At 48.9% G+C, this 71690-nt stretch overlaps 1 long non-coding RNA gene across 1 annotated transcript; it reads left to right on the top strand.

The window, feature by feature from the left end:
• The first annotated feature begins 31836 nt into the window (after window positions 1-31836).
• On the top strand, window positions 31837-66423 carry LOC139045704 (uncharacterized). The gene is made up of 3 exons (XR_011504642.1): window positions 31837-33023; window positions 33173-52624; window positions 54480-66423. It is a non-coding gene; the product is annotated as an uncharacterized lncRNA (long non-coding RNA).
• The last annotated feature ends 5267 nt before the right edge of the window (window positions 66424-71690 follow it).

The following is a 71690-nucleotide window of genomic DNA, read 5'->3' as shown; positions in this document are numbered from 1 at the left end:
TAGCAGGCATTCACTAAATACAAACAATTATTACCTAAAAAAGCCCAAATTTGCTGTTCCTAAATGGGATCAAAATAATCCTTAAATTCTCTTATGGATCCTTACCTGGGATCCATTCAATCTTAAAACAAAATGGCAGTGGACCAAACTTTTCATTGATTTCCAGCGGATCTGTGATGAAATTACATTCCTGAGCAGGAAGAATGTTTTGGTAAACTTAAAAGTGTATTGCTAGGTGTTTCTCATTTATTAATCTAATATTTAAATGCTTTATGTCTTAATTTTCCTGTTTCTTCCTTTGCCCAAGTTCCCTCACTTTCCTGTAGGAGTTCCTGACGCAGATCTGGGAAGAAACAGCAGGAAGACAAGAGCAGGAGCTGGTTTGGGGGTTTGAAGTGGGAAAGAGGAGACATTTCCAGTTTGCAACATCCCTATTTCTTAAATGTCTTCTGAGCCTGAGAAAATGGCTCTGGGCCGCCTTTGCAGCCTTGAAGCTGCACTTACATCTCCTCTGTAGCCCCTAGGCCTCAGTGGAGCAGCCCGGGGACACCCCCACTCCCAGCCTCCTGGGCGCGGGTTGGGAGGCAGATGTGTGTGCAGGGGTGGGAGCCTCACACCCTAATGGGGCTGAGCCGGCCACCCGCCTGTCTCTCCCAATTAGTTCCCCAGAGGGAACAAAGCCTTATTTCTTTCCTCTCTCAGTTCCCAGGCACCGGCTGGGAAAAACAATCCTTGGCAGCTCAGGGGTTAAAAATAAAACATAGCGAGGGAGAAAACAAGCCAGGCAGCTGCAGCGGCTTCTCAGAGCCCACTCCAGGCTCAACAGAGGCCCCAGCAACTCCTTGGAGACTTGAACCCTGGGCGATGGAATTTTTCCTTGCATGGAGGCTATTGTCCTCTGGAAAGGGCCAGGGCCTGAGGAGGGCCTGGGGAGCACTGATCTCCCCGAGCCCACAGCCAGGGAGCTCCTGAGAGCCCACGGGCTCCATCCCACCCGGCTGGGGTTGGGTGAAAAGGCAGGAGGGGCGCAGCCCACCCCTCCCCCTTCAAGTAAAAGGGGGGTCTGGTGGGGAGCTTCCAAAGGCCTGGGCACCAGTTGTTCCCTACTCCTCAGCCCCAACCAGCTAGTCACTGGGATGGAATAAAAGGCTTGGTTCCCTTGGCAACCGCAGAGTCTATGGTCTTTCACAGAGAAAGATGGGCTTGGGGGAGGAGAGATGGGGGTGGGGGTGGAGGGCAGGGTGGGGGAGGTGAGGAGAAGGGGGGTTGGGCAGTTTGTTTCCCAGCGCTGTTTGAGGGGAGCTTTTGTAGGTTCTGGCCTGGGAAATACAGGATACCCTAAGTGTGGGGGATGCTCTCAACTGCTTCCTGGTTTTGAGCCACAGTTGGTGGTCCACGGTGGGAATGGGGTGGCGTAGGCCTCATGTTAACTTCATGGACGGCTCAGGAGAGTCAGGCAGAGCCCACTTTTCTAGGTACCAAGGCCTGGCCCTGTTTTCTAACTGGAGACCCCTGGTAGTGTTGATAGATGCTCGAGCCCATAGAGAGCTATTTGTGAGGCAGAGATTATAATAGCAGGCGCCTGTCTCCTGGGTCTGATCTCCTTGGACTAGACAAAGCTATTTTTAATATCAAGCAAGAGAGTTGCTGAAATACGGACAAAGTGCAGGACTTGGGCCAACTTATTTCAAGCACTAGGCTTTGTGAAAGGAGTTAAAAAATCTATCCACATACCAAACAGATGCGTTTAGCCTCAGTGAAAACAAGTGACAAGGGATAGGAGACCTTGACCCAGGACTTTGGGATGAGAGGCCCCAGGGCGCTGTCACTAGCACAGAGGTGTGGGGGATTCCCTGAGGTTTTAGGTTGGCAGGGCTCACAACCCGGCATTGACAGAGGGCGCCTTTCATGATGCCCTTAAAATCGTGGCATCTACCAAATGGGAGAAGCAGAGTCAATAGGTTGATATGGTGGCTTAAGAAGAGAGATGAATAGTCTAAGTCAGCAAACGGTTCAGGACTCTTAAAACGATTTTTTAAAAATGAAAAACCAAAATCCCTATCTGGGATAGCCAGGCTGTTCTTGGAGACGATGAGAACTGGGTTCATGGCTGCTTCTGGTGGGAGTCTTCCTTAATGCTTCTGCTTTTGCCTGAGGGTCTGGGGGTGGGGAGGGGTGGGGGGAGAGGTCACTGTGTTTTCCTGAGTGAATGGCTGGGCCATCATCAGTGAAGTGCTTCCTCGCCCACATCAGGGTCAGTTCCTTCAAAGCTCAGCTCCAGTGGGTGGGTCTCATCTGAAAGACACAATCTGAGGAAACCTCGAGGGTGGGTCCTCAGAGGAGGAAACACCTGGGAGGCAGGTCCTCGGTAAGGAAACAATCCTGAGACACCATTGCAGCTGTGTTGCATGCATGACCTATGGCCCATCAGATGGCCACCTGCTTTAATAATCATCTTCAAAATAATAACAATAATAATAATAATAATAAAAGATCAAGGGATCACTTATCACCTAATTAATTTACTTACTGACTGGTGAATTGTGAGAGAACAAGTCTGGGCAAGGCAGAGTAACAACCTACTTAGAAAATATACAGAGAACAGGAAGCCAGACAAGAGAAACTAACATGAGCTTACCTTGTGAGCTCTACTTGCGCGTATATAATCTCATTTCATTTTATGACAATTCAGTGAAGTCGGGGTGATTATTATTCCTGTTTCATAGATGAGAAAACTGAGGCCTGGGTAGGTTAACTAACTTGAGCAAGATCTCGTAGCTGAAGGTGGAGAGAACTGGGATTTGAATGCTATCTGATTATCCTCGATCTGTATCACAGCCACTTTCAGATATGAAATCATCTCACTTGGTTCTCAAAACCGCTTATTAAGGGAGGAAATGATTCCCATTTATAGCCTCAGGAGCTGAAGGTCAGGGAGTTTAAGTGACTTGTCCCAATCACAAGACTAGTATGTGGTGAAGTTGTGACTGCTCTGGGGCTTTTCCCACAATGGCATGTGGCCTGGTCTCACGTTCCATGCTCCTATATCCACGAAGATTTTCACGTCCGCTGTTTGCTCCTTCATTTCTTCATTCAGTCATTCCACTAATATTTGCTAAGTATCTGTCATGAACAAGGCATCAAGGGGAATAGAAAACAGATTAGCTATTTTAAAAGTCCCTTTGAGTAAAAGGACTCAATACTCTTCCCGACCTGGGTCTGCAGTCACGGCTGGCAGAGGAAATTATCTGAAATCAGTGTGCTAAGTGATTTATCTCACTCAATAAAATGATATATTTATGACAAGAGAAACAAAACATTGAGAACGACAGAGTCACAAACACTCCTGGGACACCTCAGTCCTCAAAATGGACGGAGTAATTCAGCAAGCTTCGGCTGACTCCCAGGGACACCTGTGGAAGCACTAGAGGGAAAGGAGTTCCGGCCACGGCTCCCTTGGGGGGTCCACATTTGCACAGCCCCTTGGCCTGGTTAGCATTCCCGTCTACCCTAGTCCCTGGAGACTCCATTGTGAGGGAGCCCCTCCCGTGGACAGACTTCCTCCCCGTATCTGATTTCACGGTCCGGCTACTTCCCGGACAGGACCAAACGCTTATCAGATGCCTAAACTTCTATCGGTCAAAGTCAGGGTGTATGCTGGCCATATTCTCTACTCACCCATCCGTATGGGATTACTTATTAAAGACGATTTCTCACATGGAACGACCATGGGGACAAACTCGCCCCCCAGGTGACAGAAGGCACCACAGTGTGTCCAGGGAGCCCAGAAGCACTTAAAGACAAGTGGGACGTGGTCGCTGCCTGTGAAGAGCATGCAGTGTCAGGCGGGCCCACGACCAAAATTTCCATCCCTGTCCACATGTCCCGATGGTCATTAATTCATATGGGTCAAGGTGCAGGTATTTCTGAGTGTGGGGAGGAGGGAAGCTGAGGGGTTTTTATTAAAGAGAATGGAGATGATAAAGGAAGTCCAGGGCTAGGCTTTTGAAGGGAATGAGTTGATTCAGGTATTCATTTTGCAAACACGTATGTTGAGCGCTTTCCCTGGGACCCAAACTGCTCTTGTTTACAGGGTGCCCGGTGCTTCATAGGTTTCTGTGGATGGGACCAGTTTGCATAGGCTGTCTCAGAAATGGGGGATGACCTCCGAGAGGCTGGAGGATGGATGGGGAGGAACCTGAAGAACGCGGGAGCTCTAATGCTGACCTTGACCTGATCCGTGTGGCCCAGGTTTTGTCACCAAAAGGCACCCAGGGGACATTTGACAGGAAGACACAATTGCCCTCTGTGATGGGAAACATTCTAAATTTTAGAGGCTTGATTAGGAAAGCTTTCACATTCTCAATGTTAAACAGTGATGAATTCATTATTTATAAAAGAGACCCAAGTCATCTTTTATTTTTGCTAAGAAAGAGCTAACATCAGCTGCCAATCTTCCTCTTTTTTGGCTTGAGGAAGATTGTCACTGAGCTAACATCTATGCCAGTCTTCCTCCATTTTGTATGTGGGACACTGCCACAGCATGGCTGACGAGTGGTGTAGGTCTGCACTGGGGATCCGAACCCAAGAACCGGGTCGCTGAAGTGGAGTGCACCACACTTAACCACAGTGCCATGGGGCCAGCCCCCCAAATCTTTTTCCATCTTTCACATTTTGGTATCACTTTACTTCCTTTTGTCACTCAGAGTCTCTGCCTCTTTTTCCTTCTGCCTAGTTTGCCCTCCCCAGGTAGGATTGCTGGATTTGGCGAATCAAAACACAAGACACTCAGGTTTTAATTTCAGCTAAACAACAACTAATTTTTTTAGTGTAATTATGTCCCAAAGAATGCGTGGGACATACTTAAAAATAGTTTGTTATTTATCTGAAATTAGAAGTTTACTGGGTGTCCTATATTTTATCTGCAACCATGCCCCACAGCCCTGCATACCCAAACATCTTTGAGTTTATTTTTATTTCCTGATAGGACACAGTACCTTTCAGGGCAGAGAGTTTTAAGGTTTATTATCTTCTGTGTGAGGCACTGTCATGACCTGTCTTCACGTGTCCTCGCTAAGTGTCCCCTTCCCAGACATTTTGGAATATGGTGGATTTCTGTTGAGTTTATTTTCTCTTTAATTCTATGGGGAATCATGGTCAGTATTTTGCTTTCCAACACATCAGACAGTTTTTCCATGTCCAACTTGTATATCCCTCCTATCTTTTTGGTCACCTTTTCTCAGGTCTTTTGCTAGAGACATCTGAATGGATAAAATCTAATAGCACCACTAATCCAGATAAGAGGACCCAAGGGGATTAAATATCAGCAACATACCCACATAGTCAAGAACCAAATGTTTATTGAGCACGTACAAGGTTGGCGAAGGCCGTTAGGTAGCTTCGGTCCATTTGATAGAATCCTTAAAGTCTACGTGGTTTGCCTTTGCATGTGTGTGTTAGTCTGACAAGCCGGTATGACAATTGAGAGAATGGAGGGGGGAAAGCCGTGAGAAAGAGCATACTGTGGTCTTGATAATGCTTTCACTGCGAAGAAATCGCACAGTGGAGATGGGGGCTGTTTCAGGAAGATAGAATTCTGACTTTTCTTCTCTGTTTTCTGCTTTCTATACTTTACGCAATGTAGTTCTCTAGAACTAAAACCAAAAGATTTGAGAGTGCTTTAATTTTCATTTTTAAAAATGCAAAGTCTTGCTATTAAAATGCCTATAAAAAGAAAACATGGCATTATAAAATTATCAAAACATATAAACGCTTTATAAACTTTCCATTCTATTTTCTGAGTAACTGTTCCATGATTCCATGGCTAGATGGTAGTGTTGCTGGCACTGGAACTCACATTTGCTTGGCTTCCAACCCAGGCTCTTCCATTATATCACAGCAGAAGTCTACCAGTTGGATCTTTTCAGAATGTGTCTGTTTAGAATCTCAGTAGCAAGTGTCACATAGATTTCAGCACTTTATTACTAAATTATTTCTCTATAGTCTGAAATCTAGCATTGCCTACTTATGCAATTACTGATTTTCATAGTATTGACTCCTCTGCACAGAATTTCTAGAGCCTGTGAGTGAATCAGCAATGAAAAGTCAATTACAATAATCGTTACTATTTCCTGGATGCCATGTGTCAGGTCCTGCGATTAAATTTTAATTCATTGAACTAATTTAATCCTTGCAACAATTCTGAGGTAGATTCTAGCACATTTTATAGATGAGAAATGGAGATTCAGAGATATTAAGATCACATAGCTAGGAAGCCTGGAGGTTGAGATTCAAAATCTAATGCCTAGTTAGGTGCAATGTGTTTTATTGTATGTTGATCCTTTAAAAATCCACTGACTCCTGTTGAGGGCAGTGCTTTCCTCCCACCTTCCCCTCAGCCGGGGGTAAATGCTTCCCGTGATCTTTATAAGATCCTCGAAAGAAGAGAATGAGAGGCAATGCTCAGACTGAATCACAATCCATAGAGTTGACTTAACCTTTTAGATGCCTACGATTAAACTGACAGGCAACTTTCTGAAGGAGCCACGAATTCCAGATCTTTCTTTTCTCCCTGTTAAACTGACCTTCCCTTGGAGTTTGTATTGTGAAGGTTACAGAGGAAATCGACTTCTTCATTTCTTCCCAGGATCATTTTCCATGTTAAACAGAGCATTGTACATTCCTGAGAAGGCCTCTCCCGCAGACTTACTCTGACACCCAGGAGGGAAGATGGGAGGCCTGTACAATGAGCTGCGCTAACCTAAGAGGACAAAGGGTGATTGCGGCTCCTTCTCAAGTGGGGCTTCTCAGAGAGCAGTAGTTATCAAAGGGGAGATACCTGGCTCTCTAATTGCCTTCCCTCTTGTCGGAGGTGTGTTCAGGGGCCTCTGTCACTCTGATGGTGACCTGCTAAGGTCCCTGCTTCTGGTCAAAGGTTTGTTTATGTGTTTCACTGAATAGGGTGAGCATTTATCAAACATTATTGGTATTTCATAACCATTCCTCTTGGTGTTGTAATTAGAATTCTTTTGCATTCTGGAATTTTGACATGATTGTTTTTTTATAGGATACTTTGGTTTTCCCCTTTGTGTGTTTGCATGGGAATGTAAAAAGGAACTGGGGAGAGAGGGTTCTCCTAGGACTTTTACTTACAATGCCTTCTTTCCAGAATGTCCATTTAGCGTTATTTTGGCAATCGGTTTTATGATAAGTTATAGATTTCCCTTCTTTTATACCTCTGGGGCAGGCATTATGCCCTATTTTACAGTCAAAGAAAGATTATTGCCTAAAATTTTAGTGATTTTGCTTCTTCACCAGAATAGTACCTTTATCATTATGTAGCAAGAATATCTACACAGATTTATCGGGTAAAAGATTCTATTCAAAGGTCCGGGTACTGATTAACAATGCTTGGCCCACTGAACAATGGGCGTAAACGGGGCTTGATAAACCAAATAAGACCTTTGTCTTGTTTTGCTGGCTGCTTAAAATTACCTCTACCATAAAATCATTCAGCCTCCAAGGAGAGGCCAGGATTCTTCTTGAAAAGATCTGGTTTTTATTTCTTACTCCTGATGGATAGTTGGATACAAGTCGGGGTACTGACAGGAAAGGCCTCAAGGATGTGTGTGTGCTTGTGAATGTGTGTGTGTGTCTATACACACTTGTGCACGTGCTCATGAGAACGCTACTTCCCACTGGGATCCGGGTTGTGAGGGACAGGATGGTGAAGCAGCTAGTTTACCCACATATCAGTAGGGCTTGAACCCAGCTTGTGTGTGCCCATGGATTCTTGCTCTGAAGTCTCCACATCCTCTTCCTCACCTGTGCTGGTCTGGGCCACGTTGCCCAGGTGGATACAACAAAGGACAAACGAAGCTCCAGCTCCGGTAGTTTCCTCAAAGAGCTACTCTGCTATCCTCATAGGTGCCTGGAAAATAGTTAAAGGGAGGTTGGTATGTGACCGGATTAGCATGAACCCATCCCTTTGCAGGGAAAACTGCTTGGGCTTGTTCCACATTGGGATCACCAGTGCCACGCTTATTTGCTAAAAATATCCCAACTTGCTAAAAACTTTTCTTAAAAATAAATCCTCCTATTCCATAGTGTATGCCTTACATCCCTCGGAAGTGCTGGCTGTACCTTTGAGCAAACCCCTGAGAGCGGATTCTCTGTCCCAAGCCTGGTGTGGAGCTGGGTTTCAAGATGAGGGAAAGAAGCATTAGGGAGATTCCCCTCCAGTGAATTTGGTGCCTGTTGGTGGCTGTGTTTTATAACGGATTATTTGGAGGAACTGGGAATGCTTAGCCTGGGAAAAAAACTCTCAGAGGGGATCAGGCTTACAGCCTTAAAATACTGAAAGGGCTCTCATGGAGAAGAGGAAATAGACTTATTCAAACCATGACTGAAGGGTGGAAGTTTCCAGAAAGAGTATTTTGGTTCAATATAAGAACAACTGTCCAACAATCATCCACAATGAGTGGAAAGCTTCCTCAGAGGTGCTGAGAAAGGGCCCAGTCTCAGGACCGTGCAAGCAGAGGACAGCAGGGCAGCTGTGATGTGAATTCCAGAAGTAGGCGTGAGGGTCAACTGATGACCTCCCAGGTTCCTTCCAGTTCTAAGATTATATGATTCTATATCTGTAATTTTCCATTTCCCTATTAAGAAGAAATTTTCCACATTCAAAATTGTTTTAGTATTTGATAAAGGTTGTGGGATGATTTCTGCTCTGTTTGCTTTAATGTGGGGCTGACTCCTTTGCCCCCATGGCTCAACAAGACATAAACACATGAGTGCTATTTGTCTGGCAGAGGGGAGGGGAGTTTACTGCTGGGTGGGAAGGTCCTGTTTACATGCGCCTAGCGTGGAAGGTCTGGGAACTCCGTATGTTGCCTCACATCCAGTCTCTGGAATTCCTTCACCCAAGTGCCCAGGCATCCTACCCCAGCCCTGGGTGGTGGACGCAGCAGAAGTGGTCTGGTGCCTGATTGCTCCTTTCACCAACTGCCTTGGCAGTTCTCTTAGCATCCTCCCCATCCCCCACAACTCCATATCCTTCTCATGGAGCCTGTGTGATATGCAGATCCTAAGGAATCTTCTGAAACTCTTACCTAACTTGAGAACAGAGTAAACTTTCTTTGAAAAATAACTGACTCTCTTTCAAGTGCTCCTCCTATTAAGCTATCACAAAGAATAAAAACCCTCTATTTAAAAAAAAAAAAACAAGAGAAACACTAACCTAAACATCCATTAAATACTAGATTATAACTTCATCTGATTTTAATCTTTAAGTGCAAAGTTCTTTTGTTCAAACATAGTTCGGTCTTTGCCTTGAAGATTGACTGATTAATTTTTTTCCTTACAGTTACTTTAAGAATACTAGTTTTCCCTCTTTCTTGGGTTAAGGATATGTTGCAAGGAGAGTTCTAGGAGTTGGAAATAAAATACTGATAATTTGAAAATGAATAAACTCATACCAACTTATTTTATGTCAGTGTTCATTTCAATTAGTGGACTGTGATCAAGGGTCTGGGATATAAAGACCTCACCGTTGATGGGGCCCCCTGGGGAACCCAATCCTTAGTGCTTCCAGCAATCGCCAAGGAGAGGCAAGTATGAGCTATCGGGTCCCTTTAGCTAAATGTCAGACTAAAGGCAATGAAAAAGGTGCTTAATGTGATTAGTCACCAGAGGAACGTAGATTAAAACCACTGTGAGATACCATTAGACATCTATCAGAATGGCTAAAACTTAAAAAGACTACATATTCAAGTGCTGGTAAGGATGTAGAGCAACTTGGAACTCTCATGCACTGCTGGTGGGAGTGTAAATTGGTACAACTACTTTGGAAAACTATTTGGCACCATCTACTAAAGCCAAAGCTACCCATGATCCAGCCATCCCCTTCCTAGGCACACACCCGAAGAGAGATGAGTTCATATGTCTTCCCAAAGAAATGTACATGACTGTTTTTGCAGTTTTATTCATAATAACCACACATTGGAACCAACACAAATGTCCACTAACAGGAGAATGGATAAATAGATTGCAGCATATTCACAGGATGGAATACTACACAGAAATAAAAAAGAACAGATGAAACAACTGATAGCACAACATGTTTTGAATGAGAGAAGCCAGATCCAAAAGAGTATATACTTTGGGATTCCATTTATATAAAGTTTAAGAACAGGAAAACGAATCTGTGGTGATGCAGAACTGTGACGGCTTTGGGTCAGAGTCCAGCGATTAGGAGGCGGGATGAGGGGAGCGTTCTATACCTCAATCTGGGTGGTGATTTTGTAGGTGTATACATTTGTAAAACTCCGTCAAGCTGTTAATTTCAGATTAGTACTTCAAAACCACAGTGAGATACCACTTCATTCACTACCACTAGGAAGGCTAAAACAGAAAAGACAACAACAAGTGTTGGTGAGGATGAGGTGGGATTAGAGCCCACACTCGTGGTTGGTGGGATTGTAAAGTGGTTTTTGGAAAATATTTTGGCGGTTCCTCACAAAGTTAAACATAGAATTACCATATGGCCAGTAATTCCACTCCTAGGTATATAACCAGGAGAACTGAAAACATGTGTACCCACAAAACTCTGTACATGATTGTTCATAGCAGCATTATTCATAATAGCCAAAAAGCAGTAACAACCCAAATGCCCATCAACTGCTGAATGGATAAACACAATGTGGTGTGTCCACATAGTGGAATATTATTCAGCAATAGAAAGGAATGAAGTACTGATACATGCTAAAACACAGATAAACCCTGAAAACATGCTAAGTGAAAGAAGCTCGTCACAAAGGCCACATAGTGAATGATTCTATTTATCTGAGATGTCTATAATAGTCGACACAAAGTAGATTCACAGTTGCTGGGGCTAGGGGGACGATGTTGTGAGAAGTGACTACTAATGGGTATAGGGTTGCTTTTCTGGCAGATGAAAATGTTCTTAAATCGTGGTGATGGCTGCACAATTCTGTGAATACAGAGCAACCACTGAACTATACACTTTACAAAGGTGACTTTTATGGCATGTGCATTTTATCTCATTAAAGCTGTTATTAGAAAAAGATTAGTGTGCTTTGCTTGTGTACTGACACCTCAAAAAGAAAAGAGAGTGAACAGTAAAGGTGAATTCTTTAAGCTAAAAAAAAAAAAGAATAAAGAAACAAGAAAAAGGGTGTGGGTTGGGAAGAGGAAGAAGAGAACCAATTTGCTTGAATGTCTTCTCAAAGTGCCAGGAGCTTTATGTACAGTATTTCATTTAATTGCCAAAGAACTCCTATGACATATGTATTCCCAAATTACAAGTGAGGACACTGTATGTATTCCCAAATTACAGGTGAGGGCAATGTCATCTTCGGTAATCTGCTGAAGTTTACAAAGCCAGGACTTGGAGTCCAAAGCTATTTCTCCTGCCTTGTACTGCTCTGCCCCTCAGATGCATTCCCACTAGGGGTTAGAGTTGGCCTCAGAGCTGACTGTGTCTGAAATACTTATTTGGCAGAAGAGGACTCAGAGACCCAGATAAATGTGTGACTTACGTAAGACCCATGGCTAGCCCATGGCAGAGCTGGGTTAAACCCTGGTGTCCCAGTGTAGACTTCTTTTGTTAATAGCTGGTAAAATTAGTAGCACTGTATCAGGTACTTATGAAATAGATCTGTTTGGTCCAGCCATCCCAGAGAGCAGTCTGGAAGAGCTCAGTGCAGTGAGGATGGGTCCACCTGGCACACAGAAACCCCTCCTGGGAATTCTCACTCAGAGCAATTCCTGCACGGGCCACCAGGATATCAGGATATTCGCTTCAGCTTTGTTCGTGGAAGCCTAGCTGTCCATCACCAAGGAAATGGGTAAGCTGGCTGTGCTGGGCACATGCTATGGCATCTCACAGCTCTTAGAAGCAGGGAACCACATGTACATCCCATAATACGACAGTTAGCTTAGAGCTGGAAAAAACAAAGCAGGCATCCAAATGCTATGTAGAGCATACCATCTGTACATTAAAACCATAACTCCCCACAAAATAACTCCATATATTTTACAAGGATATATACATATCAAAGGATATGTAGAAACACATTGGTGTAGTGACATGGGGGTGAGGGGAGTGCAGTGGGCATGGTGACGCCATGAATAGAATAGCCGGATTAACTCAATTATTTACCCCTGAGGCCTAGAAAAAAGAATTAATAGAAACAGTACTCACAGAAAAACAGATCAGACTTGTGGTTACCCGAGGCGGAGGGTGGGGAGAGGCGGACCTGGAGGAAAGTGGTTAAGAGGTATAAACTTCCAGTTACAGAATAAGTAAGTACTAGGGATGTAACGTACAACAAGGTGACTACAGCTAACACTGCTGTGCGACGTCCAGGAAAGTTGTTAAAAGGGTAAATCCTAAGAGTTCTCATCACAAGGAGAAAGTTTTGTTCCTTTTTTTCTTTTTCTTTTTATTGTATTGATATGAGGAAATAGATGTTAGCCGAACCTACTATAGTAATCATTTCACAATATATGGAAGTCAAACCATCATGCTGTATGCCCTAATCATATACAGGGATGTATGTCAATTATTTCTCAATAAAACTGGGGGAAAAATAGCATCAAATATTTTACAGAGAGAGACATTTGTCTCCTTTATTTAACCAACAGAGGCCTGAGTTCACCTGGAAGTGTCTAAAATCAAAACCTACAAACAAGGCCTTTGAAGTTAGGAGAGAACTCAGAAGAGAGCATGGTCTCTGGCTGGGTCCAGTTCTTCAGCAGATGCAGCTGGCTTTTCAAGGACAGTGCACCGGTGGTCTTTACTGCTTTCTGCTCTGTCCTTGACCTGCATTACACGGGTCTTCCTTAAGGCACACAGTCATACTGTCATCCTCAGAAAGCCCGCCAGCCTGGAAATGGGTTCCAAGTGAGGAAAATAAAGGCACAGAATAGGAACATGGTTTGGCCAAGGCAGGTATTATGGGCTGGATTGTGTCCAAAATTTGTGTGTTGAAGTCCTAACTCCCCGTGCCTCAGAATGTGACTGTATTTGGAGATGGGGCCCCTAAAGAGGTAATTTAGTTAAAATGAAGCCATTAAGGTAAGCCCTAATCCAATCTGATGTCCTTATAGGAAAAGGAAATTTGGACACAGAGAGACACAGTGGGTGGGGGGATGGTGAGGGACAGGCACAGAGAAAAGGCCGGGTGAGGACACAGTGAGAAGGCGGCCATCTGCAAGCTGAGAAGAGAGGCCTCAGGAGAAACCAAACCTGCCGACACCTTGATCTTGGACCTCCAGCCTCCAGAACTGTGAGAAAATAAATTTCTGTTGTTCAAGCTGCCCAGATTATTGTCAACTGCCAGTAATTCCTTTACAAGTACCACCGGCCTGAGTAAATATGTCAACATGTTTAATTCTGTGGGGTTTTGTCATGGCAGCAAATGAATACAGGGGGAATTGGCACAGCTGGGATCTTGCCTCGCAAGTTTAAGAACAAGTCTTGGTCCTGGGTTCCCTGATTAGTGAAGTTATTCTGTGGGTCTTGTCTTAGTGAGCAAAGCTCCAGCCAAATTTTCCTAATAAAGACACTCCCACCTCTTGGTGGTTGGAAGAGCTGGCGAAGGTGGATCTCGGGAAAGAACAAGAGGAATCCTGTGAGCTCGCCCAATCCCATCACCCTACTCCAGGCGGCGGTTAGGGAAGCTGTGAGCAGCTGGCCGACTGACAGGGCACCTGGCAGTTATCAGGCCCCAGGTGAGGGGAGTCACCACACCTTGGGAGAAGCATTGGGCTAGAGTGCCTCTCAACCGCCGATAATTCCTTTACAAGGGCCCCAGGCCTGAGTCAATATGTACTTCTCATGGGCTTTTCTACAGACTGCTCACTCAAACAAGCCCACGGTAGGTGTTTGAGAGCACAAGTTCCTTCTGCTATCAGACCAGAGATTACTGTTCCGATATCAAAGGACTAATGAAGGTCAACAAAGCTCAGGAATGGAAGCGCTGAGCCTCGGTCAATCCATGGGACCGGGGAGCCATGCCAGTTCTGTACACACAAGGAAAATGTCCCAGCAGGGCGTGGAGGGTAAAGGCTCCTTCCTGAACTCTTGAGTTTTAGTGATGCGGAGGCAAAGGAATGCTCAGTGTTCTTGATGGAATTCATGTTGCCCGCGTTCTTGCTTGTCAGTTTCACCGGCCTTCTAGGAACCGAGGCGTTTCACTGGTAAAGGAGAACAGACGCTGTGTGTCTGAGTATTTGGGGGGAGACCTTGTAGCAGGGATTGGGGGTGTATGTATATGATGGGATGGTAGGGGTAAAAATAGGCAGGCAGGAAAGGAGAAAGGACAGTTTGGGCTCCGTTGGCTCCCCTGGAAGGTTTGAGAACCTCCTGAAACTTGGTTCTTTCTCAAGCAGCATGTGCTGCCTGAGAGTCTGATTCAGTAAGCCTTCCTCCTGCTCACAGGCAACAACTTTCCCGCGCTGTGACCCTGTGTCCATGACAAGCCAAGCCAGGTCCTATACAATTGAGGGCAGTCTGGGCCTGTCTGGGCTGTAGGTACCTGGCTGCTTGCCTGGTCCAGTCGAAACATCTGTTGAAGAGGGTGTCACAGCTTATCTTGGTTCAAGGGTGTTGTCTACTTCTCATACCCATATTTAAGGCATTGTGGCTGGAACCCAGCCAGCCAGTCCTGGGGGTTCAAATTCCCCGTCTACAACTTACATAGTGTGAGACCTTGGTGACCTACTTAATACTTGAGCTGCAGTTTGCCCAACCATAAAATGGGAGAATAATTTTGATTGCATAGCGTCGCTGAGAGGAATAAATGAAGTAAGAATATAAAATGCTCTTGGCACAGGACGGGCATTTAAAAATATTGGTGTCCTTCCTTTCACCCAAATATCAGCCTAGCAGTTTGTGCCATTCATTCATTCGTTTGTTCAACAAACGTTTATTGAGTGCCACCTAAAGGCTGGCAAATGCAGCCCCCTGCACTTATGCAACATGGTGGCACAGATGTCCCTGCCCTTATGAAAAGCACAGTTGAGTGGGTAAAAGCAAAGTGGAATCAGGTGTTAGGGGAATTGTGGCATCATGTTTTCTCAGCCTTGTTCTCTGAGGTCTTATCACTTGGCCATGAGGCTAGACGTGAACATGATGCTCAAGGGGAATTCTCTGTCCCGACCTTGAGAACAAGACAGTAGTGACTCACAGCAGGCTAGTTCCGGCAGCAGCAAATGCAGGGCTGGGGAGGAGTTAAGGGAATCTAGCAGCTGTCACAACAATCATCATCATCTTCTATTTATGTGGGACTCTTCTCTCCTTGCAAGCTAAGTGCTTTATGCACATTACTCAGTGAATTCTCACAGCTTCCTCATGGGGCTAGGAGGTGGCAAAGATTATTACAGATGAGGAAACAGGCACAGCAAACAGATAGCTGCCTTGCCTGAAGTTACACAGCCGGCAGAAGCACTAGACCCAGAATTGGGTTGCCCAATGTGGAGTCCATTGGCTCACGCTCTGACCATGGGCAATGAGGTCAGGAGGTTGTGTGTGACTGTGGGAAGCAGGGCTTGCTGGTGGTAGGAAAGCCTTACAGCTTGTTCTGATACTTCCCAAACACAAGTTCTAATTCTACGCTCTATTCTGCTTGGGTAGCCCTGAACATTACATTTAGGGCTAGTCTACTGTTGGTTTCTTCCCTGTCCTTTGGTACTGTCTATAGGATGTTAATGTCATGGGACCCTAGAGGTAATCCAACCCAATGCCCTCAAGTTACATATGAGGAAACTGAGGCGCAGAGAGATGAACTCAGCCAAGGTCACACAGATAGTAAATGGTGGAGGTAGGTCTAGAGCTCAGCTCTCTCACTACTACTCAGTAGTGGCCACTACTAGCCCAGGATTTCTCTTCCCCCAGGACGGTTCCCAACAATGACCCTGCTTTCCAGTCTCAACCCTCTTAGTTCTCATTTGCAGCCACTCCTGACATCCCATGTTGGCGTTCCAAGCCTCTGGGTCTCCCGTCAGTGCACATCTTTGGAATTCCTCTAGGAACACTGTCTGCCTCAAGGGCTGTCTCGAGTACTAGCCACAAGATGGGTGCCTGGAATTTGCAGGGAATCCTTGAGATTCAAGGACGGGAGCCGCAAGCTCCTCCCATACTTGCTCTTGTTGGCAACATCAGCCTTTGAATCACCTCTCTCGCTTGAAGGCCGAAAGCACTTAGCACACGTGGGAATATTTTCCGATGACAGTGACTTCTTCTCCACCACAGATAACATCTGTGTTAGTAAACTTTTTTACCTACCAAGCCTGCCACTTTCTTCCACCACACTGTCACACTACCTCAGAGGCCTCCTCTGATTCAGTCAAGTTCCGATGATTTGGGCAAACCTCAGTCTATGGCCACTGTCCGCCGACTGTCCTGTCTCCCATCATTTGCCTTCTGGAGCCTCGTGGAGCAACCTGAGAAATCTCACTCTGCTCCTCCCTCCATGACTCCCACAATGAAGCCCTTTGGTGCACATGTGGGTAGACGGCTGTAGGTGGGAATGGTCTACATTTTGCGTCTATATTTTGATGTTGACTTCGTGTTTTTTGTGTGTTCTTCAACCTTGTTTCTCTCTTGGGTCCTGGGATCAGAGAGTCTTAAACTTGGTAGTCCCCCTGACCTGTTTACTTGGTACATTCATGTGGACCTCACACACACTACTGCTGTGGGAGTGGTTCTGCTGAGGACTTTCTTCTCCCCCTCTCTTCTAGAGTACAGCTGGCCTGATCCCCACCATCCTTAGGAGCTTGCTGTGGACGCAGCACAGCTCTGGTTCAAAGAAAGGCAGGAAGGGAGACAGGAAAGATCCAGATGCAGTGATGGCGAGAAACTGCCGATTCTGCTGATGAAACGAGATCCCCGTGGCCAGAGGGTCTCGTGACACAGCTCTGGGATCCTGCAAGCACTGATGGGAGGCCTCCCCCAAGCAGATGAGACAGAGCTGGTGGGTGGTGTGAAGGTGCTGGCGCTGGGGGCCTGGGCACCGGAAGGTGAGCTCACTCAGCCTGCCCTCCTCAGTCCTGAGAAATCCGCTTTGGGTGCCTGCTAATGCTTTGTGCACTCCCTGCCCCCTTGGGGGTTAGCTGGTGCCTCTCTTCCTTGATGCTCCAAGCACTCCACATTTATCTCCCTCGTCTACGCACGCAGAGAAGTAGGTAGGAGACACGTATTATTACCGCCATTTTACAGATAAAGAAACTGGGAGCAGAGCAGGTACAGCACAGGGTGGAGCCGAGGCCGAGAACACAGTTCTGACTCTGGTTTGCAGGACAAACTGTGTCCTGCCCTGTCCACATTCTCCTCTAGACCCAAACAGCAGGGAAAAAAATAACTTCAGAAGGAAAATAGTGTTAACTTTTTGTTTGATGGCACCCCTAATATATACCGACTGTAAATATTCAGATGGTCGCCAAAATTGGGATATAAGTTCCTCTGAGGGGGAGGAAGGGGGAGGGGTGAATGCTGTCAGGATACCCTCAGGGGTGATAGTAATGCTTTGAGCTTTTTGGGGTTGGTGAGTACATGTGTGTTATATTTTTCTTTATTTCCTTTCTGTATATCTTAAATATTGCACACTCAATTAAAATCATTCAGACAATAGAAAAAGCGTAAGATTATTGTTCAAAATGAAGTCATTTTAATTATTATTTCCAAGACCCGGGGGCATTAAGGATCGAAAGGATTGTTTAAGGAAACAAAAGGGGTGGTGTACCGCTAGTGAGCACGGAGGAGACGATCATGGGATTCATTATTCTGAAGTCAAAAACTAAATCAGGCATTCCACAAATATGTAATGAGGGCCTACTACGCGCCAAGCACTGGTGGAGGCCCTGAAAAATTTGCCGTGGTTTCTGTTCTCATGGTGCTTCGATTGTTATGAGAAACAAAGGTAAAAATAGGTCAGTAGTCAGCAAATATTGTCCCAATTAGGCTGCAGACAATAGGAAGGGGTTTAGAGATAACAGTTTGAGGTGGGGGGGTGGGGGAGAGGGACTCTTGCAGGTGGAGAGCCCCAGGGGACCCATGTCTTGCTCCCAAAGGGCTGCTCTGTCGTTTCCCACTGCACAGATTTGAGGAGCAGCATGGCTCCCTCGGGAGAATGAGGTGAGGGTGGGGACAGAGGTAGTATGAGGAGCACCAGGGAGGCCTGGAAACCTCAAACCCAACCAGTCTGGGTGCCGGCTCCACCCTGGGTGGGCCCAACTCTAATGAGGGGCTGGGCCAGTGGTGGTGTGTGTGTTTTTTTAATGAGGTGCTGTTTTGCATAGATAAATACTAAGATTGTGATGTGGGAACCAAATGGCAGATCATTATGCAAAAAGCACTAGCAGAGGTGAGATTATGAAACCAGTTCTGCTTCAGGCCTGCTGTCTGAGCGTGGGAACTGGGAGGTGTGTGATTGTCTGGGCCTCCACCTGGGCCGACTGGATGAGGCTGCTTTCTCCAGCTCTTCTCATAACAGCTGGGCTGGGGCAGGAAGCACTCTTCTCCCTTTTTCATCTGAGATTCAGACTCCCAGGAAGGGGAAGTGAAAGGGGGAATGCGGGTGGCTCCCCCACTGTGGTTCCCACCTGAGTGTATGGTCTGCTGTTGGGGGGACCAAAGCTCTGCCTTTAGTATCAATGGAGGTGATTTCTGATTGTGGTAAAATAAAAGCAGAGGCTTTAGGTATCCCACGTGAGGTTTAAAGAGATTCTAGGCCTGGGAGGAGGCAGCGAACAGGGAAAAGAAGAATGTCTTTGGCTCTGAGTTTATAAACTGACTTCCTTGCTGGGGTAGCTGGATCTCAAAAGAGGAGGTGGTGATCTGCAGAGAGATGCTGGTTGGGAAGGCGGGGAGGAAAACTCAAGCAGGCTGGAGAGATCTGGAGAAGAGAGTCGAAGAGGAAGAACCGGGGCTCCAGTTTCCAGGCAGAGGATGCTCCTGTGGTGCCCCATGAAAGGTGGACTCAGTAGTAACTAGAGAGGTCAACCAGCTAATAAGCATCCTGCACATGTTTGTGCTTTGATGCACCCATCCGTCTGCCTTTTGTCAGGCTCAGAAAACCTGTTGAGAGGGAGCGCTATTGACAGCTTCCAGGAGGTCAGATCCAGGAGATAAATAAAGGCAAGGTCAGCACTGCCCAGGATGAAGACAGAGCTGCCCACCTCCCAGGTGTTGGCGGCAGCGAAGGACAGCCGTAGTGAGAGTGCCCCCTACAGATGACAATGGGGAGAGGAGGCCTGGGAGACAGAGAGCCTGAGGGGCTTATGGGGCTGGGCCAAGGCCATCCATTCACTTACGCAAGCAACACCTATTTCTTGAGCACCTACTATGGGGTTCATAAGACAAAGATCCTGTCTCCATGGAAACAGAATCAGAATAACCTCCTTATGTTACACATATAGAGAGCAACCAGATTGTTCCTCCTGGTTTTCCCTGGTTCCTAAGCACACTGTTACCACATCAGCTCTAAATAGGAAGTAAGACTTGGCTAATGGTCTTCATTAGGTTCAGACCTCCACTTCTATCTTCTGTGGGCAGAGCAGCTGGGAGAGGGAAGGATGGGAACTGAGGGAGTTGGCTCCACCCCTCCCAAGGTCTTGGGACTCAGTGGATGCCTCTAGATATTACCTAGACATGCTGGGTGGTGTGGCAATTATGCCAGGCTGTTAATGAGCCTAGTGCTGTATCTTTATTATGCATTGAATACTGGAACACATTAAGGACCTGTAATGTCTCAGGCCTTCCCGATGCATCCTACACTAAGATCACAATTCTGTAAGAAGCTCAGCACCCCTACTTGCCCAACTGCTTCAATGACCTGATCTTAAATTGATGTGTAAAACTAACTGCGACCCTTATTCCTTGGGCTCCATGAGCATGACTTAGCGGAGGATTACAATATTCATGTTTCATATCATCCCAGGAATGGTCTTCGAACCTTATTCTGATCTGTTCTCACTGTAGGGAACCACTGTAGATTCCTACCACACCACTAATTCCAGTCCTGGAAATGAGTTCTAAGGAAGTTACTCAACAGAGGCAAAAAATGGCATGTTTGAAGATGCTCATTGCTGCTAAAAATTGGAAACAACTTGGCGCACAGGAAACATAAAGTATTAGAGGACTAAAATTATAGCAAATCTTGTATGTGGTATGTTATACAAGCATTAGAAATGATAATGATAATGCCTTTGCAGATGGTGGGAAATGTGTCTTATGTGGTAGTAAATGGAAAAGTTAGAATATAAACAAGGATATACATTTTGGCAATCTGTAAAGTATGCGTTCATGCTGAAGGCTGTTTGCAAAAAAGATAGCTGTGTTAGAATGGTGGGATAAAGTGATTTTATTATTTTACAAAATTAGTGTTAATGTTAAATGTAATTTTAAAGTACTCTAAAAGAAGAAAAAAAATCTTATGTTAGAATATCAGAGTGAGTGTTCATGCGTGGCCATTTCCCCTGTCACCCTGAAACAGATTCTCAAAGTCAGGTGTGGGGTCTCCCAGCATCTGAGTGGCCTTGGGAATCAACACGCTGATTCCCGGGCTCTGCTTCACCTAGAACCAGAATCCCCTGGGTCTGAACTCCAAGAATCAGCAGTTCAGCCAAGCTTCGAAGTGATTCTAATGCACATTCATGTTTGAGAACCACTGTTCTAGAAGTTCTCAGAATCAAATTATAAACAAATAACAAGAGAGAGAAATCGATTTTCTCTCATGAGAAGCAGGCTGATTCTCTGCAAGCCAAGGTACTCAGGAATCGATTCACCAAGTCTTTGGATTTACCAAATTTGTCAGTTTACCAAACTTGTTTTAAACAATAATCTTCTGAAAAACATTCAATTGATATATTCTCCGTGAACATTTGATCGCACTTTGCCTGAATATGTTAGTAACTGTGCATTAAGAATATATTCTTATTTGATTCAATATATTCTTATACATGTATTTCTTGCAAATATATTCATAAGAAAAATGAGGGGCTGGCCCGGTGGCGCAGCGGTTAAGTTCACACGTTCTGCTTCTGCAGCCCAGGGTTTGCTAGTTTGGATCCTAGGTATGGGCCTACACACCGCTTGGCAAGCCAAGCTGTGGCAGGCCTGTCACATATAAAGTAGAGGAAAATGGGCACGTATGTTAGCTCAGGGCCAGCCTTCCACAGTAAAACGAGGAGGATTGGCAGCAGATGTTAGCTCAGGGTTAACCTTCCTCAAAAGAAATAAAGGAAGGAAGGGAAGGAAAGAAAGAATAAATATTTTCATTAAATAATATATTTAAAAGAAAAATATGTTCAAAAGAAGAATATATTTGTAAGAAAACTAATCATTCTAGGTCTCTGAGCTTTTGACAAATTGAATATTCCTTAAATCGCTATTAAGAAAAACATTCACTGAAAATATTCAAGAAGCGTTTGTGAAATTAGTGAATTCAAAGAGTCGTCATTCAGCAAATTGATGCTTTGGGGATTCAACTTCTGTTGAATTGACCTAGAGTCCCCTCAAAAAGCCAAAGGGACCTTAGCCATGCTGAGGTTCAGGAGCAGTTGGAGGTGTAGGAGGCTGAGGATGCGTTGGCAGGCTGCGTAAGGATCTGGGTGTGGGGTGTGTCTCCCAGAGGCCCTGATGCTCACACTTAGAGTCTTATGGAGGCCAATGGTAGCCTTCTTCTGCCCACATTCAGTGGGGTCTGGAGCCTGCCAGCCATTTCATTGTGGGGGAGAGAGAGCAACTCTTACCCCTCGTTTCAAGATGTGAGATTCATTCTTTTGGGAGCTTCAGAAAGGAGGGTAATGGTTTGCAATTTAATTGGAGAAGTGGGGACAGATTGTACTCTTAGAGGAAGCCACTGTATATCTTGCTCCCTCTCACCTAAGGTGGAACTTCTACTCCGAAAACCTTCTTTCTCCCTCAGTGGCCCTCCTCTGTGACCCTGCCATAGCTCTGTTGCTTACGCAAATACACACATGACCACCATTTTGGGCTTTGCCCTGACAAGCTTAGAAGTTAGTGAAAGAGCTGTCGAAAGGAGATTGTGCTGATGCCAACAGCCACGGACAGCCTTAGGTCATCACTGACAGAGTCAGCTCACATTTATTGAGTGCTTTTGACATAAGAGTCAGTGTACTCACCAATTTCCATGCACTATCTCATTTAATTCTCGGGCAACCCTGTAAGGTAGGTATTATTATTATCCCCAATTTACAGATGGAGAATTGAGACCTAGAGATGCCAAATCGTTTCTAGAGGCCTCACAGCCACTGTGGGATTGACCTGAGCTTTGAAACCAGACAAGGCAGCCCAGAGCTTCTCCCTCCTTCGGTTAGCAAGAAACACTCAGTTTTATTATCTGAAACCAATCTGCTGCCAGTGCAATCTGAGGACAAGTGTTTAAAGAAAAAATTAGGACGGAAAGGAAGAGATATTCTCGTAGGTGGCCTGCTAAGAGCTTGTTATGGAGGTTCAGATGGGACTAAAGATATTTAAATGGACTCTGGGTCTTGGGGCCAACAACAGATAAAAGCCAGTGATTCTCGAGTGAATAAAATGGGAATCAATCAACAATACGGGTCTGAGGAACCACTGTGAGTGTCAAACTCCAGGGGAGATGGAAAGCACCAAACAAGGACTTATACTTTCTTTGTTAGGTTGCCAGAAAAAATACAGGATGCCCAGTTAATTTCAGATAAATTTAAAATTTCAAATAAACAACAAATAAATTTTTAGTGTAAGTATGTTCTAAATATTACATGGGGTATACTTATACTAAAAAAATTTTGTTCTTGTTTATTTGAAATTCAAATTTAACTGAGAGTTTGTATTTTTATTTGCTAAATCCGGCAAACCAATTTCTTTGGGGAGACAGCTCATAACCCAGGCAGTGTGTTAATAAGGACAGAGTGAGAAGTACAGACAATGATGCCTTTGGGGCAGGGAGAGTTCTGGGTTTAAACCCAAGGAGGTAACATGATCTGCGTAATAGCCTCAGCCAAAGGGGCCTTGTGATGGGAAGGCTTCCTGGCAGAGCTGGTTCCTAAGGATAGGTGGGAAGGATCTGGAAGGGTAGAGAGGAAGAAAGGCTAAAGGAACATGTGGTGAGCAGACTGTGGAGGGTTTGACTGTCCTGCTAGGGATTTTGCACAAGGATGGGTGACCAACTGAAGCAGTATTTTAGCAAGGTTGATCTGGTGATGGCATGTAAGACTGGTGTGAACAGCGAATGGGCTGGGGAGCTAAGAGGAGGTGGGGAGGGTCTGTGGGAAAGGAAGGGTGACCAGAAGGACATTCCAAAGCAATGGGCTCCTCTGGCAGGTAGGACATCCAGGTGTCCATCACGAGGATAGGATAAGGCCTAAAGAGCATACTGGGCCAGCTGTCTCCCATCAAGGGGGAGATCTGGGCCCTGCTGGGTAGAGGAGGAGAAGGCAGAATGGGTGCAGAATTTCAGAGGGAAGATTTTCCCTTTAGAGGCACCCTCAGGAGTCTATCACCATAGGAGACAGACGGAGGAAGGGAGAGTGAGTGTCACATCTTGCTCTGTTCCACCCTCCTCTCTGCAACACACGCACACACACACACACACACACACACACACACACGCTGTGTGCTTATTAGGTTTGCATAGATTTCCATAGAAAATGAACTTCTGTTTCAACCTCAAATAATATTTATTAAGGATGCAATTTCAGCCTTTGGATTCTGTTGTTTTGCTTTCCTTGGAGCCAGTCTTTTAAAGCATCCATTCCACTGCCAGACCTCTCACCAGCTTGGCGTGGGACCCTTCTTCTCTGTGTCCTCCCACAGCTGGGACAACCCCTATTTCTTGTCAAAGGATTTGAGATCCTCTAAAGAAAAGTACTTCAGCAGCGCAGGAGATTGCCAGTCCTGAAAAGCTCGCCCGGCTGTTCTAGGTTTTCCCAGAGGAGCTACCTGGGCAAGAAAGGAGAAGCCTAGACATGTTGGAAATGGAAACTGTTCCAGCCCTTTGCTGGGACTGGGTGGGACGGGACAGACCCACAGGGCAGGGCAGGGGCTGGGCCCTGAGTCCCCTGGCTCTATCTGATCTTCTCCCTACCCTGCTGGGATTGAGGGCTGGGCTTATAGCAAGGGTGACTTTCCAGAATGGCCTGGAGGAAAGGTGTGACCTCAGTGGGCCAGGGCTTAGTGAGGAGGGAGAGCATTAACCCCACAGCGGGTGATCAGTATTCAGTGAAAGCAAGGTGTTCAGACCCTGTCTCAAACACCATTTCCTGCCTCTTGGCCCGAGTGACTGCTGTCTCTTCCTCACTCTGGGCAGGGCTGGGAGGTCTCAGTGTCTTCCTGGAGGAACTGACCCAGGCCAAGGTGTGCTTGGGCTTAGGTCTCTTACAGGAATAATGGCTAGCTTACTCACACCAGGACAGCTTGACCTTGGCATCAAGGTGACCTGAAGTTCAGCGGAGAGAATGGGGAAGGGGGAAGCAAAGTGCGAACTGTGCACGGATCCTCACAGCTGCCAGCCGCTTTCCCGTGGGAAAGACTCACAGAACACCCCCCAGCCTCACCAATGCCCAAGGGCTAGACTGTGCTGCCCACAAGGGCTCCCGCCCCAGCCCCACAGACCTGCAGCCTTTCCCTGTCCTTTGGGCAGCCCTGGCCTGTGCACAGACCATGCGCCCTGTCCCTGGGTGACCTTCCCCTGTCAGCTTCTCTACCTGGCCAACTCCTCCTCATCTGATAAAACTTGCTCCAAAGTCACGTCCCCTGTGAAGCCTGCTGGTTTCCTCCTTTTACACCTTCTTAGGGCTCTCTTCTATCCCTTTGCTGGAGAGGCAGCACTTAGAAAACCCGTTGTACTGAAAATTTTGTCCCTGAGCCCCCAGCTCTGTGTGAGTTTCCAAAATTGGTCCCTACCAACTCTCTGACCCAGCCTGGGTCCACTGTATGTTTGGGGTCTAGCCTGGCTGGACTCGCAGGTTCTCTGGGAGGCTATGCCAGCAGCTGGGTCTCTTAGCTCCCTTTCAGCAACTGGTGGCCTCCCCAGGGGCGGGCTGCTGACCAAGCAGAAAGAGTCCAGGTCAGGGCCCACGCATAGCACCTGTGGCCTGGCCTTAGCCTTGTGCCTGCCTCCTTTGGCTCATCTCTGAGGCACTGGATTCTTCCTTTATCCCCCAGACTCCTCCACTGACCGCTCCCCGGCCTAGCCTGGCCTTTCTTGCAGAGTCAGCCTGTCCGCTAATTGCCACCAGCTGGGCCAGGCTGCCTTCCCGAGATGCAGTGGGCTGCCTGCGCTTGGAGGCTGACTTTGGGCGGCCCATTTGCTGGGGAATTCACATTGCTTCCTCCAATGAATGTTGAGGGAGACATCCCAGCCAGGCCTGGGGGTGGGGTGAGGCAGGGAGGAAGTCCCAGGAGAATGCAGGGAGATGGGAGGCAGACCTGGGCGGGGGACCAAGGTGCCCCCATAGCCTTTCTTTAGAGCAGTGGTTCTCAATGGAAGTTGAGGGGGTGATTTTCACATCCCCCACCCCGGGCCATTTGGCAATATCTGGAGATATTATTGATTGTTACAATTGGCAGGGGGAGGGGAGCATCACTGGCATTTAGTGTGTAGAGGTTGGAGATGCTGCTAAACATCCTACGATGCACAGGAAGGCCCCCACAACAAAGGATTAACCACCCGAAGTGTCATGAGCACCAAAGGTGAGAAACCTGCTTTAGAGAGAAGAGGCTGGGGCCGGCTGGGCAGGTGTTGGGGAGGTGGCCTCAAGTGGGCTTCGATGTGTCCGGGTTGACTTGTCCTCAGGGCACACGTGCAGCTTTCTCTGCCCTTTCTGGTCCCCACACGCAGCCACGTTCTCCCTGCACTGGCGCTGCTCCTCATGGTCCTCCCCATCCCCAACCCCACAATCGGGGCTGGGGGCAATTTCCACAGCCGGTGGGTGTTAGATGCCGAGAAAACTTTTCACCCCCTTTTATTTCATGACGTGTCAGTCACAGTTTCAGAGGGCAAGGAAGCAAGGTCTTTCTCACCATTTTTCAAAAAACGCTACCTATAAAGGAATACTTCTTCTTTGATCCCTATGTAAGCAAGGCGTTCTGACCCTGTCTCAAACACACCGTTTCCTGCCTCCTGCCCGCAGGCCTTGGGCCAGGTGGCTGCTGCCTCTTCCTCATGTTGGGCAGGGCAAGGAGGTCTCACTGTCTTCCTGGAGGAACTGACCCAACTACCATGCGGCGATTGCTTATTTTGTGCAGGGAATTTTCACATACCTGATAAGATACCGTTGTCCTAACAACCGTATGAGGTGAGTATTATTGTTACTCCTTGATGAAAGCCCAGCTGAGGTCCGGACTGGTTATGTGATTTGTCCAAGTCACACAGGTGGATGGGGCAGTGCTGACATTGGGACCAAGTCTTTGGCCCCCAAATCTGCAATTAGAACCCCTCCAAAGATTTCTCCTGCAGGAAGTTGGCCTTACAGAGGCGTTTTTTAAGAGAAAAAGCCCATGGGGGCTCTTGTGTCTGTCTGAACTGTGCGGGTGTGAGCAGGGGCAGCTGGGAGAGAAGCTTCCGGCAGGTAGCGATGGGGATGGGGGCCCCTAGGAAAGAAGAGGCTACTGGAGGACACACTGACTCTCGTGAGGGAGTGACTAATACCACCGAGTGCCAGCTGGGGCCCGGAAGCGTCCTCTTCCCCGTCCCAGGCCCAGGCCTCTAGCCCTGGGGTTGATTAGGCTGCCTGAAAGGCTGACCAGGTTGCCCCCATCCCCCTGAGAGCAGCAGGCAGACCCTCATCTGTCCAGGCGTCCATCCAGGAAGCCCTTGCTGGGCTGCTGGAGCTCGGAGGCTGCAGGAGGCAGGCGGTAAACAGGAAATGGTTAAGTAAGAGCAGGTGGAGCATGGCGGGTGCTGGAGAAGGGCAGGAAATAGCTGAGCGGCTGAATGGACTCAAAAGAATGCTCTGCCCTCCGCCCTGAGGCTCTGGCAAAGGCGCTGTCCACCCACTCCTCTCTGCCCTGCACTGCGGGGAGCCCCGCCTGGCAGCAGCCTGACACACACCCCCCTCCTCCGCTCCGCTGGGGCTGGGCGAGGAGCTAGGAGGAGAGGGGCCCAGGGCACCAGGAAGTCCAGCTAGGACCAGTGGGGCAATAAGCAGGGAGTTCCTTCCTCGCAGGGCAGAGTCAGGCCCATCTCCAGGGGCCCAGGTATGAGGGGCCGCAGGAGGTGGGCAGGCTCTCCAAGAACCAGAGGTTGTTTTCCTCTTCCTGGTTCTTGTTCCCTCAAGGGCCCTTTGCATGGTCTGGGGCTCCCAGGAATGTCACATCCCGCCCTGGGTGGAGCATACAGCCAGGTCTGCAGCCTGAGATCCGGGAAGGCAGGCTTGGCGCCCCAGGGTTCTCTCCTGCTCTCCCATTTGCTCCTCAGCAGCATGTGCAGGCAGGGAGGTGGCACTATCTTCTAAGGGGAGACAAGGAATCTGAAGCTCAGGGAGGTTAAGGAACTTGCACAGTGAAAGGGGCTGCGGCTCGAACCCTTCTTCTGCCTCCTGCCCTTCCCCTGCTCTTCCCTGTACCCCAGCGCCTCTCATATTCACATAGTTTTCTATGCTCGGCTCTGGAATAAAAACAGTGGTGCTGTGGGTACTCTCTTGACCCTCTTCTCAGGGGGACCTAACCTCAAGGGCAAACAGGGCTCTGCTTCCCAGGGTCCCTTTGCAAGTGGGCTTTGTCCCCGCATAGCAGATGGTCCAGTTGCTCTGGCCTTGAAATGTCACTGACACATTGCTATCCGAGGTCTCCGGGGCACCCAGGTATGAAATCCCAGGTATGAAATCTCACCAGGCAGGGGTTCCCACATTGCTGGGCACCTGAGTGGGACACTGAGGCAGGGGTCATCTGTTCCCAGTGCTGGCTGTTGCTTATTCCCCAGCACGTGGCTTCTAGGGGCAGCACTGCTGCGACAGGGAGCAACGACCTTGACATCCTGCCAAGGGGGTGACCTGTGGGGGAAGAAGCTGCGATCACATGTTTTCTTGACAGCAGTGGACATCAAAGGTGTCTCAGTCCCCAAATAATGATAACGACTCAAGTTTTTTTTGGCATTTATTATGTTCTGTTTATTTATAGTAAACATATATTTAATGATGTAAATGTATTTATTTATACATGTATTGGCTTCTTTAATCCCTACAGCAACCTGAAGAAGAGGTACCTTGATTATTCCCACTTTACAGATGGGGAAAGGGAGGCACAGAGCAGGGAATTAGCTTGCAGTAGAAGTAGGGCAGCAGTGGGGTCGGGCGCTCTGAATTCAGACCTGGGCCCTGGCACCAGTCTGCACTGTGGCCACTATGCTGAATTGCTTATGTGGGGAGCCCTCTGAGGGGACCTCACTGGCTCCCCTGAGTGTCCCTAATGAGATTCCTATTATTTAGGAGAAATTCCTTTTCCCACAGGAGCCAGGATTTCCTGAGCATCCTTCTCTACTAGCTGAGGCCCTGGAGGTCTCTGACTAAGAAGAGCACCAGAGGGGAGGAGGAGAAAATGGTGAAAAGCTTATCACCTCTCAGGCTGGCTGTGAGCATGGTGTCTTCCCACTGCCACTGCCATGGGGTCCTGAGGGAAGCCTGCCATGGATTCTGTTCATTCAGGAGCCATGTGTTGGCACCAATTTTGTGCCAGGCCCTCCTCAAGGAGGAGGAGGAGCCCGCTAAAGTAGACACATTATGTGCCTCCGGGCGTTGACGGTAGAGGAAGAGACAGTCACTTCATGTGTCTATTGGTTAAATGTGGTAGAGCTGAGATAGAGGGAAGCTGAGGGACGCGGAGCAGGGAAGGACAGAGTTGGGCGCTCTGCCAGCCCGGAAGTCAGGGAAGGTGTCCTGCAGATGAACATGCCTTAGCTGGGCCTTGAAGGATGATCCACATTACCCAGGAGAAGGAAAGGGATGGGTGGGGCAGAGGCAGGGCCTCCCAGGCAGAGGTTACAGTGTAGGCAAAGGCTTGGAGGCCTGACACTGCAGGTGAAAGCGGAGAACAGGAGCACATGAGCATTCCTAGAAGCAGTGTGACAGGAGATGAACCAGCGGGGTTTGCATCACAAGGGCCCTGGAGCTTGGTTAGCCTCTGCCTTCTGGCCTGAGAGACCACAGGAAGGAGGATGCCCTTCTAGAAAACAGTGCAACTAGGCAGACTCCCACTTTCTGATTTCAAGAATTACTATGAAGCTAGAGTAATCAAGACAGTAAAATTGACGCAAAGGATGGACATTTATAATAATGGAACACGGTGGAGAGTGCAGAAATACACCCACACGTTTATGGTCAGTGAATTTTTGACAAAGTACAAAGGGAATTCAACGGAGAAAAGCTAGTTTAAAAAAAATGGTGCTGGAAAATTTGGACATCCATATGCAAAAAAAAAAGAAGAAGAAGAACCTTGGCCTATAACTCAAAAAGGATTACAGACCTATATGTAAAACCTAAAAGTATAAAAGATAGAAACATAAGAGAAAGTATAAAAGATAAAACCTAAAAGTATAAAAGAAGGAAATCTAGGAGAAAACCTTTGTGACTTGGGTTAGGCAAAGATTTCTTAGATATGACACCAAAAGCATGATCCATAAGAGGAAAAGTTGACATATTGGACTTCTCAAAATTAAAAACTTCTGTTTTTCCAAAAGACACTGTTAAGAAAATGAAAAGACAAGCCACAGACTGGAAGAAAGTGTCTGCAATACCTATATCTAACAAGAGGACTTATATCTAGAATATATAAAAAAATATATACTCTCAAACACAATAATAACAAAATTAACAATTATTATTATTATTTTTTTGGTGTGGAAGATTGGCCCTGAGCTAACATCTGTGCCAATTTTCCTCTATTTTGTACGTGGGACAGCATGGCTTTATGAGTGGTGCATAGGTCTGTGCCTGAGATCTGACCCCATGAACCCTGGGCTGCCGAAGCAGGGCATGTGAACTTAACCACTATGCAACTGGGCTAGCCCTGCACAATCCAATTTTTAAAATGGGCAAAACACAGAAGAAATATGGATGGCAAATAAACACATGAAAAGATGTCTAGCATCATTAACCACTAAATTAAAATCATAATGAGAAACCACTACCTACCTTTTAGAATGGCTAAAATACAAAACATTAAAAAGAAAAACTGACAAGCCACGTACTGGGGAGGATGTGGAGCCACTGGAACTCTCATTCATTGCTGGTGGGAACGCAAAATGGGACAGCCAATTTGGAAGATGGTTTGGCGGTTTAGAGTAGAGTTAACCACGCACTTAGATGACCCAGCAACTCTACTCTTGGGTATTTACCAAGAGAAATGAAAACTTATGTCAAACAAAATCTGTGTGCAAATGTTTATGATGGCCTTATTCATAATGGCGAAAAACTGGGAACAACCCAAATATCCTTCAGTTGCTGAATGGATGGAGAAACTGTTACACGTCATAGAGTGGAACGCTATCCAGGGATGAAAATGAACTGCCCGTACATGCAATGACATGGACACGTCTCAAGTGCACTTGGTGGAGTGAGAGCAGCCAGACTCTGGTGGCTGCATACCGTGTGATTCCGTTTATATGACATTTTCGAAAAGGCAAAACTACAGGAACAAAAAAACTGAGAAGTGGTTTTCAGGGGCTGGGGCTGGGGGCAGGGGTTGACCATAAAGAACCCTGGAGAAATCTGGGGGGGGTTGGAACTGTTCTGTCTCTTAATTGTGATGATGGTGACATGGCTGCATACGTGTGTCGCAACTCATAGAACCATATTTTAAAATGGGTGGATTTTACTGTACGTACATTGTATTGTAAGAAACCTGACTTAAAAATAACACAGTGCAGCGGTGTAACTAGGCTCTAGGCCTGAGAGCGGGGGAGACCCACCTTGGGCCCAGTTCCTGCTCGCCTTGCTGCCTCCGCAGGCCCTGTCCCGTCCCTGAGGGCGCCGGCGAGCTCCAGCTCCGACAGAAAGCTTGCTCCTTCCTGGTGGTTTCGGAGGGCCACAAGGGGAACCATACGGCGTGTTGAGACCCTTCTTTTTACTAAACGCAAGTGCCCCTGGATGGGTGAACAGCTTAAGAGGACGGAGGCTCTAGTGGAATGAGAGGGGGGAAGGGATGAGAAGATGGGAGGGGAGACAGTTTCTAAGAGGTTTTGGAGAAGGGTGCAGGTGGGGTGGGGGACGAGCCTTCAATGTGGTTGGTGGCACTGGCGTACGGGTGCATTGTGGGCGTGTTGGGGTGGGGGCTAGGAGCTGCATGGAAGGAGACCCCTACCACGGCCACCGTTGCCTTTGGCTTGGTATGCAAAGTCCTCCCTCCCACCTGGCAACCACAGCCACCTCTCCACCCCCCAAGACTTCCTTCCCCAGAGCCTTCCTCCTCCGCCTCCTAATTATCCAATTTCAAGTACAAATTGCCCAGATTGCCCAGACAGGTTTGGGGGATTATTTCTTTATGGCAACTAAACACAAAAGGCCTTAGCATACTCTCTCGGTCTATTTCCACTCCCCCGGGTCCTTCAGGGTTCAGCTCGCCTTAGGAGTTCCTGTCCTGTTGGAAGTTTCCTAGCCAGGGAGAAGAGCAGAAGGCACTGAGTAGGCATCAAGGCCCCAGGCTTCAGTGGTCTTGTGATGCAAATTATGGGGTAGGAGGATTGGTTGGAGCATCTGTTTGGCTTCTGTAGCTGATATTTGTATTTTTTTCTACAGCATTTTCTTCAAATGTGCCATTCACCTTCCCACCACAGGGCATTTGCACATACTGTTCCTTCTCTATGAGGCGCCATACCTTCTGAAGTTTAACTAACCACCATTTACTGTGTTACTGTGTGCCTGATGCTGAGGCTGCTCCTTATGTTAAAGAAGATTTTGGCCCAGGGAGAATTGTGTTGATAGTGTCAGTAATAATGATAATAATAATAATAAAACAACAGCAACAACAATGGCAGGACCATTTAAGGAGTACTTACTATGTGCCAGGCATTTATGAACACAATGTCATTCAAAACTCACAACAGTCCTACAAGGCTGTCATTATTATTATTCCCGTTTTTTAAGTAAGGACACTGAGGCTCAGAGACGTTTAGTCATTTGCTGAACTGGTACATGGCAGAGCCAGAACTTGAGTCCAGACCTCTGGGTCTCCAAAGCCATGTTTATGGCCACCGCTTGATCCCACTACACCCAGAAAAGCCCCCCATTGCCCATGGGAAAGAAAGCCACCATCCAATTTCAATTCCAACATGGCAGGTCCTCAATTTGATCTGCCACAGAAGGAGAGAAGAATGAAGACAACATTGGTGGATCCCATAGGATGCAGACTGCAGCCACAGGTGCGAGCCAAGACTGTGCGCAAAGGAAGGCTGGGCCAGGAGGCTGCATGCACCGGCCAGCCAGCACCCCCATCCCTGCAGGCCCCTTCCCACTCATTGCATTCACAGGGGACATTTTTCCAAGGTGTGAAATCCAGGGCTGCCTGCCCAGGGGTGACCAGAGCCCTCGGGAAGATGCTCTGAAGATGAGCCTTCCTGGTTCACGCTCTCGCTCTCCACCTTTTGGACAGAGGTAAGGCGTGTACTTGATGTTGAGCCCACGGAAGACCAGGACAGCATGCTCAGGCTCCCGAAGTCCTGCTTGGGTTCTGCTGTCTAGTAAACCCAAGGCAATCATTTATGAATAATGCGGGTGTGATATTGTGCAACAGCGATGGTTGACGGGTTGGAGGGTGATTCACTTCTGAAGGCTTCGAATCAGACCAATGTTATTTACTTCGGCTTCCAGTGGACAGAACCCAGACTCCCCTAGACACCTGCCTCAGTTGCTGAGTCAGAGATGTGGGCTCTGGTTGACGGCGGAGAGCTGTGACTTGACTGCAGGCCTGAGCCCAGAAAGAGAGAGATGCTGTTGATGAGATGGTGCTCCTGGAGTCTTTACAGAAGGGCTAGTGGGACAGAGCAGGAAGAGGAGGCCTGGTGTGGGTGAGTGGGGCTGGATATTGAGTCCACAGAGAGAAGGCAGTGGTGTGTTTTGGTTGACTCCAAGAAAGTTCAGAGGGAAAAGATACAAAATATAATCCTTGAGCAGGATTAGATTTCTCTTTTCTCTCCCTCTGCACCCCTCCTCTCAGGAGCTGGATGGAGGAGAAGCAAGACTAGGAAGAGCTCCAGATAAAGGCGGCCTGTGGAAAGGCCGGGGCTGGGTGCCTGCACTGTAGCTGCCTTAGAAATGGCCCTGAGCAAGACCTGACCAGGCGGAGCCCAGAGCTGGTGGACCAAGCGACACCTGGACGGGGCTGTGCGGCCATCAGCAAGCGGGGCTTGCCAAGGTCTGAGGGCACAGTGACACCCAGCCCTCCCCCTGGGGAAGCCCCCCGCCCCCCCCGCCCCCCCCCCCCCCCCCCGAGGGCAGGGCGGAATCTCTTCTACCTTCCTTCCTTCCCCACCCTCAGTGTGTCCTGAGCTAGGAGAGTGAGCAAATTCTCACGAAGGAAAAAAAGCCTGAAAGAGGGTGTGGAGGAAGCTGCTGGGAGGATGGCTCTGGGGCATCCCCAGGGGCTGAGGATGCCAGCGAAGCCAAGTGGGGAGGCCAAGACTTAAGAGGGACCTTAGACAAACTCTGCAGGTCCCAGTGGGAGGTGCCAGGCCACACACGGTCAGTGCTCCTGTTATGGTTAGGGATGGTGCCCGGCTTGACACAAACCCAAGATACGCAGCAATTATCCAAATTATTCAGATGGTGTGAAAACACTGTACAAAGATTGACCCCTTCTGAGACAGCTAAAATTATTGCTGGAATTGCATCATTTTAAGCCCCAGACAGCTTTTGGGGGACATATCTATTGTACGAAGTGTGTCGTTTCCATGTAAAATGTGCGAATGGCAGGTTATTGGACTCCTGGGTCTTGAGGAACACCATGAAGATGAGGGCTTGGGAACCCTGCCCTGCTCCTTTTGTTCCGCATCTCCCATGACATCGGAAGTCCCATGCCCAGGACAACTCGCTCTGCAGAGAACCTGGGCTCCTTTTAGAAGACACAGGCTACAGAAACGGGAGTCCTGCTGCACATGGTTGGCTTGGCAGGCCTGCGCTTTGGGGAGTTTACTGCCTTTGCAATAGGACGCTAATGTGCTGGCCGGGTGGGCTTCCCTGCTTTGGGGCGCCAGTCCTGTCCTCACAGAATGTGGTACTGGAAGAGACTTAGAGACCCTGGTCCACCTCCTCCCAAGAGTTCTTTCTGTAAAATTCCAAAGGCTGCTCCGGGCTGGCATGGGGCACAGCATCATTTCCCTCATGCTGCCCCCACTTCCTCCCACCCCCTTGTCCGCATCCACTCCGGGCCCTGTGTAGCTTGTTCCACATGTTCCCTGCCTCCCTCATCCCCTTCCAGGGAGAAAGACGTTTCCACTGTGCGTTCTTCTGACTCTCCCCAGCTCATCCACGGGGACCGAATGATGAGCGCTGTCTGCAGCAAGGCCTCTTGGAGAAGAGCCTGTCTTGTTTCCCCAAAGGACCAGGGTAAACCAAGGCAGGGGCTGAGCCTCTGTGGCCCTACAAAGAAGCCAGCACTGAGGGTTGACAGGAGGCAGTGGGCTGGAACACAGCATTCCCCTCACTCTTCCTCCCTGTCCTGTTCCCTGCCCTCTTCAGCCTCCTCTTCATGTTTCATGTGCCCTGAAGCTCAGCCACAACTTCCAGATTCCTTGGCATGGTGTTCACAACCTCACCCCACCTTCCTCCACATTCCTGGGTGCCGGCCACGCTGTCTGTCTAACACCGGCACCTGTGGTGGGCTTGGGCACCTCCATGCCTGTGCACCTGCTGTTCTCTCTGCCTGGAATACGCTTTTTTGTCTGATAAGCTCCCACTCATCTTTCAAACCCACATCAGATCCCCTTGTCTGGAATCTGCCATGGACCTCTGCAGAGACAGGTGGGCAATCTCAGCGGGCGTGGCCAGCCTCTTTATGGGAGAGAGGGTTAATCTAACTGCACTCTAACTAATTATTGGTCCTACTGTCTAATTTCCGTTCCAGAGGGATGCCCTCAGGAGCTCCCCCTGCATGTGGCCTGTTGTAGGCACTCAGTAAACGGTCCTGTGAATGAACGAATGAAGGAATGAGAAAAGGAAACAGCTGTCCCTTCCAGGGCCCCGTCTCTGACAGCCTTGCTCAGGACATCCTCTCCAGAGGTGGCCTTTGAGCGCTGTCTGCTGCCCTTGCCCTCAGGCTCTCAGAAGGTCCTCAAGATGAGCTTCCACCTGCCCAGCTGCCTCCAGGGGTTTTGTCATTGCTGGTTGCCTGTGGCTTTTCTGGTTGGTCCAATGCAGGACTTGCACCTTTGGTGGGGACTTAATGCCCAAGAAAGCCTGGACCTCGGGTCCGGGTTAAATCAGGGGAAGCACCTTTCGTTGTGCAGTGAGACAGGAGTCTGCTCAGGGGCAGCACAAACAGACAGGGCAAAGGTTCCAGGGCTGGGGGATGATTCCTTTGGGGGACAGGAAATAATAAGGACAATTGATTGAGTCAAGGTTGGGAGGCAGGAGGTGTGGGGACGGTGGCAGGAGTCAAGCAGAGAGTGAGTACGTGCGTGTGGGGTGGATGCAGGAAGAAAGGGTGTGGGCGAGGTTTCCCTGTGCGGGTAGGAGGGAGGGGAGCGCGGTGACTCAGTGGCCTGGCTGTACCTGGCTGTACTGAGGTGGAATAGGAAGTGCCTGCAAAGGTTCACAGTGGGAGCTGGAGAAAGGAATTGGATCTGCAAGCACAGGGGCAGGGTCATATGGGAGGGGCAGAGGCCCTGGGGCAGTGAGCGCCCTTTACTTGGAATTGCTAACGCTGGCCCTGAGATGCTCAGCACGCAGACTGGGCCCCCAGAAGAGGCCGAGGAAGCAGGAAGCAGACATTAGGGCCTTGCCTGTGGAAGGAATGCTTCCTTGCATCCCCCTTTCCTTACAACACAGCCCTCGGGGAACACGAGGGATTTGGGGCCCAGGCTAGTCCCCTGCAGGACCAGCCCCAAGCTGCTGAGGAGTGCTGGCGGCCGGTTTTGTCACCTGCCTCCCCCTCCCTCGCCGTTTATATACTAATAGCCCACAGCATTCCAGGAGGGGGTGAACTGGGATCCATTTGTTTTTCCAGGGTTTGACCTCTGGGTAAAACTCTTCCCCCAAAATGTGCCGATTTAAGTGAAAACGATAAATCAGCCCCTTTGAAATGCAGAAGCAGCTTGGGGAAGCCCCCTTTGATATGCAGCTTGGAAATCGGACTCTTAAAACCTGCGTTAATTCTCCGGCTTTATTGGAGGCAGAGAAAGGGAAGAGGAGGAAACCCAGGGCCAGTCATTAAATCTGGGCACTTGAAAAGCCCGGGGCCGGGCCAGGCGGCTGCAAAGGGATCACGGAGGCTCAGCGGCCCTGGGAAAAGCATCCCTGGCCCTGACGCACTCTAATCCGGCTTCCCACCCAGACAGATGAGAGCGGAGCGTGGTGGAGAGGAGGGGCGGGCAGGACTGGGAGAGGCTCCCGAGGATGGGGAGGCGGTTGCTATGGAAACAGAGTGGGGTGCCGGGAAGGAGAAAGCCAAGGGCCAACTTGGCAATTTCCTGAAAGGAGCTGAGAATTCAAGTGAGTGTGTGTCCCATTCATGGGGCAGCTCCTGCCTTCAGAGGCCAGGGCTGCGGCCCTTCCGTGGGAGCCGTGGGAGCCGGGCGGCATAGCTTGCCTGTTTCCTCTGGGCTCAGGTCTGGGCCCTTCATTAGAAACGTCTACTCCTCGTCACAGGGTGTGCGGAGGAATAATGCCTGAGGGCTCCACGTGGTTTTCAGATGGGGGGTGTCGCTCTGAGGATGCACAGCTCCCCCACCCCACTCCCAGAAGGGAGGCAAAGCTGGGTGTGGGGACACAAGAGGCCCTAAGGCCCCAAGGCCCCTTGGTGCTGGTGAGGTGACTCTGCATCTTGGATTTCAGGATGGTTCCCAGTGGTATCCCTACAGGTGACAAGTCTGCGTCTTGTCAGGCAGAATGCTCCGGTTCAGGGCCTGTGACAAGCAGCCCCAGTAATGTTACTCTGTAGCAGGGTTCCCCGGAGCTTCTGAATGTGACACCTACACTGGTGGCTGGTCCTGCCTCCTGTGAACAGCTGTGTGGGCCGCCCCTGGGCTACGGGTGGGGATGAGCGGGGAGACAGTTGGGTTGCAGCCCATCCACCCCTGCTCCGCTCTGTCTGCTTTTTGTTTTGTTCTGTTTTGTTTTTGATGGGAGAGGTGGGTAGGAGTGGAGGATGGGAACTGAGAAAGTGAAAACCTGACCCTCTAGAGCTTGGTTCTCTCATTTCAACAGGCCAGGGGAGAGGATGGCTGACAAGCTCTTGCCACCCCCTGCCCACCTCGGACCTTGGGGCGCAGAATCCTGGGGAACACATTTATTGTGCAGCCCGGCTGGCCTTTGCCCGGCGCAGGTCCTGGCTTGGTGGCCTGGGGTTCACATACAGGGACGCACAGGGTAAGCTTCGCAGCCAGTGAAGGGGCCTTTTCTGAGCCCCCACCCCTCCTCATTTCAGGAATCCAGAACTCACATCCCCTGGGAGGAGCTTCACCTCCACCTGTGCCTCCCACTCAGACACGAGCCCACCTTGGGCAGAACAGGGCCTCAAGGGTCCACCCCGACCTCCCCAAGCCTTTTCCTTCATCAGAACATGCTTACGACTGCATGCCTTAGCAGGTCTCAGATAAGGAGTCAACTAAACAGACCAAAGAAATAACTCACCTCGAGCTCTTTTAACCCAGGGCTAGCTGAGGGCCCAGCAGTAATTTTTCCGTCTGCCACTCCCAGCCTCCTGGGGGGTGTGAGAGAGGAGGGGCAAAGGACCCTCAGCAGGCCCAGCTCCCCACAGAGCTGCTGCTGTTCTCCAGTCCCTTTCCTGCCCTGGGGGTTTGGGGCAGGCTCCCCTGTGCCTGAGTCACCACACACCTCTCACCTTTGGTCTCCAGGCTAAATTAAATGACTTGGGGGCATTTCACCAGAGCTAAAGCACCAGGAGCTGGGCGACACCAACCCAGCTCTGTGGCTTTCTGGAATCCCCAGGCAGAGGCACCATCTTGCTCTCTCCCCCGACTCCCCGACTCCAGGGGAGGTGCAGCTTGGGAAAGGGGTGGAGAGTCAGACTCACAAATTGCCTGCTTGGAAGCAGAGCCAAGGGGGATTAAGATCTGGGGGCAGGCCAAGGGGGGATACAGTCCCCCAAAGGCCCCAGAAAGGGAAAGACAACAGACAGAAAAGAGGGAGGTGAGTGGGTGTGGAGTCCAGAGAGGAAGGCAGGAGAGAAAAGGCAACCACGGTGGCCGTGGAACGTCAGGGCCAATCCCGAGTCAAAGCGAGTGAAGGCCAGTTCGTGTCGTCTGAGGTGTGGCTAGGAAAGATTGGTGGTGGTGGTGGTCGTGTGTGTGTGTGTGTGTGTGTGTGTGCATGCATGAGAACAGGGGGCCTGTGTACACACACACACATGCACACAGAATAGGGCAGGCCTGTGCCAGAAACTGCCGCATTCCTCCTCACCCAAAGCCAGCCCTCTTTCCGAACTGCTTCCTCATTATTCGCAGGCACATTTTCCCCCACCACCCTCGGCTCTTGTTTCTCTAGTTCTATATGCTCGCTGCAGTTGAGGCTCTTTCCTCCCTGCTCTGTAATGCAACTGTAAAAACACCTGCATTTTATTAATGCTGCCTGGAGCCGGGCTGGGCTGGGCCCCTCTGCTCTCGCCCCCCAGCTCTCTTCCTCACCATACTCAGCGAAGCAGAGCACAGGGGTTAACCCTGTGTGGCTGGGTCTCTGTCCCAGAGATGTGGGTACCCATGAGGGGTGCAGGATGTGCAGAAGGGTTGGAGGTCCCCCAGACGGCTGGGCAGGCGTTCTGGGAGCTCCCCTGACTCCACGCTTCCCTTGACTTTTGGCCTATTCCTCTTATCATTGCCCCTCATTTCTCTCTTCAGAATATGAGGACACGTTCTATCTTGAATGGAATCCTTGCAAAGTTCGAAGAGAAATCCCTAAGATGGCTGGCCCTTTAAGCATCTACTCCGTCCTTTCCCCTTTAAGAGTCAGTGGGACTAAACCATTCCAGAAAAATAGTTGCTTTCCTCCTTAAAATACTTTAAATAAGGAAAGCATACAGAATATAAAAAGTGGCCCATAATCCTAACACCTGAGAGTCCTATTAACATTTCTTTTAATGCAATACATGCACACGGCTAGAAAAAAGAAAAAGCATAGGAAGGTGTAACAGGAAACTTAAGTTTCTCTCCTCTCAAACCACAGTTGCTCCTCCCAAAGGTAATGATTGCTAACAGTTTCTCCTGGATCCTTCCGGGGAAAAAATTTGGGTGTATACTGACATTTTCCTGTTTTAATTAAAAATAAGTGTAGAATTCCTCCCACATCAGCACCTGGAGACCCCTTTCGTCTTTTTGATGGTTGCATGTTAATTGATAGTGTGGCTGTATCATAGCTGATTTAACCAGTGTCCTAGAGATGGGTGCGGACGCTGCCTCCAGTTTCTAAGTCTTACAGACGTTGCTGCAGCGAGGGTCTTTCGACGTACACCTTGGGTGTATGTGTATGAGTTTATCTTCAGGGAAATTCCTACCAGTGCAGTTTCAGGGTCAAAGGACATGTTCATTTTAACATTTTTGTCTACTCTTTTTAAAAAAGCGTTCTTCTTTTCCTGCCCTTCTCCATTGTTTTTCTCCCAGGCAAAATCCTAGTCTTCTGTCAGAATCCAGCTCAAATTTTATCTCCTCTGTGAAGCCCTCCCTGATTGATCCCTCTTCCACGCTTCCTTAGCCCTTTTACCTAAGCCTGAGGGTAGCTCGGTATTTTAGTGTCTGCTCTCCATACAGGAGGTGATATGAGCACATTGACATCTTTTCTCCTGGGGCACGATGCTTTTGTCTTTTTAAAATTTTTCTTCATGCAATTCTACTTCTGGGTATATCCCCAAAAGAATTGAAAGCAGGGGACTTGAACAGATATTTGTACACCCATGTTCATAGTAGCATTATTCACAGTAGCCCAAAGATGGAAGCAACACAAATGTCCATCACAGGTGGATAGAAAAGATGCGGCATATACATCCAATGGAATATTAGTCAGCCTTAGAAAGGAAGGAAATTCTGACACATGCTATGACATGGACGAACCTTGAAGACACTATGCTAAGAGAAATAAGCCAGTCACACACAAAAAGACAAATACTGTATGATTCCACTATTATGGGGTCCCTAGAGTAGTCAAATCATAGAGACAGGAAGTAGAATGGGGGTTGCCAGGGGCGGGGGGAGAGGGGTGTGTAAAGCTGCTGTTTAATGGGGGCAGGGCTTCGGTTTGGGAAGATGGAAAAGTTCTGGAGATGGATGGTGTGAATATACTTAATGTCACTGAACTGTACACTTAAAAATGGTTAAAATGGTAAATGTAATATTATGTATGTTTTACCACAATAAAAACTTTTTTTTTCTTCATATGAAAATGTACCATCTCATAGATTCAAAGTTCCTGGCAAGCTCTCTCCATGGGTCAATGTAATCATCCCCTTACCTCAAGGCAATGCTGACCCATCCAAGATGGGAGAGTACTTATCCTATTTTCAGATATTTCCAGGGAAGGGAGCCCATTACATTATTAGGCAATCTTTTCCAGTGTCTTAAAACCCCAGACATTCTTAGTACCAGACCTTTCCTGCTGCACCTGAAGTTAATTTTTCCTTGGTCAGTAAGTGCTTTGAAAGGCACTGACTCTTCATATGCTCGAAGGCTCTTGTTACATCATCTGCCAGCCTCCGAGGGGAGGGTACCAAGTAATAGGCTGGCAAGTGGACTTTGAGGGCCTTGTGAGACTTCCTCTCATGCTCGCTTCTCACCAGCATGATGGAGCAACATTGCTGGGTTTTGATTCCTAACCAGAGCCTGGAACGTAGGACCCAGGGGCCCTGGCAGGTCCAATTGCCCACTGACCTCTCACCTCACTCGGGATGTGGTTTGTTGGGCACTTACAGCTTTTCCCTCTCGGCTCTCCATCCGCACCCTTCAGTTGAAGGTCTTTTGCTGACAGGATAGAGTTCCCCAAAGGACAAGGGCAGAGCTAGTGAGTCATTTCAGCACCCCAATTAGACTCTCTCCTCTGCCCAGAGACCACACGGCGTCTTAATCAGCTGCTTGGAAGGTGTACCTGGCAGGCATGTTCCCCACAGCCTGGAAGATGCTGACCTTGTCAGCTGAGAAACATCAAAGAGCTAATGAGAGAACAGGGGTGAGAAAGACCTCACCACCTGGGTGCCTGTCGACCGCAGACTTGCAAGGCCTGACGCGGCTGAGAAATGTTGTCGGGAGCTCGGAGGAAGTGGAGCCTTCTCTGCTCTGAGGACCTGCCCCCAGCCCCCTTCTGGGGCACAGGAAGGGGAGGGGGCGAAGCTAAATGGTGGCCACATGCTCAGTGACTCAGATGTCACTGCTACCACAAAGGGAAATCCGTGTGGGGGGGTGCCACCTCCAGAGACCTCATTCACCTGCGATTTGGGGGAGAATAGCATCACCTCAGGTGCCAGGCCCATTAGCCCCAGAACATTAGTCAACCGGCCTGTGTTGACATTTCTGATTTCAGCTCACGGTTTACATGAAGGACCTGGCCTCACCAAGAAGCTGAGCCCTCAGGAAGACAACAGCCTTTGGGTACTTCCTGTAGCTAATGCTGAGCCGAGGAAGGAGAGTCCCCGTGAGTCAGTCCAGTAACTGGACTTTGATATGACCTGGGTGTTGGGCACTGACGTTAATATAGTTTGTCATCAGGTGGTCTTGGTCCTTTCCATTTCCCAATAAGCTGGAACGTCTAACAGTGAATTCCAGATGCCCTGGCAGAATTTTCACTATGGTCAGTTGCTAAGGGACTATCTTCTCTCTACAAGCATTTTGGAAATGCTAGTATTAGTATTTGGTTGCTTTTTTTCTATTTTTAAAAATTGTGATGTGTGTTTATTTTTGTTGTGTTTGTTTCTGTCCCATCCCTCAGCCTCCAGACTCACCCATCCAAGGAGCTGGTTTCAGGAAACTCAAGAAATCATATGCTGCAGAAGGTTTGGAAAAGGTTGCCCAGGTTTTACATGAAGAAAGGGACTCTATCTGTGTGATTCACCACTGAGTTCCCAGTACGCTGCATGCTGCAGGCATATAGAAGCTCAGATTCATAGCTGATAAATCTTAAAGGGAGGAAAACACAGTCACAGGGAGTTCCCTTGCGTTGCCTGAAATTCCACAGCAAGTCAGCGACAAAGCTGGGAGGAGACTCTGTCCTTCCAACTCACAGGCCAGTTCTCTGCGGGAAGCCGTGGTCTGTCTCCTCTTAGGCTCCTTTGGACGCCTCTGGGTGTCAGTTCTCCCAGGGGAAGCAGCGGCTGGGGTTGCGTCTTGAAGCTCGAACTGGCTTTGAGACTGTGCCTGAGACAGGGTGGGCAGGACTCAAAGGTCTGAAAAAGCTGGGAAGGGCCTGATTTTGGTAAAATTGGGCCTTCCTGTAGCAACTGGCAGGGGGAGTGACTTGGTCCTCGGGGCAGGAGTTCCTGTGGCCCAGAATTGCCCAGCAGTCAAATGTTAGGACACCGGTGTCTGGAGGAGTTCCTGGAAAGGGTCTTCCCGCAGCCTGGCCCTGTGGAGTTGAGGGAGGTTTGGGGATCTCTCCTCCAGGACAGGCTCCAGAGAGCCCGCAGCAAAAGGGACAGTGTGCCTGCCCCGTGCCTCCCCTGTAGGGCTCTGCTCTGTTTCTTAAGGGGAAGGCTTCTAGCTATAGTTTTGTGAGCTCCGTTCAGAAAGCTGCCTTCCCCATGGACAACCCTGACTGGATCAGAATGTGAGCAGGAGGGAAACTGTGACTTTCTAAGAGTCTGTGCTTGGACTGGCCAGCCTTTGTTTCAAGGTCCTGAGAGCCATGGGACTGAGAGTGTAGGACTGAAGCAGACTTTTGAACACCTACGTTTGCTGTGCCTCAGTTTCCCCACCAGGAGCCTGTTGTCCAGGGGTTTGGAAAGCCGATCCAGGAAAACACCTGCGACTGTAGGCAGCTCTGGTCCTTCCGAGGCCCTGCTCATCAGACTTCCCCAGGGTCAGACGTCCTTCCGCACAGCTCTTGTTCAGTCTGTGGCCCAAACAGCCTAGGGCATGATGGAGGCCCAGAACAATGGTGGTTTTGCTTACACAGCGTGCTTGGCCGCTGGCTGGACTCACGCAATGCTCACGGAACCGGTGTGGGCTGCCACAGCTTCCCTGTGGGACATTTAGCTCCCTCACTTCAAGTCCATCAAAGGACTTGTTATCCCGGTCCCCTTTCTGTTCGTTTTTCCTCTCCCCTTGGGGCTGTCCTCTCACCCTCTCCTGCCATCCCTCCTCTTTCCAAGCTCTTGCCCCACAGAACTGCAAGGACTCTGAGACCTGGAACGTCTCACGGAGCCGGCTTTTGTCAGGCCAGTCTCCATCGCTTTGGGGAGTCTGAAGGCTTTTTCTTTTAAAGATAAGTTGGGGAGAGGGTTAGAAGAGTGCTGAGAAGTGACGCCTGTTTCTTCTTTCTTTTCCTTTCCCCCTCTGGGGCTCAGAGACCAGGGTTTTTTTCTTTTTTACAGTACAATTTGGCAGGCCCCATCTTTTTCTGACAGAAAAAAAATAACAGGCATATTTTGGGCGATTACTCAACTGGGGTCCTTTGTGACAGGATATGCAGCTGCGTGACTAATGGAGCTGGCTTTCTCCTGGCTTCCTTCCCCTTTCAGAGTTCTTGTTTACTGTGCTATACAAAAAAAAAAAAAAAAATGCCATAAGCTACAGATTTTTATTAAAAAAATTGCCTTGAGAGATACTCAAAGGCAATAAATCCTGGGATACTCCATTGCCAGGGCTGAGAGTCCACACCCTCTTCCACTTTTTCTTTTCAAATGCTCAAGCCCTTGACTCATGACATGTGAATCTTCTTCTCCCACCCCCACATCCCTGTTTTCTTCTGAACATATGTCCAACAGATCGTGTGTGTGAGTGTGAGTGTGTGCGCGCGTGCACGTGGTGGGGGAAGGGAGCAAGATGGGAACCATATTTTTACTGCTTAACTCAGCAATTGCTAAAGGAAGGAATAATGACTTCCAGGGGCCTCAGGGCCTTTTTTTTCCCAAGGCCTATGCGTTTCCATAATCTACGGCAATTTTGTGGTGTAAGCAAAAGTTATTACAAAACATGGAACTAGCTTAACGAGGAAGGGTATGTTCTAAACAGGGGGGGACTGTCTCTTTACAGAAGAAATCCACATTTGGAGGGCTTTGGAATTCAGAATCCTCAGGCTTCCCAGAGAACTTTTGGAAGAGACTTTCGCTAGCTTGTAGCGTTCGACAGCTGGAGCTGGCCTTTTAACTTTCCTAGAGATCAACAAGCTTTTCATTTCAAAAGGTATATGGCCTGTGGATGGGAAAAATTGACTAGCGACTTAGCTTTGATAGAGACAGATTGGTGTAGATGAGGCACAAGATTTGTGGCCAGGTGATGGGTTGGAGCCTTGATTGTGAAATGGAGCAAGTCATTTAAGATCTGTAGGTCTCTGATGTTAAGACAAGGATAGCATCTCCTCCTGCCTAGGTTGCTGGCAAGAAAAGTGAGACGATAGCAGTCCAAGGCGTGAGGGGAGCTACAAAGAAGTATGCAGTGATCACTTCTAATGCTCCTTCATCCAAAGGGTGGGCTCAAGCAAGCATTCAACAGATGAGAGGGGCTTGTTCCATGAGAACTATGATGCCAACTGATGTGCAGGGGCGAGGGTACTCATACGGTGACCCAGGATGCAATATTGCAGGGGTGTTTTTGAGGCTGATCTGGCCTCCAACTTTGCCCACACCCTAGTCATCTTCCACGCAGGTCTCAGAATCAGAACTTCGATCATGTTCCTTTCAGGAAACTGTCTCATCGAACCCAGACAAAAGGCTCCGCTAACCTCATTGTGCCTGCCTTTTCTTCTGTTATGAATTCATTTTTTGGCGTGTACTCTGCCCTAGAGAGGTGAATACCAGACACAGTCTACTCTGGCCCCTGGCCCAACATTTTTACTGGATGTTGGTTGGAGGCCCCCCCTCCTCCTTTACCTTCCGTCGGTTCCTCTTCCTGCTCCTCTCTGTTAAACCTTGCTCATTTGTCATTTCTTTTAAGATTCCATCTACAACTTAGCTCCTCCTAGAGTCTCCATGACCAAGGACTCCTTGAGTGGACACTCCAAACCCTCCAGTAAACCATAGCAACTATCTTTTTTACTCCTCATAGCTCAAGTCTAATGTCCTCGGCAAAGGAAGTTGACTTGATTTTGCCAGAGGGTAAACTGAGGCACCAGTCAGGGAACTAACTGGCCAGGGATTACACAGCAAGTCCGTGACACAGACAGGAATAGAAACCCCACATCCTGATTCCATTTCGCCTGGAGTTTAAAGAGGCACCTTAGCTTGGATATCCCAGAATAGCTTCTCCCAGGCCGACCAGCTGTGAAGTGATGTGTTGCAAGGGTTATTTTTTGCCTTGGCTTAATGCTTAAAAAAACACCCCAAACTCCTAAAATTGGCTAAGAAAATCCGTTTCTCACAATGCCCTCAGCTTGCGGAGTTTAAACCCAGTATATTACATCATGAACGCCTCCTGGCCTCCCTCTCACTCACAGTGACGCTCAGGTATCTGAGTTAAACTCAGAAATCATAGTTTATTGAAGGAAACAGATCATTAAGTCACTCCACTGGACTGAAGCCGTCGACATTGCTTATTTGGAGAAGCTGAGCTTTGAATAATGCTCCCTTGATTCATGTGGACTGGACTAGCAGGAGCTGTTCAGCGAAGGGTGTGGCCATCAGATGGCATGAAGCCCATGGAGGCTGCTAGGAAGAGGGGAAGTGACAGTGGTGTGCTGGAGCTGGCTTGCACTGGCTTGTGAAGGCTGATGGTTAAATTTTCAGGAATTTTGTGATCCAGTCGGTAAACACAGCCATTATGAAAAATTAAATTGCATAAACTTACAATTAAATAAATTATATTAACAACAAAGGTATTAAATACTTAAAAAAGATCACATTGTAATCATTCTGCTACAGTTTACTATTATCTATGCTCTTGAGTTGTATGCCCATTATGTCTCTACGGTGGGAATACCACACAGTGGGATGCTGCTGTGAACCTCTTCCCAATTCCACACTCAGTAATTGCACGTCAGGTAGGTTGAAATCAGCCGTGGTAAGAGTATTTACACCACAGAAGTTGGCAAACTCTACGATTCAGGGTTTGATTTATTGTTTTGTTGCTTGTCTAGACTTAAGAAAGTGGTAGAGAACATGTTAATCAAGTAGATTAAACATAAACGTGTGCCATATCTTTTGCAACGACATTGTGAATAACACAGAGTCAAGGAAATATTCTTCCAGGATTCAAAAACGGTTATCCAATTCAGCAAAGAAGTCGCTCCTGTCATTGAAAAATGAAGTTCTGAAATAGGTATTTGTCGTTTTACTTTTTCTTACTTATTATTGTAAATGCAATAATCAACCAACACTTATGTCAATTCTACACTTGGAAAGCTGATTATCAAACATTTACCAGCACACTGGAGTGTATATGGACTACCTCCTTGGGGTCCCAGAGAAAGAACATTGTAGTATAGGTAGAACTCACCAGTAAGGAGCATGTCGGGGGGACAGCCATGGAATAGGAGATACTAAGCGCTGGGAAGACAGCAGCACAGATGATACAATTTAGGGCCAGCAGCCAGAGACCAGCCCATCAGGATGGGCATGTGGAAAATAAACCAGATAGGCTAAATTGTACTACCGTATCAACAAAGTTAGATAGTGAAAAAAAAGCCATGATGACTTCTAAATTCAAGGTGAGGATTAATATCGTATATTCACAGCGCCTTACAGTTCTACAGCCTTCTTACGCATGAGCTCATATGACCATCGGAAAGAACTGTGGGGTAAATGGGTAAATTACCTATCACCATCATGCCCATTTACAAATGGGAAACTGAGGCAATGGGTGGTTAACTAGTTTGCCCAAGATTACTCTTTCTGCATAAATGGCCAAGTTCGGTCTTGATGGAGAAACAGAAATGGCACAGACGTTTGGGGCAGTCACACCTGGGTTAAAAACCTAAGCTTGTCATTTATATAACTTCGGTACAGTAACTTTACCTTTTTAAGCCTTGGGTTTTTGTTTTTTACTTTTTATTGAGATTATGATAGTTTACAACCTTGTGAAATTTCAGTTGTACACTTTTATTTGTCAGTCATATTATAGGTGCACCACTTCACCCTTTGTGCCCACCCCCTAGGCCCCTTTTCCCCCGGTAACCACTAATCTGTTCTCTTTGTCCACGTGTTTAACTTCCACATATGAGTGGAGTCATACAGAGATTGTCTTTCTCTGTCTTGCTTATTTCACTTAACATAATACTTGGGTTTTTTTTTAAACCTACAGAATGGGGATGATAATGCCTAGGTCACAAGTTTGTGGTGAGGGTTGGTTTAAATGAGATAATAGGTGGCAAGGACCTGGTCCTCAGGAGGCCGTCGTAAATGTTCATTTCAAGGGAGGGAGAAACCATGATGTTTTAAAATTATTTACATTTGATTTTGAAATGCAGAATAAAACTCTTTTGACTAACATATTTACTTTTCTACTTATATTTTTTAGGTTTGGGTAAAATTACTCTGTGTGGTTTTAGGCCAAACCAATCTGAGGAGGTGGGGGCAGGGCCAGGGAGGAGGCAGAGGAGGCCCAGAAGAGAGCTAGCCTGGGACTCAGGTTTCACAAAGGCCTCTTTGCTCACTGGTAATGGAGAGAATCAATACACGTTGTCACGTTCAGCAACACACAGCACCATTCTTAGCCCCAACAGCTAGAGCTCCAGGTGGACTTCCCTTTCTAGACCTGGCCTCTATGTCACCACCCGCAGAAATGAGGAGGCCCAGCCTCTGACCCCTCTATCCCCTAAAACACTCCCAGCCTCAGCACCACACTCTGCCTTGGGGAGGACTATCTCCCAGGCAGCAGAGGCCTCAGCCATTCCTCATCTCCCTGGCCAGAGAGGCAGCCCTCACCCACCAGGACTCCTCCTCTTTCCTCCTGGATTTACCTTTCTTCTTAGCACTCATCATCCTGTGCCATACCATGTAATTTACTAGACTGCGAGCTCCATGAGGGCATTTGTTTATTTCATCTGGGACCTAGAACAGTGCCGGGGAACACAGAAGGTGCTCAGTAAGTAGTTACTCAAAGAAGAGGGTGTCATCACCCCACTCCCGTTTTTTTCCTATTTCAAATAACAATCCATTTTTTGATCAACTTCACTGGACTCAGATTTGGCTTATGTCTCACGAGGGTAAACCATGGTGGTGAAGGGTGTCGTCAAAGGCCTGAGGCAGAGCTCCATGAAGGCATCCCTGAAGTTGGTCCTCTGACCGGCCCTCAGACACTGAACGAGCAATCCAGCTCAGTGGTTAAGAAGATGCTGGTTCAAATCCAGCCTCTACCACTGATTAGCTATGCAACCTTAGGCAACTTATTTCTTCTCTCTGAGCCTCGTTTTTCTTATCTGTAAAATGTGGGTAAAAATATTCATAGGTGGTGGCATGGATTAATGAGAAAAAGCATGGTGAGTGCTTAGCACACAGCCTGGCATAGGGAAAGGGAGCCAGTATTCGTCGCACAGTGAAGGTGGTGGAGGCACAGGAGGGGGATTTGGGCAGCGTGGAAGAGCATTCTAGGACAGCTGGAAAAGCCACACGTGCTGAAGACCTTGGCTTCTGTAGGCACAGATGACACCTGATCAGCACAGCATGGGGAACGGCAAAGGGGCTCTGGAGCAGTGACACTGCCTCAGGAGGGCCTGGTGAAGCTTTGGGGCTGTCACCATCGCGGCCTAGCTGGACCCAGAGGCTGTTGTAGTGACTTTGTGACTTCGTGTAACTTCATGTATGGTGTCTAACACAGCTTTCTCTCCTGGGCAAAATAATGGCAAACGTGCCTCAACATGTAGGGAGGGTACCACGGCTGAAGCCACAGCTGAGAATCAAGGACACAGGAGTCACGAGATGCACAGAGGTGAGGACTACAGGGTTTAGAACAATCGGTAGGACTCCTGGGAGGAGCCATAGAACAAAGAGAGAGGGCGGCCTCATTTTCCTCCCACGAGACAGTCATGGTTTCATTATGGGAGGTGAGTGTCCAGGGGGCGTTGGAGGGAAGGGACATGGTGAAGAGGCAGGAGGAGAGACATCAAGGACAGGAAGCGGCATGTATGACAGCGTCAAGTCCGACGTGAAGAGGCCTGGGAGGGGAAGCAGGGCAAGTAGGGGTACACAGGGAGCCACAGTCCATCCGGCTTCGGGCAGGCCTGCATATATCAATCGCTGGCTGCACAGGCTGCCCCCTGAACTGGTCCCTCCGGGCCGGCCCAATTTAGGCTCAAAGCTCCGCGTTCTGCTTGGTATTTTAAATGCTGTGGGTGCTCAAGACAGTATAGGATATATGAAGACCGGTCTGGAACAGGAGCCAGGAGATTTAGTTTGAGGTGCCCGAAATGTTGTTTTCTAGCTTCGATCTTGAGCCTCAGTTTCCTTGTCTGTGACACAGGGAGGAGCATGCCTGGCTCCTTCACCGGGTCACTGCCAAGGCTGGATGAGATAGAGCATTGAAAGGACGTGGTCAATCTCTCAGGCCTGTCTGCCATTACCCCCTGGGGCCTTTGGCTGTGGGTACTCCGCGGACCACTCACTTCAGCAAGCCGACGGGGTAACGTGGCCCCTGGAGAGCAGCAGAGCTCCTCTGGTTGATTCCGACCTCCTGCCAGCCTGCCTGCCTGTGGAGACGCGGCCCCTGGAAGCTGGGCAGAGAGCCTTGTCAGCCAGTCAGTGCAACTCAGGCGCTAAGCCATGGCTGGACGTCCGCAAAGCACTTGGGGCTTTTTGCTTGAAAGCCACTGGAGAGAGCCAAAGCATATCTTCCCTCCTGTATTCCTCAGCAGGGGGCTTCTGCCTCGCCCCAGAAGCACCTGTGCGGGTATAGACACGCACACCTCCTGGACACTGAGTCTACCCCTGATAGTGTGTGACACAGTGCAAATTCCACTCTCCTGCAGCTACCTCTTCAACTACAGGCATTCCATGTAGCCTTAATCTCCCCGGGCCTCAGTTTCCAGAGCTGCAAATAGGAGCCAAAGATGCTGTAAATCCCCTACCTGCTGGGAAATCTTCTGAAAGCTATTATGGATAGTTTTAGATTCTCTGGGACCCCATGGGCCAGTCTGCATTCCCAGACCAAAGCAGCCATTCCCTCATTCCAGCTCAGAGCGTTTGGTGTCCCCAGTTGTCACCCACTGTATGGCTCTAGAGACAGCCTGCCAGGACAGGGTTCCAGCTTCCACTTACTAGCTGTGTGACTCTGGGCAAGTCACTTTAACCTCTCTGTGCCTATATTTTCTCATCTCTGAAAGGAGGAATTGGTTGTACTTGGCTCCTAGGTTGGTCCATATGTAGTATGAGCTCATATATTTGAGTTGTGAGTTAATGTCTGAGCTCATACTGTATACGTAAAGTCCTTAAACCAGTGCCTGGCACATAGTGAGACTAATTATAAGTGGTAAATAATAATAATAAGTATTATTATCCATTTTCCACCCCAGCTATTATGCTGGTCCATTTTCCTGACTTTCTCAGCAGATCCTCAGGGCCTGGCCCTATCTGCTCCAGGTTTGCTGCTACCATGAACCCCCAAAGACTCACAGAAGCAGCCGGTGGAAAAGAGGTTGTGCAAAGCGGGTTGGAATGGAGGATCGAGAAGAGGATGTGACTGGGCTCAAGGGCAGGCGGGGGAGAAAATAAACGCACAGGAACCAGGATGAGGGAACAATGCTCGGCCAGCCTCTCGGAGGCCCATTAGCCCAATGCGGAGCAGAGTGTCTGTGGAATTGCTCCCGTATCTGGGCTTCCCCAGCACCTACCTTAATCTGCCTTTTAGTAACGTGTGTACCACAGTGGTATAGAATGAATCCAGCTTTCCAGATATTGAGTTCACTGAGGGCGAGGCCTCATCTTTGCATTCCTTGTGTGGAGTGGGAACTCGATAAATGGCTCCTGAATTGAACCGCATTTGGAAGTTAGTGTATTAACCAAACACCTCCTCCCTTGACTTAAAATAGAAGGTTGAGAACAACTGTGGCCTCTTCGCCCCAACCCCAGACCTCTTCTTAGCACTTCTGTTTCTGTGCTGGGCCCATGAGGGAATCAGGAACCCCTAGCAAGCTGTGAGAATGCGAATGCTGTCCCATGTCCATTTGCCTAGACATGGCGCCACTTTCCTGTCGTTTCTAACCCCTTCCCTGGCACTATGTTGGATCTGTGCCAGATAAACCCAAGAGACTTGAAATCTCCTCAAATTATATCTCAGGAAACCAAGGCGTCAACCCAGATGTGTTTAGATGCCCCAAACTCCCTCTAGATATTACTACCCCCAGTTCTCAAGATACGGTCTCAAGGAAGCAGGGCAGGAAAGGCCTGGCTTATCTCCCTCTCCTCTGCTTCTCCTCCTAGCCTGCAGGAGCTTTCTGCTGCCCCTTCCCACCTGGAGGAACTTCCCTCAGGCTACCAACTATCTCTTCCGCACTGTGACTTACAGTCAGGTCCCGTTATCAGACTTCCAGGCTTGCATATGTAAGAGGAAAATTTTTAAACTTAGGAATCCTCTTTCCACAAAGCCTCCAGCAACCCCACGTCAGCTTGGACGTTCAAGCTGAGCAGTGGCCCATGGAAGCCATAGCACGAGATGACTCACACAGAAAGGAAAATACAATGGTTTATGATGCTCATTGGTGTCGTCCCAGCATACTTATGAAATAAAACATATATCATGATGTTATTTCTGTATAGTTTGCCATATCATTTTATACTTATGTGTATACATTTAAAATAAGTGGGAAGAGGGTACAGCAAATAAAAGTGGGCTTTCCTGAGTGGTGGGAATAGATGTGAATTTCGCCTCTTTCCTTTGGCTCAAGCATATTTTCTGAGTCCCTATAATCAATATATGTTACCTTAGAGTAAAAATAAAGAGACAAAATTGATGACTTCTAATATTTTATATGAAATTTTATATAAAACATACAAATATATATTTCATAAATAAATATATAAGAATATATATGAATAAGTGCATATCTTATATGTAAAGAATTCTATATACCTCTTCATTTATATAATTATATGTTATATGACATAATATATAATATACAATATAATGTATACTGTACATTAGTATATAGGTGACTATTCATAGAGCAGCATTGGAAGGCAATACAGCAAAATACTATCAATAGATTTCCAGTTGTGTTTTTTGTATTTTCCAAGTTTTTTGCATTGAGCTTTTATTATTTTTGTAATTAGGAGGAAAAAACTGCGTGTGTTTCACTTTGGTGAAGATGAAAGTCTTCAAGTCATTGTCTTTGTCTGCCCAGCCCAGGGTGTCTGCTTTTCTTAGCCTGAAAACAGGTACAACTTTTTTTCCGTTTGATAGCTTTCAATAGGTGGTCTCAGACCGTGACGTTACTACAGGATTTGATGTTTCTGTTTGGCCAGAGCTGGTTTGTCCAGAGAACCAGTCAGTGTGGTCAGGGGACTGTGGATGAGTATCTAGAGGTGTTTACAAACAGTGAAAAAAACACACAGTAGAGAACGTTCTGGACTTAATTTCCATACATGAGGAACTCTATTTTCTAGGCACTGCCTGTCCGTGGGGGCATGGATGGGAGATTAATCCAGAACACTGTTCACGGTGCAAAGCAAGGGAAAGGTGAAACACCCTCAGAAGGGGGACTGTGAAGCTGCATCCTGGCTGTCCAGGCCCCGGGGGAGATGAACACGATGAGCTCATGGTTATTTTCCATCCCTTATCATCTATGGGACTTCCCTGATGCTTGTGTAGCTGTTTGTAATTTGTTCTTTGGCTAGTACTTTCTAGATTGCTCTGAGGGAAAACACTGATTTCTGCATTTGTATGTTGGACTGTACGAATAGCGAAGTTTCAGGTTCCCGCCCTCTGTTTATGGATTGCCTCAGGAAATTTTATCCAATATAAAAATGGGCTCAAGAGAAAGAAAAGTCTTGAATCAGTGTATCTGGACTCTTTGGGACCTCTGGGCCCAGATGGGTCCATCTGCAAACAAGGACTTACTGTCCCTACTCCTAGCCCTGTTGCCCTTGGAGTTCTCTGAGGGCAGATAGGCCTTCCTCTCTGCCTAGAATTTTGAAATTCTCTGATGGAAGTTTTGGTGTAATGGCAAATGTCATTGTGAGGCCTCTGAATGTTTTCCACTCATCACCAATCATCCTTCCACAAAGCACTTTTTAAATCCTTCCCCAGCACTAATAAGGATTGAGAAACAATAGAGATTTCATGCTCTTGTTCAAATTGCACGGAAAGTTCCAGGGGCTACGGGAGGGAAGGATGGGGAGGAGAATAAAAACAGAATGTCAGGGTCTCAGGATGTCCAGCTTAAAATATTAGCCTCTGGGACTCACTGCTTCAAACATGTCACTGAGTCTATAAATACCATTCTCATCACCTGGAGTTGTAAAGCTAACATTGTTTAGCTCTCTGGCTTTGCATTTATGGTCTTGTTTGATTGAAGACACTGTTCACCCAACCACCACCTTCCTTGGGCCTCTGTGGGATTCCAAGACTGTCAGGGGACTGCCTAGAAAGGAAAACCCGTTACACCACTGCCCCTAGAAGGGACCACCTGGGCTCACACTCAGTTTCACTGAACATTCCTGTAATTCTTCCAGCTAGTGCCTCTTTCTGATCACTTAAATTCCATTTTGGATGACCAATCAAATCTGTAAGTATTGCCTAAGGCCCTCCAGTGTTCAGAGCACTGGGGAGGCAGTCCTTGGGGCAAGAATTCTGGGACAAGGTTGGGGGACACACAGACTCAGGGAGACAAAAGCCAACACATCTGAACGAAAGAACATAAGCGATGGTCTTCAATAAAGAGGTAAACTGTGTGGAGTAGCAAGTGCCATGAGTGGAGAAGGAGAGGGGATGTGGGCTCCACACTTGCTAGAAGTTTGGCTAGGGGTGAGGGTAGTGGGAGGGTAGTTGGAGCTGGACTTCAGAAGATGGGTGAAATCTCGATAGAAATTGTGAGCAAAAGGAATGCAAAGAGCAAGAACAAAGCGGAGGGATGGAGCAGGATATAGGCTGGGTTTGTAGGTCTGGCCAAGGTGGAACTCCTGTGGGGGAAGGCATGGAGGAGCAGACTGCGGCAGTGGTAGGATAAGGCTGCACCATGGAGGGCTTTAGAAGCTGCTTTTTCACTGTAAGCTCCTGTGTGCTTTTTTCCAGATGAAGACTTGTTGCCAGCAATGGCTCATCCAAAAATCTGACATTTGCCCTGGACCTCTCCTCCTGCCTCCTTCCTCATACTGGCTCACTAGTAAGCCCCCAGGCACTGAGCAACCCAGGACAAGAGGTCTGCCCAGTTATCATGGGTGCTTCTCCGACAGTCCAGGCTAGCTTTCCTCAGCAGGGACTTTCATTTTGCCAACAGGGCTGGACTGGAAAGAGGCTGGATCAAGGGTTTGGACTGTGTCTCCACAGGCTACCATCTTGGGAGGGCCAGTGGCAGATGCCAGGAGCTGGCTGGTGTCAGGGTACAATCTGGTAGCCACCAAAGAGACCCTCGTCCTTGGAGGGTCTGTGAGCCCACAGACACCTGTTTGGCTTGACTCGCCTTGGCTGGGAGCATTTCCGGCAGAGATGAGTGGGAAATGGATGGGTGGTCGAGAGCTGAGACTGAGAGGGAAGAAAGGGTCTGCAGTGCTGAAATGAGATGTTTGTGAGCCCCTATCTACAAACAGGCAAGTGCGGGCCTTAGACAATGCTGCTGGCAAACTTGGATCGAGTTTCATTGTTTCCTGAAGCACTCCAGTGGAAGAGAAGGGTGGAACAGACTTGCTAGAGCTGCTCTCCACGTGAAAGGGAGGATTAGAAGGAGCAAATAGCCAGGAGGGCAAGGTGGACTCTGCAATGACAGAGAGGATGTGAGGGGTCAGGATGTGAGCGGGAAAGCCATTGCTGGGGATTGCTGGGCACTATGGTAGCAGTTCCTGGGTCCTTTCCGTGCCTGTGCTCCTGGCCTACTGCCCCCTACACGGATTCATGAGACCAAGAAGCAAAAGTGAGGGAAGAAGTGCTTTTCAGCAGAAGCACCCCAGAAACAAAGACATTCCCACCAGCAGAGCTGCAGCACAGGGGACACTTGCCTCTCCCCCTGCCTCATAACCATGACTTTCTCACTCAAAGACTGTCCATCTGTCCAGCCATTCCGCCAAGCCCCGGAGCCCCATGCTGAGTTCTTTTGGAAGAGCCCCAGCTCCTGGGGCGACCTCGGCAACAGCAGGGCCCACGGACTGCTCGGATCCCAAACTTCCCATCACAGGCATGGGTCGGCCTGGCCCATGGAAGTTAAAATAACACGCTGGCTGTTTATGAGCAAGAGTCCTCAATAAAGTCATTGGATGGTTCCCTCGGCAGCGTGTCTAATCTTCTCTGGCTGCCTTTCTGGGCCTGCAGCTCCCGATCTATTTTGGTCTCTCTCTTCTTTGACTCATTCTGGGACTTTTGTGCCATAAATCCGAGCCCCCTCCAGGGCCTGGTCCCACCAGCAGGCAGACAATTCAGAATTAGCTGTGGTCATGGTTGTCCAAACTGACAGTCAGGGAAACTGAGGCACAGCAGGCTACAGGGCTTTGTCCCACCTCCCACAGCGACCCAGCAGCACAGCTGCCAGCAAGGCCCAGGGTTCTGGCTGAGACTTTAATACTGGAGCTTGCAGGGAAGGCTGGGGGCCATGTGAACTGTTATAAAGCTCTCATTGGGCCATACTTGGCCACAAATCTCAGGACTGTGTGGCAAATAGGATTGCAGTGGGGGTGATGTGTGTGTGTCAGTCACAGGCTTGATGATGGTGTTTGAAATCTTCCCCATGCCTGGAATTTGACAAGCACAGAATAGAGAAAGACCAGAAAACTCAAAATAATGGCAGCCAGAGAACAAAGAGCCTTCCCAAAGGCATGGTTCAAGCTGTGGGCAAAATGTCTTCCTGTTTCTCATGCGAGGCCCCTGCCCCCAGGCCCAAGGGGCTGGCTGGGCTGGTTTGGTCTGTCCAAGGTCATGACTGAACTCTGATTCCTGCTGCTGCCCCAGGCCTCCCTGGGTGCCTGGCCTACGTGCTCTGGAGACTGGAGTGGAGGGTGGGGGAGGCAGGGAGGCTGTTAGGGTTTGAGATACTTTCTAGGTGCCTCGGGGGACCTACATATTTCCTATGTAAAGTTCAGTCTGTTTGCAATTAGGCCTCTCTTCTTTGCTTGTTTCCGGAGAGATTAAAAATAGCGAAATCAGCTTGATCTGGGACTCTCTGAGATCAACAAGGCCACTGTTTCCAACAGTATGAAAATACCAAGCAGTCCCACCCACATTCATGGGTCACACCGCGTGGCAGGCCTGGTAGGCTTTCTGTAATGAAGGAACTTTAAGTTGCATGAATTCTCAACAGATAAGACTCTGTCTTTTGGACCCCAGGAAGATAGCTTCAACTAAAATGGAAGGGGTTCCGCACTGTTTAGGGCCTGAAATCCTTTCTGTCCTTCTAAACGAGCTCAAAGCTGTGAAAGCCTTTTCAGGAAAATCTACCTTGGTTCACTTATTTCACCAATTTTAGCCTTTCCTTAGGGATTTGGGCTCAGAGTGGATCCTGGGCAGCTGTAGATATAAGGACGCTGCTCTTGACTGGTCACCATCAGCACAACCAATGCCGGGGTTGTTTCATCGGAGTTTGGGAGACATGTCACTGATCATCAGCAGGCCTGGGGAGGAACAGCCCCCATCTGTGAGATGGCTCACTGGGCTGAGGAGGGTCCCGGATCCGAGGATCGCACACTGTTTTGCTCTACTGTAGTCAGAATGGGAAAGGCCATACTGCGGTAACAAAGACCCCCCCCACATCTCAGTTGTTAACGTCATCTGAAACTAGTGACAACAGGATTGCTGTAGTCAGGAAAGACAGAGCCAGATGGTTGCTGACATGCTTTTAAGGGCCAGCCCTATAAGTGGCTGACATCATTTTTGTCCACATCCCTTTGGCCAGAGTCCAGTCACATGTGAGGGAGGCTGGGAGATGGAGGAATTGGGGTGAGTAGGCATCATCAGAGGCTTTGACCTGGCATCATCAGCCATAAGGTATCGAAGCTTGAACATCCTCAGAAAAACCTCGCACAAGGCTGCGGGCAGGCCAGTATTATGGACCAACAGGACCTGCTGATTGCCTGCCTGCCGTTCCCTCCTGGCATAGATACCCACAGGAATGTGGCTGCTTTCAGGAGGCATCCTGGAGTGTGACCCCAGGCTGGATGCCAAGATGGAGCTATAGCAGGTAACTGGAGAGAATAAAAATAAGTGCCTGGGTTATTAGTGTGAGTGGATGTTTCCAGACCATGAGATGTGAGGGTGAGGCCCTTCAGTTGACAGCTTAGGGATTGGTAATAACTTGCTCTTAGGGGGGGCCACAAGTCAGGTTCCCTGGCAGACCCCCCAGGTGAAATGCCTTTGTCATATCTGCTTCAAACGAGACTTTCCCATGGGCTGCACTCACACTCAGGAGGTGAAAGCTCTCTCCTGCTGAATGTGCCTCACGCCACCACCCCAAGTCTGGCGTGCTGTCAAGTAGGACACAGTGGATACCTCCTCAGCCATGTGGGCAGGGCTCAAGTGCTTTTCTGGGATGGCGGCTGGGAGGGGAATTCTGCAAACACTGAAAAGTAAACCAAGGAAGATTTAGTAAATAAGAGCTGATTTACATACTTTAACAGCAACAGAAATAATAAAGCATTCCGTCCAGACTGAACTGACTGAGCATCATGGATTTTCCTCTATGCTGAGGACGAACAGAGCTTTGTCAAGGGCATGGTATTTGTAGTGTCCACCTTGGATTGGCTTGAGAATCCAAAGCTGAACCCTCACTAATATGTGGACAAGCAGGTGGGAATAAAGGCTCAAACTGGGTGTGATGATTAATTTTATATGCTGGCTTGGTTAGGCTATGGTGCCTGGTTATCTGGTCAAACTCTAGTCTAGATGTTTCTATGAAGGTATTTTTTAGATGTGATTAACATTTCCAATCAGTTGATTTCAAGTATGATGACCTCTAGAGATGTGGGTGGGCCTCATTCAATCAGCTGAGGGACTTAAAAGCCAAGGCTGAGGCTTCCCAAAGAAGAAGGAATACTGCCTCCAAATTGCAACACAGAAATTCTGCCTGAGTGTCCAACCTTTGCATTCAAGACTGCACATCAACTCTTACCTGAATCCAGCTGCCTGCTGCCCTGCAGGATTCAGCATGCCAGCCCCGTAATCCCATGAGCCAGTTCCTTTAAATCTCTCTCTCTCTTATTATCTATAGATCCTATTGGTTCCATTTCTCTGGAGAACTCTGACTAATACAAATAGGTGGAAAAAGGATTAAATTAGAAGTCATTTTATGATTCATAGACCTTTTTATTAATTCATAGAGAGAGGGAGTAAATTATAGGCAACTACAATTCATATATGATGGGTTCACTATAGCAGTAGCATTTAAAATACCCAAAGGGGGGCGTAACAAAAACTAAACTCAATGGAAATGGCCTGGTCTTTGAGTTATTTCAGTTCTAAAGAGGTGGTGCTTGCTGGGGGAATTTCCTGTAGGGGGCTCTCCTTCTTCCTGGCTCAGTACATCCTGGTGCCGCTCTCCTGACATTAAAGTGTGTGGTAAGCCTCTGTCTGTGCACCTGAGCCATAGATTGTGCTTGCAAATTACAGGCCTAGTGCTGGCCCTGCCTCCTTTCTTTTCGTTCCATTTAAACTATATGTGCTTTCTTTTTTTTTTTTTGAGGAAGACTAGCCCTAAGCTAACATCTGCTGCCAATCCTCTTTTTGCTGAGGAAGACTGGCCCTGAGCTAACATCCATGCCCATCTTCCTCCACGTTATATGTGGGACGCCTACCACAGCATGGTGTGCCAAGTGGTGCCATGTTCGCACCTGGGATCTGAACCAGCGAACCCTGGGCCGCCGAAGTGGAACATGTGAACTTAACCGCTGTGCCACCAGGCCAGCCCCTAAACTATACGTACTTTTAAATAACTGTCAACTAAGGCTCTTTGGTTGCCAGGGACAGAAAATCTGTCTCAATTGTTCTAGCCCAGAATTAGGGCTAGCATCAGACACAACTGGATTCAGGGCTAAACTCATATGTTATCAGGACTTGATTATTTCCCATTGCTCAGCTCTGTTCTCTGTTACATTGGCTTTAGACCCAGGTTCCCTGTGACAGAAAAATGACAGCAGTTCCAGGCCCTATACATCTCAGATTTGAGGTTCAAAGGAAACGAGTGAGTCTCTTTCTCAGAAGTCCTATGGAAAATCTCAAGGTATCTCATCTGCTCTGATTGATCCGATGCCCGTTCCTAAACTAATCACCATGCCCGGAAGAACCGACTGCACTGATTGCTAAGGCTTGGGTGGTGCTGGCTGCACCGGAATCTCATGGACTGAGAACGGAGGACAGAGTGGGATTCCCCAAGGGAGAAAATGGGGCTTGGGTACCAGAAGAGAGTGGATGAATGCTGAATAGCTAAAAGCACAAATGAGAAAGATTAAACATTCACAATCTGTTTATTTATGGAAAAGCACCTCTGGGGGCAGTGTCAACGTGAAGTTGGTTCACCCCTTGTTCTGGCTGCCCCGACATCCCTTTCCACTGCCAGGGCCACTGTTGCCACTGCCAGGGTGATGCAAGTTCTATTAGTAAAGCGTTCTTCCCTTAAATCTCTTTCCCAACACCCAGCGCTATTTCCAGAACCTGATTATAGACACAGTTGGGGAGGAGGTGGGGGGAGTATATTTCTGACAAAGCGATGTTTCCATTTCACACATATGACTAATAAGGAACTTGGCCAGGAATAGCTCTTTATACAGTTTTGGAAACCCTGGCCTAGACCATAAATCACTGAATGAAGTTCTATCCACATCCTTTAACTTAAAACTCAGTTTCCATCTGCCCAGTATCCTGCCTGAGAAGCAGAGCAACAGAAGAGCTGACATTGAGCATTCAGTGGTGTCTTCCCATTGGGACAGCCCCCAGGCCTGTGGGGAGGTCACCTTCCCATGGCACTGCCCTCAGTAGCAATCTGGGGTTGGGCAGAAACTCTGAGCTTGGTCCCTCATTCCCTTCTCCTCACTGCCTTGCCAATACAAGCCTTAAAAGTCATGGAAACATCTCTGGTTTTCTAACTTAAGGGATTCCAGCAATGGAGGTCAGAGAGTGCAAGGTTACATAGGAGTATATGGAAGGGCAGATATCTCTGGATAGGAAGATGCTTGCCCTTGGTGCATCCGTGTGAGCAGAGGGAGAAAGGGGCTGAGAAGACAGAAGGAGCACGGGCTTGGGGCTCTCAGGAGAGAGAAGACAAGAGTGAGGGGCGTCGGCAGAAGAGTATGGGAAAAACAATGTCTAGGCTGAGCATCCAGGACACTTCCTCATGCATTTCTATTAACATAGACACCCAGAAAACCACCAAGCTTCCAACACAAGAGGTAGAGGGTAACATGGCACAAGATGGCCCATAGGATGAGCTGACATGTGGATAGTTCAATAGGAAAGGCTCAGTAGTAAAGGTTGGGGTTGGAATGGAAAATAAACAGACCAACCCAATGTGAGCAAATGTAAGCAAGACAGAACAGGTGGAAGATTCATTGGCAGCAAATAGATACCCTGGGGCGATGAAGGAAGGAATTGTTCTTTCTCTTCCAATGGGAGAGCTGTATTCCTCCATCTTGGCAGAATTTCCAACTTTCGCAGGGCCCAGATCTTTGGGGAACCTTGTTTTGTCCAGCACCAGCTAAAAATAGTCGGGTGAAATGTGGCTGACCAGAGAACCTTTGACCTCTTTGGGGTTTAGCTTTTGGACAGAGTTAAGAGACTCTCTTCTGAGCCTTATTTTGGTAAGAACATCATTTTGTGGGAGGATGGGGCGGGAAAAAACTTTGTAAGGGTAGGCTAAAGGGCACCGAATTTCTCTAGCTTAAACACGTAGGAATTGTCCTTTGGGGTTGGGGGACTTTAAGATCACGCTGAAAAGGGATAGGAAAAGGGTGTCAGATAGAATATGAAAGATAGCCTCCTAGAATATTCTTTGCTAAAAGTTTCTCTTGAAAATAAATAATGGAATTGACAGCCTCTCTAGCTACTAAAATAACAATAATGCTTATATTTTCTTTCTCCTGTCGTGTGTGGGCAGATTACATGAGGTTCAAATTCCCTGGTAATCATAAATAGTAAAAATTGCAGCTATGGCTAGCTTATTCTAGCACCAAAGCAACACCCTCCATGGTTAGATTTTCTCCTAATAATAATCTATGATAACCGATAACTTTCATTTATTAAGAGCTTATAAATCTGCCTGATGCTAAACTTAGTGTTTTACAAATATGATCTCATCAATCTTTGCAATGAACTTGCGAGGAGGGATTACTGCTCCCATTTTACAGAAGAGAAAGCAGAGGCTCACAGAGTTAAATAGCCACAAAACTAGAAGATGGTGGAGATAAAATCCAACCCTGGTCAGTTAGACCATGAATTCCGTGCACTTAACTACTATGCGATTCTCATCAACACCTACACCTCCCTTCCCCGCTCCTGAGCACTGTTGTCCTCAGTCTTTAAGCAACATGATTCAAAACATGAGTGCATCCATCAGTGTCCTGGCAGGAGGGAGATGGCCCACTCCAATGGGGTAACCGAGGAGAATTTAGAATTGGCTACTTACAGGTTATGAGCAAGGTTAAAGGGAACTAACAAAGCATGGTGAAGCCCTGCAGGGCTAGCAGGAGCGGGAACCTGAAGGGCAAATGGAGAGAGGCATGAGAAAGGGCCTTGGGAGAGAGCGGCCTACCAGCCGTTATGGCCTCAGGTAGAGTGACAGCAGAGAGATGTAGCCAAGCAGGGGATGTAGAGGGGAACCAGGGGAATACACACCCTGACCTTGTCCCACCCTCCTCTCTCTCGTTGGTGCCTCCCATTGGCTGAACCCAACTGAAGCCAGAGGGCAAGGGCACCCAGCGACGCAGCCTTAAGGTCAGCCTCCTGGGGCACAGAGCAGGGGGAGAAGGACAGCGAGAGGATCTGGAGGAGCTAATGGATGTGCCCAGCGTAACGGGCTAACAAGACTGGCAGTCTGAGGGCAGCTTCTGGAGGGATCAAGGATAATCTCTTTCATCTACAGGCAAAAGGATGGCTTCTGAAGACTTAAGAAAGAAAATGCTGACCATTAGGAATCGGTGTAGATTCACGAAGAAAAGAGATGGTCTACCAGTTGTACTTTTTCGGGGAGGTGGGCATGGGATTCCTAAGTTAGGAGCTCATGGCATTGCAGTAGGCAGCGGAGCAGCTACCTTATGGTGCTTTGGAAGACAATGAGGGCTGGAAGACAGCATAAATGGAGTGGCTGGGGATGTGCTGAGTGACTGGCCCTGAAGCGCTGATAAACAGATGAATGTCAGTTTGGACAGATGGTCCTATCCAGTGTTCCAGAGCTCTCGCATAGCCGTTGCATTTCAACAGTTCCATCACAGACTATGAAGAACTTTCAGAGGTCAGGCTTATCCACATGCGGCTAGGAGTAGCTCATACCTTGGATAACAGAATTAAAATCCCCAAAGATCCCAATAGTTTGGATTAATGCTGGCTAAATATAACACGACGTACACCTGGAACCTTGCGGCCAAAACAAATGGAAATATACATGTCAAGGATGGAGGAGATGTGAAAGACTTGGGAGTATGGGTTGATGTAAACTTGACATGAGTCAATATGCATGATTACCAAGAAAATCAGCATGATCTTGGGTGATACTAGCTGAAGAAGAGTGTTGAGGATTAGGGAAGCATTTCCCTTGCTGGACTCTTTACTGGTTTGTCCCATCTTGAATGCCATGGTGGGCATTGTTTTTAAATGACAAGCACAAAAAAATTGTACTGTGTTTGGGGAGAGGCATGGGGATGCGTGAGGAGGTCTGAAAGCATGTCACATAGGGAATGCATAAAGGAAAAGCAGAAGAGACAAATAAGAGAGAGGTCTTTGAGGTGGTCAAGTCTAAGAGCCTTGTCTATGTAGTATAGAAAGCAAGCACCATGACCAGAGGATGAAGGCTAAAGGGAGGCAGATTGAAGTGCAACCTGCTGGCAGTCAGGGTGGGGCATGAGGTTGTGAGTCTGCTGTCCCTAGAGGTGTCCAGTCAAGGGCTGTTGGAGAGGAGACTGAGGCATTGAACGAAAAGGGGGGCCAGATCGCCACAGAGGATGCTGTGGAATCTGAATGCCTGGCCGTGTGGGTGATGTTTGCACACTGTGCTTCCTTCACACTGGCAGTCCAACAGCTTGGTGACTGACGATGCAGCACACCCAGGAACTGTCTGGGAACCTTGGGGAAGGCAGCTTCCCCAAGTGTGGTGGAAAGAGCCTGGGCTTCGGGGTCAGGCAGACCTGGGTTGGAGTCCCCTCTTGGCCACTTCTGGCTATGAGACATCAGACAAGTCACTTGGCATCCAGCATCACTCAGCTCCTAAGCGCAGGCCCTGTGCAGGCAGCAGAGCTTCGACAGTGAGCAGGGAACAGATGCTACTCCTGTCCTCAGGGAGCTTACTGCCAGGCCTCTGTCTCCTGCTCTGTAAAATGGGAACAATTACTACTGCCCCACAGCATGTTGTGAGGAATACAGGGACTAACACGTGGGGAGCCTGGGGTCAACCCAGAATTGATTCCCTCTCCGTCCTCTTCCTTGCAAGGAGCTCAAAGCTTGGACGCTGGCAGGAAACCATGGATGCCCAGAAAGCCTCATGGTCCCTTGTGTGAAATCTGTCTCCCTTTCTCCTTCCAGAAGATTGCTGAGCATCAGGCCGGCCTATCGCTGCCTCCTCAACAGCAGCCTTCCTCTGTGGCCTGTACTTGGCCCATTCCCCCGACCCCCTGACTTTTCCTTGGAGATCCAGCGCACACTGTGGTGGTAGTGGGGGTGGGCGAGCAGGGTAGGGAGGGTGGTGGCCATCTTTCTTAGTAGGCGGGGCACCCTGTTTCTGTGGTCCTGGGTCCTGATTCTGTCGCATTCTCAATGTCCTGGGTGGGGTGAGAAGCCTTCCAGTTTCACAAATCACAACCGGCCTGAACAAGTGGGTATTCCACCCATTTTTCAAGTTCAGCCCAAACACTGCATCCTCTGGGAAGCATTGCCTGGTTTCTCCCACTCTGTGAACATTCTGTGCACACAACCCAGCTCTGTCAAGGGTTGATCTCAGTTCCTGACTCACTGTCTCCCCAGCCGCAGGGTAAACCCCCTTGGGCTGGGACCAGGCCTTCCGATTTGCTGAATCCATTGCAATGTGCACCTCCATTTTGGGCAGACAGTAGGTGCCCAATAAAAGCTCGCTGTTTGATTCTTTTTCAACGTTCCTCTGACAAATCCTTTTGTTAAGTTGAGAGCAGGAGGGGTAAACAGCGGGTTAGCATGGATTCATTCAACCAACATTTTGCAAATGTCTCAAACCCTTGATTCACAAACTGAAACCTGCCCACAGGCACACCTCATGTGGCTGACAGTGGGGTTTTTTGTTTTAAATTATTGCAAATATTAAAAAAAAACAAAACCCTGGAGATTTTATACAAAACTCTGAGTTTCTGGGCTCTCTTAAATATTCAGCTGAAACTGAGTTGTGGCTGTCCCCTTTAGATGGACCTTCTCCAGGTCAAGGCAGTCCCCAGCCGGCTTCACTTCTTTGGGTTACTGCCAGCCCCTGTAGGCATTTGAGTTTAGTTTTAAGAATTTAGTTTAAGAGCTACTGACATCAATAGGAATCCTATGAAATTTTGAGCTTAGAGACATCTGACTTCTTGGGTTTATTTCCTGACCCACTGTAGGATGTGTTCCTCCGTCTCAATCCAGTTCAAGTTTCGTTCAACTAAATCCCAGTTCCCATCAAGGGTGCTCCCGCCTCTCATCGGTCTGGCTGACAGCTCTGCTGGCCCAGGACTCTGCCCAGCTTTCAGGGAGCGCTAGGTGGGCAGGTGTGCACCCCTGCAGGGAGCAGCTCCAGGTTGAGCCCAGAAGGCCCCCACAGCTGCTCTCCATGTGTCAGTCCCCAGGCAGAGGCAGGCTGTTTGGGGAGACCACCCACCCGAAGGCTGGGCCACTTCTCTCGAACATCTTTTCAAAGACACCCTGGGAAGTGACCCTCCGCCTGGCCCGGTGCGGTGACCTGAGGTTGCCCACGCTCTCAGGGCAGTGGGGACCCTGCCGAGGTCCCGTTTCCTGTCCTCTGCAGGCCCAGATTTCAAAGCTGTGGATTCTCTCTTCCTTCTCCTCCTGCCTGCCTCCGCCCTCCTCTCCTCCCCGACATTCTTTGCTTCTTGTTTATATTGCAGAAAACATCTGCGAGAGTAAATGACTGAGATGAAAGATCTTGGCAAAGGGCTATTTTTCTTTGCTTGGCTTAAAGGCGGACGGATGAAGCCTTCAGCCTCACCCTCGCCTTCCCCAGCGTGACTCCATCCCCCGCCTCCCGGAGAGGAGAGAAACGGGATCTGAATGAAGACAGACCAGAAGGTGGCCCAGCCGGCCCCAAGCCCCCAGGCAGGGGAGATTGTTTTTCCAGTGGAACAGGCTGGCCGGAGGAAAAGGCTACACCGAGGGTGGAGGGAGAGAAGATGGGCTGCTCCTGCAGCTGGTTCTGCACCGTGCTTTTCCTGTCAGTTCTCTGTTCTCCGCCCTCACTCCAGACAGCACGCCCGCCTCCCTCCACCCGCAGCCGACACTTTGTTCTGGGCTCTATGGCATGTTATGGGGGAGAGACCACCCCACCAGCGCTTCTCCCTCTTGCTCTTCTCTCCTGAGTGGTTGTGCAGTTTTGCAGGGAGTGACAGCCTGGGCTTCACATCCTCTCTGCCACATCAAAGGAGCTGTGTGGTTTTGGACGTCAGTAACTTCTCTGATCCTCAGTTTCTCTGTCTGTAAAACGGAGATAATGATACCTACTTCATGGAGTTGTAGTGAGGATGAAACACTCTAACAAAGTATGCTCCATGCAAAACTTGGCAAATAACAAATACATAATAAATGGCGATGATGGCACTGGTGGTGGTGAGGATGATGATGATCTGATGGGATGTGGGTGGGAGGGAGGGAGAAAGCTATTGCTGAGTCTCTAGGTGACTTTCTGAACCTCCATCTTCTCCTCTGTAGATGGAGCTGAGTTCTTTCTGCCCTTCTCTTTGTAGAGAGAACAGGATTGTGAGGTAGGGCTGAGAAGACTCATGTGATGCATCTGAGATGAAGGGCGATGGGGACAGCCAGCTTCACCACCCTTGGCACAGTAAGGGCCATTTTACTTTGTGTCTGTTAGCTCTCCAGCACTTGCCAGCTCTCCTGCCTGGCCATCATCATCACTAGCGGAGGGAGGTCAGTGGCCCTCGTCATCTAGGTGAACCCCTGGTGCCCTGCACCCTGAGGACAGGCCTGTCAGTGTTGGCTGGGGCTGAGCATCCTGGATCCCCAGATTCTTGGTCTGGGCAGCTCCTGCTGACATGGCACTGCAGCTCCAGGGTTTCCAGGATGCTGGCTCAGAGGCTCCCACAGAAAACAGTAGAAGATGTGGCTGCCCTCAGAGAGCAGCTCGGGGAGACCTTCCCACTCCACCTCACCTGCTCCGCTGGCCCAGAACCTCCTCTTTCCCACATTGCTGGACACTCCTTCTCTTGACATCCTGCAATGGCCACGGGCTGCTTGGAAAGGGCAGGGCCAGATCTTAGGAGGACATCCGTGTCTAGGACCATGGCAAGGCAGTTGTCATCGGGGAAAATGCTGAGCAGATTCTTACCAGGATGGGACACTGGGGCAGAAGCACTTTGACTCGGGCGTAGAAAGAGGTAAATTTGGTATGTGGGCATGGCTCAGGGGGAAAGCAGCCGGCAGGTGAGGGCCAGGGCAGGAAACCTCCGCCCAGCCACATCATTGTCCGGCCTCTGTCCAGCAGGCTCACCAGCTGAGTCCAGGGACATTGTTCGTGGAGGATCAAGCTGGCCCACACAAAGCAGAAAGCCTGCACCTGGCAGCCTGTCCTAGGCTCCCAGACCTGCCCTGGCAGATCTATGCACAGTGGAGAGGTGACCTTTTCCTGCTCACGGGCCTCCCTCAGGGGAGAAGTGCAGACTGACGAACGACAAGGCTGGATCTGTCTCCTCCTTCCAAACTCTGAAACCTGGAGCCCCCAGACTGACCTCTGCCGGGGGAGGTGACGGGATGCACCTCGGCTGGAGCCGCCACCAGCTCATCTCTGCACCCGTGAGCTGGACCCCAAGGGTTGGTGCCCGGTTACACAGAAGCCTGGCCCCGATCAGGCTCACTTAGTACTGTTATTCAGACATATGTTTAATAATGGCGAGACCAAGCTCCAGGAGGCCGAGCAACATGCCTCCGTCACATGGTGGTAAGTATGCTACAGTCAGGATGTGGACCTGGCTCTGTGTGGCTTCAAAGCCTCCGTGTCCCATCTCCACTAGACCAGCACTGTCCAATAGGGATGCCACTAGCCAAAGGTGGAGCCTACAGGTGACAATTAATTAAATTAAATTAAATGTTCAGTTCCTCAGTCACACCAGCTACATTTCACTACTCAATAGCCACATGTGGCTAGTGGCTGTCATGTGGACAGTGCAGATATGGAGCCTTCCATCTTCCAGAAAGTTCTATCACACAGCACTGTGGCTAGACTGTACTGACTCTCTATCCTTTTTAGCCACGCTGTTTAAATCAGTTTATTCAGCTACAAACTCATCTATTCTCCAAACACCTATACCCTATGTTCCCCCCACCCTGTCCGCCCCCCAGGAGGGAGTGGTAATGATTCGCCCCTTCTGGGAATGAATGGGGACACTGAGGAACACAGGGGCAAGGACTCCATGAGGGCAAGGGGCCAGCAACTCAGGCCTGTCCTCCCTGCCACTCTGCGCCCTCCTTGTCGTCTCTGTGCAGAATCAGGGCCCGGCTGGTCCCTTCAGGGATGGGGGCTGTGGAGCCTAACTCCCTCACCCACCGAGGCAGGCCCAGAGGTCACGCTGCTGGCCTGCAGTAGCCCTTTCAATCCCCCAGCCCTCTGAATAGGACCCTGTGAGCGAGCTTTGTGCCGGAGCGCAGGAGAAAGGGGCTCTGTCTGAAGTCCGGGAGCTGCTCGGAGTGCTGCACAGAGGCCAGTCCTGTGCAGCTCTGCCCAGAGAGGTCGGGGTGAGCGAGGGGGCAGCGAGCTCCAGCATCACACATTAGCCTCCCTGTTCTCATACTGACTTGTGTGTGATGGACCCTAATCCTCAGTAACCCTATTGGGAAAGGGGGAGATGAAGAACGTTAGAATCAGATGAAGATTCTATACTTTGCCAAGGGGCTTTGTGCACAATCTTACTGGAGTCTTGCAGCCGCCCTGGGAGGTAGGTGGGGCCCCTGTGATCATCCCCATTGGCGGATTGAGATGACTGAGGCACACAGAGAAACTTGCCTCAGGCCACCCCGTTGGATGGTACAGAGGAGGAGGAGATCTGAAGCCAGGTGGGCAGGTCACCAGGTCTTGGAGGAACTGAGGGTGCTCAGATCTGGACTTGCCTGCCCTGCACGATGCTGTAAATGTGGGCCTGTTCCTTTGGGTTCTCCATTAACCAGGGGCTCCCAGAAGGTGGGACCTCGTTCCGTTCCTTCATAGAAGCCAGCGCCTGGACCATGCCTGGCACTTAGAAGGCCCTGCACAGATGTTAGATGGATGGACGAACGGCTGGGGTAGAATGCGGGTGAATGCATGGACAGCAGTGTGACCTGACTCCTGTCTGTTGTGAGGCAGTTACTTGTCTCAGAGAAAAAAGTGGATGCCGGAGCCTGGAAAAGTACCATCTCTATTCCTTCTTTAGCGAGGCACCCGGACAGACAGAAGAGATCCTATTAATTTGTAAAACCAGGCCTTTTGGAACACTTGGTGTTCCCAGACACCCTCAGGTCTTAGGGACAGTCTCCAGCTCTTCTCTGGCCCCTGGGCCCTGCTGTTGGATGCCAGAGGCCCACTCCAGAGGCTGACTTCCGGTGTGGGGTGCTCTGGAGCCTCGTGGGCTCCCTGGCAGGCCCGAGGCTGGGAGGGGCCTGTGTAACTGGAGCAGGAGCTGCGTGTCAGAGGGGACGGGGCTGCACAAGAAGACCTCAGCCAGGATGAAATAAATCTGCCCAAGTCCCCCCACTTGCCTGCCCTCTCCCCCGACCTGCACAGGTTTGCAATTCATCTGCCGTCCTCAGATGCTGTTCCTGCTATCAGATGATGAAAATGGAGATTCGTCTTGAAGAAATAAAGAAGTAGCTCACTTCCCCCCTTCCGAGTCTATTTGAGCCTCCTCCCTCCCCCTTCACCATGTGTTCCTGAAACCTGGGGCTGTTCCAAGTCCTAAATGTGCTGGAAAGTATATCCCTGAGCAGCTGCGAACCCGCTCGGGCTGCAGTGGCCCCGGGTGAATCAGAAACCGAGAGATAGGCAGGCTAACAACGCAGCCCGTTGTTCCTGCGTTGAGAGAGATCACCATCAGCGCTGGGGTTCCTGGGAGCGAGGGGCAGTGAGCTCACACACACACTCATATGCACACGCATACCCACATCCTCACACCCACCATTCGCCTCCTGGCGCCATCCACCCGCCTTGCCCACCAGTGTAAACGCCGGGGAGAGGTGTCACATAGCAGGCCCAAGGCCATCACGACTGGCCAGCTGGGCTAGCCTCTCTAAGTTGCCTCTATCCCAGCCTCCTACTCTTTCCTCTCACTCTAACCTAACTGGGAAGGCAGGGAGGGGAGCTGGAGGGGGGGTTTGCATGAAGCCAACTGGAGTAGGACTGTCTCAAGGTTTCCCACTGAGCTGGGGGACTGTGACAGACAGGGGGATGCACAGCCAAAGGGGCTTCTTGGAGCCTGACAAGGTTTTGGGAAGGCTATTTGCGGGAAACAGACACCCTGAGAAAAAGATTTTGCAGGCAAGTCTTGAAACAGGCCTGGTTGTGGAGTTGGCAGCTGCTCAAGGCCGCGGTGGAGTCAGGGGGCCTTTCCATCAGGCCTGATTACAACCACTCACGATCCTGGCCAACTGCAGGCATTAAGTGCCAAGTATCTACGGGGGTCCGAACCACCCACAGAAACTGCCCTATTCACGCTCACCACATCCTGGGGAGGCGGGGGGCAGTCTCCTCCCATTGCAAGTGGACAAACTGAGGCTCAGAGCCTGACTGCCAGGCGCTGGCCGTGACACAACTAGCAGCTTGTTTCCTTAACCCAGTGCCTAACGGGCAGGTCCTTTCCACCAGGGGCCTCCCATGAGCCTGGGCGAAAGGCAGGCGAGGAAAAGGATTACGGGGAACGCTCCCCAGTGTAAACGTATCCCCAAAGCCTCATCCTCCTGTGCCAGGGGGCACGGCCGCAACTCCAGAGAGTCTCCAGGACAGAAAAAGGCCTCGACTCTGAGACTGCTGCCAAGGATTCGACCCACAACGGAGCATCGTGTCACCTCCAACCGTATTCTCTCTCTGTCCCCCATCCACTAGGTCTGCATCCTGCACGTTCTGTCTCAGAAAGCGCTCTCATATCCTGCCCCTTCCTTCCCTTCCCAGAACCATTGCCTTAATTCAAGCTCCCATCATCTCCTCCTGAATTTCCACTATAGCTTCTCCCCCTCACCATGCCATCAGGCCGAAAACACATCTGTGCATGATGCTTGCCAGCTTAAAAAAATCTCCTTATTTTCCCTTATCACCAGACCAAGCGCAAGCTTCTTAGTCACACAAGGCCCTTTATAAAGTGGGGCCAGCCCCAATTCATCCTCATCTCCTGTTGTTTCTCCCCAGGCACCCGCCATGCCAGGTATGTTGAACTGTTTGTTGATGCCCCTGTGCCTTTGCACATGCTGTTCCCTCTGCCTGGAATACCCTCCCTCTGACATTGCCTCTACCCAGAAAACCTGTATCCAGCCTTCAGAACGCAGCTCAAATGTCCTCTAACTCCATGCTCAGTCCTGTGTTCACGCCTTTATTGTAGGGTTTCTTTGAACTGTAACCATCATTTACATATTGCCCATCCCCCTAGACCAGCAGTTCATAACCTCCAGGGTGATTTTGCCTCCAGGGGACATTTGGCCGTGTTTGGAGACATATTTTGGTTGTCACAACTTTGGAGAAGAGTGCTACTGGTATCTAAGGGGTAAAGGCCAGGGATGCCACTAAACGTCCTATAACAGCCCTGAGAACAAAGAATTATCCAGCCCCAACTTGTAACAGCACCAGGGCTGAGACACTCCACACTAGAATGTGTGTCTCTTGAGGTGAATTCTTATTTATATCTTTTTATCTCCAGTGCTTGGCCTGAATAGGTATCCAATAACTGTTTTTTGAACAAATAAGTGAAC

Source organism: Equus asinus, chromosome 7 (assembly GCF_041296235.1).
Source record: "Equus asinus isolate D_3611 breed Donkey chromosome 7, EquAss-T2T_v2, whole genome shotgun sequence".
Taxonomy (NCBI): Eukaryota; Metazoa; Chordata; class Mammalia; order Perissodactyla; family Equidae; genus Equus; species Equus asinus.
This window is presented reverse-complemented; position numbering and strand designations above follow the sequence as displayed.